The 66,351-nt window shown below is 47.2% G+C and overlaps 1 protein-coding gene and 1 long non-coding RNA gene across 9 annotated transcripts; one reads left to right on the top strand and one right to left on the bottom strand.

Annotated features, from left to right (window-relative positions):
* Positions 1–28,260: 28,260 nt before the first annotated feature.
* Positions 28,261–31,311, bottom strand: LOC116788841. Its single transcript, XR_004357786.1, has 3 exons — positions 30,955–31,311; positions 30,405–30,459; positions 28,261–29,654 (listed from the first exon to the last, which is right to left on the bottom strand). It is a non-coding gene; the product is annotated as an uncharacterized LOC116788841 (long non-coding RNA).
* A 4,021-nt stretch (positions 31,312–35,332) lies between these two features.
* On the top strand, positions 35,333–46,457 carry LOC116788839 (maestro heat-like repeat-containing protein family member 6). Of its 8 annotated transcripts, none has more exons than XM_032692021.1 (16): positions 35,333–35,833; positions 35,906–36,108; positions 36,351–36,415; positions 36,535–37,095; positions 37,278–37,426; positions 41,799–41,946; positions 42,189–42,376; positions 42,465–42,602; positions 42,881–42,995; positions 43,168–43,305; positions 43,561–43,737; positions 43,862–44,017; positions 44,176–44,277; positions 44,659–44,761; positions 45,037–45,081; positions 45,947–46,315. In XM_032692021.1, the coding sequence occupies exons 2-16, from the start codon at positions 35,994–35,996 to the stop codon at positions 46,036–46,038; spliced, it is 2,292 nt and encodes a 763-aa protein (XP_032547912.1). In that variant the 5' UTR covers positions 35,333–35,833; positions 35,906–35,993; the 3' UTR covers positions 46,039–46,315. The 8 variants fall into 8 exon arrangements, 7 of the variants coding, with proteins under 7 accessions (XP_032547912.1, XP_032547913.1, XP_032547918.1 ...); XM_032692022.1 differs by having other exon boundaries at positions 35,333–35,761; XR_004357784.1 differs by adding an exon at positions 46,426–46,457 and having other exon boundaries at positions 35,770–36,108; positions 45,947–46,293.
* Positions 46,458–66,351: the final 19,894 nt, after the last annotated feature.

Raw genomic sequence — 66,351 nt, forward strand, 5'->3', positions numbered from 1 at the left:
CTCCAAACCACTTCCAAAGCACATGAGTATACATCTTCTTATCAACCCGAGGTCACCAAAGGACAGGCATCTTGGAAGCTGTCACCACCATCAATAAGAGAGCAGGACTGAACAATGCTGTCCAAAGGAGCAGGTTCAACCTCTGCCATGGACTGCTCTGCAGCTGCAACAGATCATTTGTTGGCCAATAAAATGTTACAACATCACGGTCTAATTTTTGTGTGGCACTCCGATGGATAAAAACAGTGTCCAGGATGATAACACTTCCTCTGAATTGGTAAAGGAGTTTAGAGGAATTCCAAAATATTGAGCTATCAGAAAGTTGTCTGAGAAATTAAACATTCTGCAAGACCTTTGGATCACATAGTTGAGCCAGTCTAATGGTCACTGCACTGAGAGAGGTCAGTCCTTGTCCCTGCAGCCTACCTGCTTTCTTTTCCCCATGCTCCCAGCTGTGTGTTCCTACTTCTCTATTTGTGGTTGAGCCGGTTTTCTTCATCCTTGCTGGACTGATTGAACTCACCAACCTGGCAGAAAACTAATGCAACAGAAAGTTTTGTTGGTTCATGCAAGGGTCAGGCTGGCAAACAAGGGCTCCTGCTGGAGTGCACATGAGGATGAGAGGAAAAGGAAAGGGAAAGAAGAAGGGAGAGCTCTTTTTTAGTGAAAATTAATATATTGAGTCATCTTGACTGTGTTGTGCGATCATGCCTTCCATTGGGAAAGGGAAATTTCTGTTTCAGAGAACAGCCAAGCAATGCAAAGTCTTTTCCTCCTTCATCCTTTCAAATCTGCTGTAAAGTCAAATGAGCTAAGAACTACTTCTTGGCAGTAAGATAATTTTGGGGAATACTCCATTTCAGCAGTTTTCTCTGCAGAAGACAGATATATTTGTGCTGAGAAGGCAGAACAGGGAACTCTCCACTGCTCTTAGTTCATCTCTTTTCAGGAACAGCTACAGTTTTTTAAACTCTGAAAAAAAAAAAAATGAATGGCTTCTTTCTTTTGTTAAACACTTGATCCTGCCTATAGTACATCCCTGTACCACCCTTCAGGGCTACAGCCTTTAGGCACTAACCGTGCCTTGCAATCATGGGAGTATTACCAACATATAAACTGCATAATAAAGTGAATATTAAATTATATAGAGGCATAATTTCCCCTTCCCCCTCTTTACCACCAGTGAGTTAAAGGAGCCCATCTTTCATAGGCATGTCAAAGAGCTATAGTTCATGCCTGGGAGAAAATTACGGTGTTTATAGCAACTTTATAGTAAAGGGATGCCCACAATGCAAATAAAATGCAGCACATCCCTGCAACAATTTATGACAGCCTGACCTCCTGCAGAGCCATCAACAGGCTACAGGTCTCCAGTGTGTTCCTACGTGGGTTTCTTCAGCACATGGGAGAAGGTGATGGCACCTGCCATGTCCATCCCTTGACCTCCCTCTCTGTGGTGCCTCAGCTCTACCTAGGTTTTTAAACACTGAGTTGATTAAGTTATGAATCATGCTTTCTACTCAGTGTCCTCTGTCCCTGAGCCCTGCTCACAGCCCCTGATATTGCTAAAAAAAGACTGTCTGTGCTTTTTCAAAATGAGCAAAAGTTTCAGGCATTGAACAGAATCAGCAGATATAATCATATATTCAGCTTCGAGGTCTTCATTTAACCTGAACACAAACTGCAAGGCCTTTCCCTCTTTTCCTCAGGAATTACTCCTGTTTTGCATTCCAGAACACTTGTCGCCCTGGTGAATATTAATTAAAAGTTGCAATTAATTAGAATGTCAATTAATTCCTTTATTTTATTCTTCAGGGTAATCTTGTATTCTGTGCAAGAGAGAGCAGCAAGTAAGCTTACCAGAATGAGATAGAACAAATTTCAGTGTTAAGTGCTGCACTTTGAATCCCGGCAGAAGTGATTGTCTGGCCAAGGGAGAGAAAGAGGTTGAGGGAGTGCATCTGTGATAGCAGACAGATCAGCATATTGCAACAGTTTGGGGACCACCTATGGCCAATTTATGAATTCCAGCTGTGATTTTATGAGTGCTCTGCGCATTTATGAGTTGGGATCGTCATTTGTTGCAGGCTCACAGTTTATCTTAGAGAGATGGGATTGCAGCTCAGTGACCACCTCTGAAATAGGAGGTGGTCAGGACCAAGACAACTGTGCTATAGCAGAGCAGCATCTGCTTATGGCCTCAGCAAAACTATTTTTTGAGGCCTAAATTCTACCACAGAAGAAACCAAGCAGGAAATCACCAGTGTGACCACAATGATCACAAGGTAGGAAGGGGATAGAAGCTGAAACTACAGATTTTTTTCCACTGGAGTTGAAAACTTTTTGAATCAAGGAAAATGTGAATGTGGGGGGACACTGGAAGAGTCAGCAGAAGTGCTGCAGTTACCCCAACAAGCATGTGCAAAGGAGTTAATTTTGGGATAGCAGCAGCTTTGCCCTGTGGTGTAGGCTTACCCCAGGTGTTGCTGAAAAAAAAAGACATGTTGGTATATTTGCACATGGTAATTGAAAAGAAGTGAACTTTCTATCCAGAATGTCATCATGGGAATCATTATTTTTTTGATCTATAATATGGGAATTCTGATCAGTCCCTTCCACAAACACTACAGCTAATCTTTAACTTGTTTTAGAAGGAGAACACTAATCACAGCAATAACCGTGGGAGTTTAATAACATAGGGATAAAAATTCCCATACATGTAAAATCAACATATTGGCATTTTGTTTACCTGGAATTGTTGATCTTCTACTCTGTTATTGTTTAATTTCCTTGCAAAGTTTCTCAGAAACCATAGTTATTGTATCTTGCTTCCTCCTCTTCCTCTCCAGGGGCAGGGCTTTCCAGATCAAGGCAAACAATGAGTTTGCATTGCATCCTCACCAGACATAATTAAGTGCTGCTTTGTATACCTTTCCTGTCAGCTCACACAGATAATTCTTTTGAGAAACCTGAATTGCTTTTTAAAACAACTTTAATAATAACTGACCACAAAATGCAGTGCAATATAAATACAGCCTTTCCTTTTCTGTTTTGTGTTTTATTACAGTATTTTTATAAATCCAGTTACATCATCACCACAAGCAGGATTTTTCTTACCAAAATGTCAGCAGTGTGTCTTTTGTACCTAAGCAAGTCACCTTGACTCTGTCTACAGGCACAGAAGTATTTCCAAGACATCACTCATCTCATTCTAAAATAGATGATATGAACACTGGTGTCAAATACCTTCTTTCCATTCACTGTAGCAGGGGCCTTGCATTACCAGCTCTGAGGTAAACACAGGCGTTATAGGGCAGGTGGCAGGCAACTTTTTCCATGAGTCTTTACTGGGCAGAGAAAATCCAAGAAGTAGCCTAATTTTTGATTCTGATTTTGCATCTTTAATGTCAGTTCTATAGTGGCTGGTTCTCTCATAATAGAGGACATTAATTTCAGTAAAAATCCATAATTACTTTTCTTTCTACTCATTTTGGCTTTTATACAAAAATTACAGAGATAAAAAAATAATCTCAGGTTTCTAAGGTGATGGGTTTTCAAGTTCAGACTGTCAAATGATGTGGTTACAGGTTGGCACATAGAAATCATGTGTTAGATTTGACTATGTGCTATTTCACTCGAGTTACATTCATCTAATGGAGAAAAAAGGGGGCATCATGACACAGTTCCAAAGACGACCAGTGAGTTTCTCTTAGCAAGACCAGCTCTGTGTGTTTCTAGATTACAAAGAGGGAAGATGCTATTCCAAATGGGGACTTCAAGGTATTTAACTTTCAAAGCCTGTAATGGGAGATCTGCTCAAACCAGCACTGCTGCTGAGAAAGGCACATGAAACTGGGCTACATTAGATGCTTCTTCTGAGATTGAGTTTTAGTGGCTGAGCATTTGAAATTGCTGTCTTTAAAGTTCCAGCTGGGATGTCAAAGGATTTCATTAGCAGCTAGCACTGTGGATTGCCTGGTGGATCCTTTCACGTACACCCAAAAGCATAATGCACATCTCACATACAAGGGAGATGATACTTGCAAGTCAGGCCACAATTTGCAGCAGTATAACCTCAAACTGGAGGCCCAGGCAGCTGGAGTTTATTGAGGCGCAGTCCAGGTAGTGTCTTCCTTTTGCTGTCACCTCCAAACAGTCCCTGTCCCCACAAGTTTCTTCTCTGCTTTTTTGAGACAAGCCACCCTGACAATGCCCATGCAGTAGTGGGAAAGGAAAGCAGAGATTATCTTGACAGAACTCTTTAAATAAAGTCAATTGACTGGAAAAGTGAGTATCTGCCTAAGGCTCCTTGCTCTGGAAGGACCCAGACTACTTCATTGCACATTCTTGTAACAGTATTTGTCCAAGCTTCCTCCTGTGATAGCAAAAAATGACTGTCTAATTGGGTAGGGCAGAGCAGCAGATTAGCACACAGTACACTGAATAACATCCCAACATCTGCTGTCACAGATTTGCTGACAGCTGTTTCCGCAGAGTAGCTGGAAAATCTGATAATCCTAAACATGAAATTTCTTGTTATCTGTGCAAAGGCAAGTGCCAGTCTCTAATATGACCCTAAAGGACGATCTGCAGTATTGAGTAAATGCTGCCAGCCGTGCCTGGACGTCTCCTTCAGCATATCCTAAAGAACACACAGCTGGACACAGCTACACCAGGGCTGCCTCCCACAAGGTGAAACTTCTAGCAGCCTTCCAGTGCCTAAAGGGGCAATAGAAGAACTGGAGAGGGACTTTTGATGAGAGCATGGAGTGATAAGACAAGAGGGAATGGCTTCAAACTGAAAGAGAGTATGTTTAGATATTAGGAAAAAATTCTTTACTGTAAGAGTGGTCAGGCACTGACAAAAGTTTCCAGATAAGCTGTGGACACCCCATCCCTGGAAACACTCAAGGCCAGACTGGACGGGGCTTTGAGCAATCTGGTCTAGTAGAAAGTATCCCCAAACATGGCAGGGTGGATTGAAACTAAAAGATCCCTTCCAACCCAAACCATTCTGTGATTTTAGGATATATATGAAGAGGCACTTCTGGTCCCCAAGGGGTGCTTTTCACGTTCCATGGTTTTATCCTGTCGGAAGCATCAGAGAGGATCCAGATTGAAGACCTCTGCCAAAGTGAACCCAGGATAGACTTACGACTGGTGTGGACGTTCCACAAAAGTTCTGAAGCCTCTGGAACATTTACAAAAAGTTTTCCTTCACCAGGTCCTGATTAACATGGGTGGAAATGAACCACTGCATGCCTGTTGTCTCTCCTTAGTGAACCCATGTCCAACCAGACTGTAAAGGGCAGTGGAATTTAGCACAAACATACAGCTGGGTTTAATTTGCAGTGAAGACCTGTTCTTGCAGGCATTCAGAGGATGCTTGTGAGCAGGGATGGAAACCAGGCAAAGAGCTGTGTGAACAAGACTGAATTCTGCTTCCCACATCCCAGGTTTAGCAGAGATGTGCTCATGGAGTTTACCAGGGCATTGGTGCTGTGAAACACTCCTTTTCTGATGAGCCCAGTCCTATGCTGAAACCTGGGTGTAACATTTGGTGGCCACAACTTACTTTAAATTGAATGGTAAAGAATGAGAGCAAGGCAAAACTGTGAAGCTTTTCCCTTAATTAGCATTTTAAAAACTGCTTTTACTGTAAATGACACATAAACACAAATAATATCGAGAGTCAATCCTAATAACACTTTTGCAAATCACAGTTATCTGCATGGCAGCCCACAATCAGCAGCAATCCAGACACATGTGAAATCCTGAGTACAGGCATTACTGAAGAGCCCCATTAAACACAATTCTCATTCCTGCTTTCACAGATTAGTGAGTAGCTGCCATGCCCAGATGCCATTTCATGGCCAGGTAGCAGCAAGGGAGAAGCAGAAGTTCCTTCTGTGGTGGATGAACTGGGCCCTGTCTGACAATTGGGATCATATGTAATCCTTTAAAACACAAAAATCCTAAAGAAAAAGGTTTACCCTCTGTGAAGAGCAGTATTAGAAATTACCAAGCACTGTTGTAGCAGGTCTGTCAGATGGGGAGAAAATGGGAATATTTCTCAGCTTGGTGTTTTGCCAGTTAAGGACACAGTTCTGTAGAGCTGCCTCTTCCCACAGTGCTGTAGATTTTGGATCTGCTACTGATGAGTCATGGGGATATTGCTCCAAATGCAATTTTAGCAAACAGGTTCATACCACAGAAGCTTTTAAGTTTGGTTTTAAAGACATGATTTGCATGTTGCAGATCCAATTTATGCTTTTTCAGGACACACCTCTTGGACAGAGATTGCCAGTGCTCTGTCAGTTGGTGGCTTCATTTCCCCCAACACATTAGCTCCTGTCAACAAGGCAAATTTGACTCTACCTGAGTGCATTATCTATGAAAACTGCTGTCTTCATGACATTTATAGTACATCCAGTTGATGCAGAGGAGACACCAAACCTCCTATTTTGTTGCTCCTACAGGTGCAATTTCAGAAGTCTAAACACTGATTTGAGAACTCAAATGCTGGTGGCTGATGTATTAAAGCCTATACTTCACAGACAAAAAAATCTCAAATTAAACTGCACCCATTTAAGGTGCTTGGATGTCCATGTTATCTTTGCCACCACAGGCATATTCCCCATTCCCTCCTTTTGCCTACTTTCCAGCCTTTTTAAGGGGTTTGAGGTGTGGAACAAAGCAACTCACATAGGTGTCTCCTCCAAAACACAAGGAAATAAAAAACAGAAGGGAACTGCATTTCACTATTTACATATAGAAATTATCACCATCCCCAACACACCTGAATACCACCCATTTGTGTTTGTCCTATAGCAATGGCAGCACTGACCAATTAACAAGCTCCAAGTGGATGCTACAAGAGAAGGTCCCTACTGTGAGGTGAATGATTTGGTTCTCTGCACAGACCTCTTCCCATGGCCTTACAGGGACAGTGATGACCTCTACCACAAGTGGCTTGGGGAATTGGTCCCTTACAGTGTCATATGGTCACCATCACCACTCAGTTCCAAAGATATCACATCACACGGCCCATTTCAAGAAGACAACAAGAAGAGAATTGAAGCAGCCCTGAAGGTATTGGAGTAGTGATAAAGAATCACAGAAACACAGAATGGGACAGGATGGAAGGGACCACAGTCAGTCATCTGGTCCAACCTCTCTGCTCAGTCAGGGTTGTCCCAGAGCACATTGCACAGGATTGTGTCCAGATGGTTCTTGGATAACTCCAGTGAGGGAGACTCCACATCCTCTCTGGGCATTCTGTTCCAATCTGCAGTCACCCACACAGTAAAGTTCCTCCTCATATTCAGGTGGAACTTTCTGTGCATCAGTTTCTGCCCATTGCCTCTCGTCCTATTGCTTGGCACTACTGAGAAAAGCCTGGCTCCATCCTCTTGGCATCATCCCTTCAGATACTTACAGACTTTGATAAGATCCCCTCTCAGTCGTCTCTTCTCAAGACTGAGCAGGCCCAACTCTCTCAGCCTTTCCTCATAAGAGAGATGCTCCAGTCCTTTAATCATCTTTGTTGCCCTCCACTGGGTCAGCTCCCCGTGCAACCAGAGAGTTTGCACATAGTCTTTGCTCTTTTCCAGGTCTGGTTCACTGTAAACTGAATCATAAAGTCATAGAATCATAGAATATCCTGAGATAGAAGCAACCACAGGGATCACTGAAATCCAATTTAGTTGGGCCAATGTCCCACAGCAGTATGGAACTTCACGTTTTCACAGCAACAAAGAAACACTGTTGGAAGTGTTATGCAAAAGTAAGAATGTATTCCCCATACAACTAAGATCTGATCTTGGAAGCAGAGCAGTCCAGCAAAAGTCATCGTTGCCACCATGTACCTCACACCGTAATTAGTTCCCACATACAGGTTAATGTTTGGACCTTTCAGCCTGGAGAGAGACTTTTTTAATTTCAGCAAAACATATTTCATATCATTAGTTTATTACATTAATTATTTTTGCTATTTCACATTTTTAGTGCTTTGTAATTAAGCCAGGAGCTGTGACAGAGCATGAGTTACAGTGCAGCACCTCATGCTTGTGTGTTCCTAAGCAGGAGCCTGAGGGGCGTGTGCCACCGAATGTGGAAACTATGAATTTACTGGGCTGTAAATGATACCCTCATGTGCCTTATTGAGAAGATAAACCAGCTCACAAAGCAGAGGATTTCAGGACTAAGGATAAAAACCTCTATTGCTCCCTGGACTGAACTGTGGACCACTGCACAAACAGTCAGAATGAATGAAAAGGATACTGCTGCTTCCTTGGTACCCCAGAAACATTACCACAAACTCCTGTTTTATCCTTAATTTCAGTGGCAGACACAAAATACTTTACTGGGTGTAAATTAATGAAGTTCCAATAGGCCAGATTTTATTTATTGATCTCTGTGTCTTTCTATCAGCAGAAACTCAGAGTGACGCTGGCCATCCAGTTGGGAGGAATATGGTCACAGTCTTTCCAGCTGGGCAGTTAGCCTGATTTTCTAATCACAATCTCACAGACCTGAAAGAAGCCAAAGGAAATGTAATTCTAGGGTACATGGACACTTAAATCCCATTTTAAGCATGATAAAGGTTTAAGTACCTGAGCCTCCCTGGCCTCACTGGCTTTCACAGTCAGTTTGGGTTCAGGACCAAGACTTTATGTGTTCCCCTTTAATTTATGCAACTAGACGTGTGTTTAGCCATATTAATAAAAGTTATACTTTATCCCGTTGATTTAGGAAGATGGGTCTCAGTTTGAAAATCAAATCAGTGCTCAGGTTAATGACTTTGCAAAGGTCAGAAGCCATACAAACTGACCCTCTGTGTGCTTTAACCCATTGCTCACATGAGATACAAGCCAGTTTATACCTCTTTCAGGGAACCTGTGTTCATATGTTTTACTTTAGATTTGTCCCAGTTAAGAGCACAGACACACTCAAGGCTGACCCTGGCTTCCCATGGTCCCAGCAAATCCTTTCCACCAACAGCCCCTGGGTCCCAAACCACAGCTTGGAAATGAGGCTTAGTCTCCTGGCTGGCCCAAATAGTAAATCATTATGTGGTTCTGAATAAAATGAGAAATAACATTAAAAAGGCGTTGGGGTGGGAGACCAACATCTTTTGAGTTTTGGTAATTTGTGTAAGTATGTATCCAAATTCCAGAGCTTTGTGATCAACAGCTAGTTTTGCTGTGAAGTACAGTGTAGAAGCAGCATCACCATAAGCCACACAGGTAGTGCAGGGATCAACAGGATCCCTTCCAGGCAAATAGCCTTGCCCATGTGAAGAGCTAGAAGGACCTCCCCATCTCTAGGTCATTTCAGTCTCGACTCAAAAAAAACCCCAACAAACAGAAACCAAGAGAAAAAAACCACAATAAATCCAGGTCTTGTCCCTTCACTGTGTCTCAGCAAGAAGCTGTCAACACTCCTCCTCACCACAGAGCTGTCCTTGCAGCTTTGGGAAACAAACACATCATTTATGCTCTTATGAAGTATTCCTGTTTTATATATGATGCGTTCAGACCAATCAATCTTCTGTCTTGGTGGCCCGTTTAGAGACTTAGGGAGCTGGCATTGATTAAATGCCTATAATAGAGAGCATTAATTTACCGGTCAGTGGAAAAATCACCATTGTAAATTTTCCCAGTCAGTTTGTATATCACCAAACGATATGCAGCATGTTCTGGGTGTATGTACTGAACTGCTCTCGTACATAAAGCACATTCAATTAGCAGCACCAGCATTGCTTAAGCCGGCCATAAGCAAAGGTCTGAGTATTATTCTGCTGCTCTCTTTAGGATTCATGCCTGGGACTCCACAGTCTCATAATGAATGAAAAGCAAGATTGCTCAGTGTCTGAAGACCCATAGGGAGCCTACAGCATCCCAAGGGACTGGGAAAAAATTGTCATATTTCATTCTTTTGGTTATCATACTACACTGTTTGCAACGTAGTTAAGATTATTTTTTGCCATAAAGGGGAGAAAAATATTCTGTGTTTGTGGAAGTACTGGAGGCTCCCTCATCTGTTGAGTTTGCGATCCCAGCTGAAATATCACCTATTATACCCTTGGAGAACAAGGAGGTAGATCACAGGGCCATAAGGGGAGGGAGGAACTAGTTTCTCTTGAGCAGTGAAATGTTAGATTTGCATTGCCCTAATCAAAAAATGTTCAGATTCAGACTGTAGGTAGCAATCTCAAGAGGAGGTATCCAGCTCCTTACTGTGGTTGTAGAGGAGGGCATGAGGGTGAGAGAGGAATGAGCTGAGTGAGGAATAGCTGGTTTTGGCAGAAGGAAAAGCAAGGAATTGCCTTCGATAGGTGCCCTGGGTCACTGAGGACAAAGATGCTCAGTAGCAGGTGTTGGAGGAAAGACAAGGAGAATGAGTGAAACATGGCAGCAAGGAGGAGGTGAGAGCAGAGGAAAAGCTCATATCTGCTTAAAACTCTCACCCTTAAGCTTTGTTCAGTCAGGTTCGTGCCCCCTGTAGCACTCGTGGCACCCTCCAGCTGCTACAGTCTGAATCCCTCCTCCCCAGCCATGGCACAGCCACAGCAGCCCCTGGATTGCCCCTCCATCTCTCAAATCAGTAAACAACAAGTAAAAGAAAGGTCAAATTCATCCTGCCTTTATTTTCCAAACATCCACAGAAGGAAAGGAGATTCTTCCTGTGAGTAAAATGGGCTGTTCCTGCCTCAGTGCTTCCTTTACAAAGGCAATGACATCAGATCCATCAGTCTTTCTCTTCGAAGCCTGACAGTAAAAGTGTGGTTTCCCCAAGCACTTTCTACCCTCAGGCATGCAGGACCTGCGAGGGCTCGAGGTTTTGGGCCTGCAAAGTTAGTTCACCCAGACCTCCCAAGGACTCCCTTACTCAAACCTCCTGGCGCGGGAGTCAAGACGTGATCTTTCCAACTGTCAGCCCTACAGAATTAATCAAAGAGATGGAAATCTCCCCTGCCATTCATCATCGCTGATAAAGGTCCTGCCAGCAGCACTGAGCTCCCAATTTTGCTGCTGATGCACAAGGCAGGAGGTGACCCAGTTCACTCTTGCAGAGCCGCGGTGACTCTGCCACGCAGTGCTGCAAAAAGCTTTTGTGCACCAGAGACTTGCACAGGCACGGCTTCAAGTCACATATGCCTGGTAGGAATGCCTGAGTTATGCAGAAGGGTAGCATCCTTTCAGAAATTAAGGTCGAGGGTTTGGAAAACTGTTCATAATTTCAATAGTTCGACTCTTTCTGGGTGACCAGTTAAGTTATTTTTAAAGGCTCATATCTTCACAAAGAACTGAAGAGTTTTTGGCAGCTTCTGGAAAGCAGATCTTTTCAAGGGCAGAGTAAATCTTTAGGTACAAACACTACTAAGCTCTACCACTCTGAGCCAGTGGGCAAACCCTGCTTGAGACTGGAAGCTGTTGTGCATTGTTGGTTGCTGGAAAGCAAAATGGATGGTTCAGTCACAGTCAGCACTATAACTGCTTCCAGGCTGAGGCTGGTCTTATCTTTCTCAGCTGTCTCGGTCTGGCTGGGGAGATGAATATCCAAAGCTTAAGACATGCAGTATCCACTGTTGGGCTTCCACAAATTTGAACAGCCTCACATGAGCGCCCAGCATCTGCTCCACACTCACTTCAGTCCTTGCATGAAGGGTTAATTTTACTTGCAGGGCTCCCTGCTATGCACAAGTAAATCCCAGTGCATTTTTACCAGAATGATTTATAAGCCAGGTTTGGAAAACTCTAGTCTCTGAAGTCTGTTGTCAGAGTTAATGGAGCAAGAATATAGACTGCAGCATCTTAGGGTTGCAGTCATCTCTCGATAGAGACCACCTGACAGTTTCAGGTCCAGGTCTCTGCTGCGTTTGTCCAGGCTGCAGTCACACCCCCAGCTGCGGTGCAGAATTGCCTTTCCTTATGGACCACAGAGCCAAGGTGAGGCAGAGATTTCTTCTTGAACTTTCCATCAAAAGGCTGAATCATTTGCAGCAACCTGTAGTTTGTCTCACTTTCCCCCTTTCATTTCATCCTGCAGAAAGGCAGAAGAGTTGTTTAGTTTATAAACTGCACATTGCTACCCAAAATGAAGGCATGGAGGTGACTGGCACAGAAAGAGAAAGGAGTGTGGTGTTTTGCATGGCATGCCTTGTTTGCAGCCATGGAGAGCAGTATGGCTATTATCAGGCCTCCCAGAGCAACGATCCCACATAACAAGACCAAATGCTACTAGATGAAGGCACTCATGTTGTATCTGTGTACTTGAGGGTGGTTCAAATTGCCTCATAGAAACCCACCTAGACAAGGTTGTTTCATCAGCTGACAAATTCCCTGAGGCATTAAAGGATCTTTTGCCTGTTTGATAAAAGGTTCCATATTAAGGAAAAAAGCAAAATGAGAGAAAAGCTCTCTGTGTGAAGGAAAGGCAGGCATAAACTGAAAAACCTGTATTATGCCCCAACTCTGCTCTCTAGCCCCAAGAAGCACAGACAAGATACATGTAGCAAGATAAAATGAAAGAGAATCAAAATGCCACCTGAGTACCAAGAATGAAAAATGTGTAAAAAGCAAAATCCTGGCTAATAATTAAGTCATTGATATGTCATTTTCAGAATTATCTACGAGGAAAACAAATGAGAAATGTGCCAGTTTGCACACTGTTGAGGAGCAGGGGCAAGGTCTCCAGCATCGTGTGGTAGTGCTCTCCCTTCTATGCCAAGATCAAGAAGCTGACCATGTGCTGGGCTTTAAAATCAATTCAGTCTCCAGCCAGCACCAGTAATAAAATGAGTACATAATGCCACCTCCTGGCTATAGTCGAGGACACTATAAAAACCTTGTTGGAAAGATAGTGTTTTGTCCCTCCTGCACTGAGGAGGATGATATATATCACTTGCTTGTGGAAGTCAAATTTCTCTTGCTGACTTAATCCCAGAGCCAAAATTAATCAGACATCCTAGCTAACAGGATCAGGAAATGCCATAAATTATGCTGCCTGCAACCTAACAACAGCATTAACAGGACGAAGAAGGTGGAGGCTTTTTTTTGATGAATCACTGTTTAAGTTGCCTAAAGAACCTATGAAACCTCCTGCTGACTGACACAATGAGCAACATTTTATATTAACCCATATAAGGAAATGTCTTTAAAAGTGATGGATTATGCAGATGTGAGATGGGACTGTGTGATGTGGTTACCAAGAGCTGCAAGTGGCGTGGTGGGCACCTCTGCTGCTCCCAGCCCACCACAGCCCTCCTCACCATCCCCAGCCTACCCTAGAGAGGACACTTGTCACCCCAGTAGCTGAGCACCCTCAGAAGAAGCCACAAAACACAATGAATTGGATTGTACTGGCTCCAAGCAGAGCTAGGAACTTTATGCAAACAAAAACAGTGGCAAATTTTTGGCGCTTTTTTAAAAATTATTTTACACAAAACAACAACTCAGTACCCAGGGGAGGGATAGGAAAAGGAGATTTCATCTATGGTTTCTCTGGCAGCCTCCAGAACAGCATTGCTCTTTTCTGTGCATGGAGATGTTGAGAAGCATCCAGTCAGGTGCTGCTGTGCTGGCAGCCCATCCTGTGCTGGGGTCTACAGAATGAACACAAATGGATCTCCATAGCAAGCCAGCCCCAAGCACATGAACGTCCCCTTCTGGAGCCATAAACACAGCATTCCCCAGCAAACCTGCTGTTTTCTCTATCTTGCAGGAGTCTCTATACAGGAGAAACCCTGGGTCCTGCTGCAGGGGGCATGTTGAGTTTCCCGTCTTCTTTGGTCAGGATTTTTCAGATCCACCCTCGCTCCACTCTTATCGAAGTGAGCTGCCTCCCATCCACTGCTCCTACTGTTTGCTCTCCTGAGAAGTCCCAGCACTTTAAAAATACACTTATTTTCACCCTCTTAAAGAGATCCATTTATTGGGGTGGAGGGTTTTCAGACCATTCTTCACTGTGCTGATTGCACACCATGATTTTAAATCTACATAAAGTGGGCAACTAGAGCTTCTCAGGTGGGAAAAGCTGCATTTTACACTCTTTTTGCTCTGATAACATTGAACATAATATACACAAAGCAAATGAGAATGAAGTCTCAGAGTCAAGACAAACTGTTATTATTGCCAAAACCCCACTGTCAGATGAGATCATGGCTGGATAGATCCTTTAGGGATCTGCATATTTTTGGTGCAGACTGATCGATACAGACAATCGGTTTTCTCATTCCTCTTTACCAGTAAGCATTTCTGCATGGGCTGAAAATTTACACCAACATAATCTTTTTATGGTAATTTATCCACAGGAGCAGAGTGAGAGTTTCACAGAAGAGGTAGAAATAATCAGTAGACTTGAACTCTGCAAAATGTTTTAGAAGGATTTCTAGTTAAACTTCACGACACAGGGTGAAGGAGGTATCTGTCTCCTTCCTAATTTCGCAGGCTAATGCACATCTCCCTGTCCCCACTGGACACAAGACGTGGCTAGCAGCTTCTTGCTCTCTAATTTAATTCCCTTTCCATGTTGGCAGGGGTTCGTGAAGGACACATTCCCCTATTTATCACTTTTCTGGTATGATGTCCTAACAATTACTTATGCCTTGATGGCAGTCTTGTTTCTTGGCCCTACTGCTGTGTCCAGGCAGCTCTGTCTGACGGGCAATCCCTCACACAACCCCTGCTTTCCTCCTGGCTCTTCCAGCCATTCTGACTCCTGCACCAAGCTCCTGCCTGTCCTGCCTTTGGGACCATCTTCAAATACCTGTGCTGTTTTTTTCCATACCCTAGAGAGGAGGGTATAAATATATATAATTACACATCATTCCCATGCTGTCTGGAAGCTTGGTGAAGGTACAGGCTCAAACATGCCTAAAGCAACCAGGCCTCTTTCCTGCCGCTTAAGGCAGTGGCTCAGGGGACAGTCCGAATAATCAAGACAAATCCACAGCAGGAATGACTTTAATCCCATAAAGAAAATGAAATGGCAAGAAAATATGTCACTTGAAGCCTGACTGAGAACATCCCCGCAGGAATTTAACTGGCCTGAAATGATGTGCACCTGTTTCAGACCTGACTCATCTTCACTTTGCTGAGCACTGACAAACCCCAGAGGCTGCATCCTCCACAGAGAAGTACCTGCTTCTTTTTTGTTGAGGGTGGAATCACGCACTTCACTCTCAGGAGGGAAGCAAGAACATATTTTATTGATATAAAACAGTGAATTAACAAAGTTCAATGGTAAATGCAACAGAGGTTTAACAAGATTTGATGGCAAGGTACACTTGAGAATTTACTGCATAGAGGGCAGGGTCAGATAAAACTGTAAAGGAGACCCTCCCATTAAGTCATGAGGTTCAGAAGGGACCCCCTTACGTTCTAAACAGCTTCTCAAAGGAGAGTTCAGGGGCAGCTGGATCCAGACTTCATTCCAGACTTGGTCAACAGTTTATGTCTAAAGGATTATATATGCACAATCCTTTGTACCACTTAATTAGTTGAGATTTCAAAGTTTCAGTGCACATACTCCCAATTCACTTACTATCTGATGATCTGATGTGATAAAGAATCTCTCAGCCTCAGGAAGGCATCTTAAAAGATATTCATTCTCAAGGGGAAATCCTGGCACACAGTCCACTCCTGTGCAGGAGAGCTCAATGGGCCCAGGGTTGTCCACTGTTTATGGAGTAAGATAATGGAGTCACAGACATGTATGCATACAGACTACATATATTAATTTCTTCCAAGCTTGTCTTGAGCTGGACCTTGACCAGCCCTGTAGTTAGGTAGATGCAATGCTCAAATTAGTCTTTGGCTAATGAGTTCCTATCTGTCTCCCTCAAATCCACTTAGAGCCACATGCAGCCATTATGACCAGACACATTACGACCATCACTGGTGGTTAGCACTGGAATAAGTTGGGAAATAAGGGTCAGGTTGGGAGATAGAGGGAAGTACACTTACACCTTTGAGGTTTGCAACAACCAAGTCTCCCAGGAAGACAAAGAAAGTAAATGAATCAGTGATACAACAACTTACACCGTGCATTAACATTACCGAGGAGTTAAAAGACTGACCTTTCCCTTCTGGAGCCTTGATTTCTAAATCCCCTATTTCAGTGCATATTCACCAGCTTCAGGTAAGCCTTTCCAGACCTCATAGCCAAGGACTGCACAAAGCTCACCTGCTCCCACCACAGGAGCTGCTTTCAGTGCAGTAACACACCAGTGTGAAGGTGGCAGGCTGTGCTGCAGCCCCTCTCCTATAACTTCGGTGTCATTTGGGTTTGCCTTGCCCCTGGGGAGGCTGAGGGTGCCCGTGTCAGATGCCCTTCTCACTGGCTCTGCCAATTAAACTAGACAGGCCAATGCTATTGCCTTTACTAATTGATGCAGCAAGCACACAATTAAAGGACTCCCATTGCTTTGCAATCTTACCCAGCTATTTGGCCAGGTGGAGCCCTATCACACACCTTCCTCTCAGCAGCTACCTGCCTTTCCAGCTGCCAGTCATTAAATGTCACCCCTCTCCCAGGCTGTGGGATGATGAATGCTCTCCCGACTGCTCCACATATCAAGATGCAGGAGGTCAGACACCCTCTCCACTGCCGCCTCCCAGTTCGTCTGATCCAGCAGATGGATCCCCCAGTGCCTTTGTCTGCCCTGACCTACTTCTCCCTTTCATTGTCTGCCAACTGAATCTCTGGGGTGTCTGACTCACCACAGATGTGGGGATGCTGCCCACACATCTCTTCTCTCCTGGTGGCAAATTAACCTTTCATTTTAGGTACGGGGATGGCCTGCAGTAATTTCCCCTGCCAAGCTGTGATCTCTTCCTCACTGAAGCCAAACAATATGCAAAACACCTGCCCTCAGACCACCTCCAGCATTCTGGCAATGGCTCTCCCATGTTTCTCTGATGATGGTAGTCTCAGGGCAAACAAGATCCGTTGTCTGGGAAGACTGCTGGCTGAGGAGTCCCTGGGGTACTGGCATGGACATCCATCCATCCTTCTACTGTCTGACTGACAGTAGGGATGAATTTGGATGGAGGCATTTCTCATACCCTGCAAGACCATTTGTTACCCTGGAAGGTGATGATGAGGCGCAAGGCACACTGAAGACAACTGCAGTGGTAGATGCAGACTAGTCCAAGAGACCACAAGAACCCCAGGCAGTGCAGAGCAGAGACTCCCAGGCTAAGCCTTGGACACTGTGGAGGAGCTCATGCTGGGCTGGCACTGCTGCAAGGAGCCTAGTCCAAGCTACCAGCCCAGGTGTTTGGCTGTGAAAGACTGAGTGACACACATGGCTGGGGTTTTTCTGAGGCTAGCAGAAGGGTATCCATCCTGTTGTGGCACCTGCAGAAGCCAACTCATCCCCTCTTTTACAGCCAGCAGGCAGAGGGACAGCAAGCAAACAGGTGCTATCAAACTCTTGCTGCAGCTGTGCCTTGAACAAGGATCAAGCATGCAAAATATGTACTGAACTCACCAACCACCTAGACATCAAGGGGAAGGGTTGGAGGAAGGAAATAATTCTCACTGCTTTACTGTCTGTCTTTGATTTGTGCCACACAGTTATTTTGGGAAGCTATGGACTGAGATGCTGTGTAAGCAGTGACTGCTGTGTCTCAGCTATGGCAAATGCTCATCCTCCACTCCACACGACTATACTGTCTAGACATGGCTTTAGAGGAGACTCTGCTGTGTGGCTGCTGAGCTGTGTGTGTTGCAGGAAGCAGGATCCACTGAAAATCCTTTTTTCCTTGCAGATTCCCCTGTATCAGGGGCTATTCCCAGCAGCAGATTTGAGCAGATCTGGATTGTCTGTAAAGAGAGGTAGGAGGGCAGGGTGGGAGAAGGGTAAGAAGGAGATCTCTCTCCAAAGCACTGGTAATAAAAGGTGAGAGAAAGCTCTGAAATGCTATTTGATGATATATCCTGATATAGAGAGAAACCGTAGAGGGGGTTTTACCAGGAGTCTCTGAGTCTTTACACCAGTGCCAATAAGGGCTGGACACTGACAGATTTGTATTAGCTGAGCTGAGCTGCAGAGCCAAGTCTCTGAAGGATTCATCCTGAGTCTGGGTTTAATTTCTTCTCGCTGAGAAGTGCTTGTGTCGAGTCTTAGCACAGGTACATCTAATAGCAGAGCAATCAGGCACTCCAAGGCTTAATGCAAGAGTACATGCACAGGGAAAGTGAGTGAGAAGAATTTTGATTAATTGCTATGTATTAATTTGCTGCTGCAGTGGATGGAATATTTTCTTCAAGCTTTCCTGAGAGAGACAACATGGAAATGTTTTACACAGCTGACTGGCCTTGAAGTCAAGCTCATTTGCTGTTGGTTAACTTTCAGCCCCACACTAGTGAATGAGCAGGACAAGCAAAAGCATTTTTTCACTTCCTAAGGCAGCAGAACTCACTGATGTGCCATAAAAAGAAGTGAACTACAACAGTAGCTGTTTTAGATAGACTCATAGAATGTACAGTACCGCTTTAAAACCCTGTCTATTGCACAAGTGCTCATTTTGGGGTTGTTTGTTTGTTTTTTTTCCCCCAAGGAACAATCTGATAATTTATACCTGAACAACCTAATCAGAGATGGTGTCAGTTCTGGAGAGGGAAATGCAGGAACCCAGAGCTGAGCATGGGCAGCTATGTTGAAAGCAAACACTTTCATTTTGTCAGGAGTGTTTTGTTTGTGTCTGATTCAGAACTGCGAGGAACGATAACCACAAATACTTCACACGGTCCTTTGAATTTAATAGCTCACATGGGCTACTCTCTGAATAAACTGTCTTTTATTTTACGACTAAATTAATATTATATACATGGGAGCACAGATAAAATACCCAACAGAGGAAAAGAAATGATTGCTGTGTTGAAAAATATAAATTTTTATGCACAGAAGTTATTAGTAAAGCCACATTCCCCAGTCCATTAATGTGCACACATTTAAATTTTCCCTTTTTTTTTTTTTCTTTTGACCTTTCTTTTCAGATACTACAGTATATTATCTTAAAGCTTTAATAAAACAGTAATTCATTCATGCTTTTTATGGCCTACTAATTTGTGTGTTGTGCCATATATTGGGTTTCACAACTTTTATATGCAAATCAATAAAAACTCCTTTGATATTTCATTTAAATCATTGAATAATTAACACATCCCAGCCCCTAAGTTAGCTATACTGTGAAACAGAATGCTAGCACTCACAAAACTTCAAGTAAAAGGAAGTAAAGCTGAAGATATGGAGAAATCCATCTTGTTTTTAAAACATGATCAGAGAAACTATACTCAGGAAAAGGAAAAAAAGGAGAGAAAAATTTCATGCCTGGGAAAAAAATAGCCCTGAATATGTATCATATTTGCAAATGGGAAAAAGGAAGTGGAAGCAGTCAAAAATACTGGTATAAACCTCTTTGAATATGTTACCTGAGTTCTAAGAAATGGAAAATGCAGTACAGTGTTCATGGTTTGGGATTTTCCAGCTCCACCCACCACACCAGGGCTTTACCTGGGCTTTGCAAGGACATGGGCCCAGGCTCCAGGAGTGCAGCTCTGCCCTGGCTTTAACACTCTTCCCCACATAAGCAAAACTGTGGAACTGTTCCCAACTCCTCCAGGCATCACTGTGCTCCTGGCTTCCTTTTTAGACTGGTTTCTCACAGAAATTGGTCCTACCACCGTATATAGGTCTTCTCCCGTTAGCCTCTAAAAACCCAAGAGCCAAGTCTACATTTCACAAAGTGCTAAGGTCTCAGAAAAACACAAATTCCTACAAGTGTCATAGAAAATATGAGGACAAGCAAAGGCAAGAGAGGTGATGTGTCCTAAATGCAAAGGCTGAAGTCTGAACCCATGGAAAAGGCACATAATCTGTGTAAGAGAGGGACTCCGTCAGGCATGACTGGGCTAGCGGCAACCCAGTGGTTCTGAAGATAATCCTGGGAATGCGAAGCCTGCGCAAAGGAGTCCTTGAGGCATGCCAGAGTTTGCAAATAGCCTGAATCCCAAATGTCAGGAGTATCCTCCTTGCTTGGAGGTTGTGCTGCCTGCACTGCTACACAACAAAACACCAGCTCAGCAGCTATGGCACGGGATTTAGGTGGATAGTGTATATTTTATTAAAGAGAGGGAAGATCTGATGGATGCTATTCCTTAGCCACTTGGGAGTCTTCCTCTGAATGAGGGACAGGACCTCTTTTGAACTGACCAAAGCAGTTAAAAAATGTTCCCATTCTCTGCTCCCTGAACTGTCTGCGGCAGCCAGAGCCAACTGCTCCTTGTGCACGCGGGAAAGGAGACAGGAGAAGCTGGTAGGAGAAGCTGGCAGTGCAGTGGCTCATTGTTCTGAGCCTTGTTGGGAGTCACACAGTAAAGAGAGAGCCTTAATCTCACTGCCTGAAGGATGGAGGCTTGGTCTGAGAACATCATTTCACAACTGGCCTGGCTGCACATGATCAGTGCTTCAACACACTAAGGTGAGGAGGACAGAGAATCGGACTGGGAACGATTCCAGGCTTGGAGAGATATTTATGGAGCCTGAACGGACTATTATTCTGTTGGACTGACCTGTTACTCCCCAGTTCATCATTGGTTTTATATCAAGTTTAATGTACCCCAGTGTTATTCCCCTTGGTCCCTCAGATTTTCCCGCCAAAAGTTGTTTACTCCCCTGTTCTCCCCTGCTTTCCCACTCCTCTGTCACTGACTGGCTGAGAGTTGCAGTGCAGAGTGAGCTCCCATTGGTCCTTTCCCCTGGATACCCATAAGTTACACCCACCTTTCCCCTGTCTCCCAATCCTGCCTTATTCTAGGTTGTCAATCCCATGCTCCACCCCAGTTATGAATCCTCCCCTCACCCTTACCCTATATAAGTCCCTGTCTTCCCTTAATAAATCGCAATTGCACCCAGACTTTCAACTGTGTCTGAACCCTTTTGTGTGGTGCCGCGTCCCTAATCCCTTTACCCTCGGGCTGTAGCATTAAGGTACTTTCATTTATTGTCTATTTAAAGGCCCCTACCACTCATTCTGGTGTTGGATTGTGCCAGTCCAAAACTGCCTGGGGAGTCCAAAACCCAACACAAGATCACTGCACAGTCATTAAATACTGAAATATTTTGAATTTTGCACACCAACATTGGCATTGTTTCTGGATTTTTACCTGTTGTAGATGGAGAAGGAAGAATTAGAGAAAAATTAAGGACAGACTTTAACTTTGTCTTTCTTAAATAATGACTATTTATTTAATTAACATCTGCAACATCACATTAAAAGGAGAGCACTGTACTGAAATAAACATTTGATCAGTGAAGGACACATGGAAACACCATAGCATTTGGTATTTGCTGATGTCAACCACGAAGGAGACAGCCCTTCTCCAAAGGAGTGATGTATTACTCAGAGGATGCTGATTTCATTCTCTGTCTGTCAGGAGTTTTGCCCATGATAACAGGAGGAGCAGAGATAAAGCAAACCCCATGTTGGCCTGCCATTTCATCACCTATTAATGAGGTCAAGGACAAGATAAAAAAAGTCAGATTTAAACAGGCTGGTCCACACATTACTGAATGTTTATATTGCCTACAGAGAGCTGGGACACGAGGGTAATTGTTAAGCAGATGCATTCAAGGTTGAGGGTACACTGTAAAAGCTGCCTGGTTTTACATGTGCATTAGGAGAGTGCCTGACTACATTCATCACTATCTTGGAATAATTTTATGTTAATTCTTTAAATGTCAGTTGTTCGGATGTTTCTATGTTGCACTTCTAGCCTCCAAGTTATTTCTTTTAAATTGTTGCATACACCATTTAACAGGTTCTATGCTAAAGGTCCCATTTTTTTAATATTGATTTTCTTTTATATCTTGCAGCACAAAATTAGCCAGGGCTCCTACTCAGACTCCTATCACTGTTTTGTCTTTATTACTTCTGGTACATTTTCAGTGTTTTACATTTAAATTTGTGCACTTTGTTTTATTGTGCTTGTAATCAGCTTAATTTGTTTTCTGTCTCTGTTTCTTCCTGCTAGTTAAAATGGACACACTCAATGGCCATCCACTATCATTGAACCAAAGAGCACACATCATCCAGGAAAGTTCATTGTGGAGGTATCTAGGGCTATTGCCTGAGTCATGTCCTTGTCTTTTCAGACCTCAGAGGTTACTAATTTCTGAAAGCTGAGTGAAGCCTGGCTGGGTTTAATCAGCTCATGTCTTTGTATGCTCCATCAATCTCAAAATGGGTAAGAAAACTGCTTAATAAATTCTTTAACAAGTAGTGTCCCTGTAACTAAATGAAGCCCAAGAAAAAAGTACTACTGCAATAAGTGTTTTATCAGCTCCACATCCTTATTAAAGTCCTGAGCCTTCAAAAGCTTTCCCAGGTGTGTCCCAGGAGCACTGGGCCTCACTTCTTTGACTTTGAAGATGTTAGCTACAACAGACCATGGGGCTGGGGAATCACAGAGGGACCGTACCAAGAGGCAGATCCTGACTCCCCAGCAGGATGAAATGGACTGATATGCTTTACTAAGAGTTTGTCTCACTAGCTTAAGTCCATGATTACTGTCTTAAAAGAAGAAATCTGCAAAGCACAAATCCAAACCCAAACCACAGTGCAACTGAACCTCCCTGCCTCTCCCAGAGCTGGGATGCACCACAGACACTACCACCAACTCTTTGAATGAGATTACACAGAATGCCAGAGCTCCCTTTTTGGCTGGAATATTCCCCCCACCACCACCTTTAAAAATTCATAGATAACTATAAACCACCTTCTACCCAAAGTCTCATTCAGTTCTTAAAGCGTCTTAGAATGATTTACCCCTTAGATGTTTGTGGCACCACTTGGCAATTTCACCTCATGGTACAACACCCAAGCCCAAGCGCTGCTGAAGCCACAGCTCAGCAAAATCGCTTTTTTTCCAGCTTTTTTCCAGCCATGTTGTTTAGTTGCAGGTGCCTGAGGATGAGAGCTGCTTCACTTGCTGCCCTCTCCTGAGCCCAAGGGAGTCCCAGCCCAGGGCCCCCCAAATCACGGCAAGACTCAAACTAGAGCCACTTGGGAACCAGGAGTGTGGCAGCCAGCCTGGATCACAGGGGACAATGCCTGGTTTAACCATGGCATTGAGAAACCCTCATGAGAGCCCCAGAGCAGTAAGACAACACACAAAGAAAACAGCAGAACCAGAGCAATCAGCAAAGCAGCGCAAGACGTCACAGGGAGGCCTCAAGTGTGAGCCACAGCGCTGCCAGGACTCACCAGCTTTTCACCCTCTCTCTCTTTGAAGAAGAGGAAAGTTCATCCCTGTCAACCTCCTTCCCAGGTGGGTTTAGCAAGGCACACCAAAAAGTGACACGCAGGGACATTGTGGATTACGGACCCAAGACATTAATGCAAAAGGATTCGTGGTAGCCTGCAAAAACAGTGAGCCTTCGGGCTGCCAAAAGGCACATAAATAGGAAAGTACCACCACAGGCCAGATAATCAGCTACTAAATGAGAACAGCTCCTCCAGGCAGTGGAGCTGTGCTGATGGCTGAGAAGACATCCTCCTTCCTCCTCTTTGCATTGGAAATCAGTCAAAAATGTAGCAAGGATGTACCACTGGGAGTACAGCAATGCCCCGGTTTTGCCAAGGGCTCTTTTTAAATTTGTTATCACCTCCTCATGGGAGGGGAAAAAAAAATCTTTCATCCTCTCTTTGAGCAATTGCAATCAAAGAAAAAAGCACGATTAACCCAGGATCGCTCTAAAATCATATTTGTGTCACCACTTGACCAAAGTCCCAAACTAAACCAATTCTCCAAACAAATAATGATGGCTTTAATATATACATTTAGCAAATGCAAGAATTTTGCTTAGCTAATAAAGTTTAATTACTAATTAATATTTACGCAACCATTGGCTGGAATTCTGCAAGTTACATAAATAAATATTAACTTGTAGATGATTTAAAAAAAATACATCTGAAATTTATTTGTGTGACTCTCTATTACTTATTCATTAATTCATGTAGAATTCCAACTCCTCTTCATTCCAGATGGAGTGGGAGGGAAGAAGGGAGCTCCCTTGGGACTGATGTGCATGGTTTTAATTCTCAATTTAGTCTCCATCACTACAAATGAAACATTTAAAAATTCTAAACAGGGTGTTTAGCAATGCTGGCATGTTCAAATCCATCAGCCTGCAAGAACTGGCATTTCTTTAGGTGTGTAATAGTACAAGTTGAGAGCAATATACAGGACCTGAGCAGAAAGGCCACCTTTTGTGTTGTGCTTTTGGCCAGTGAAGGAGTCCCTGCATCCAAACTCTCACTGAGGTCAGCGGGTTCTTCGCTTGCTCCAACGTATGGGTTAGAGGAAAAATCAAGGACTGAGGTTGTAGCAAGTTTCTGAATTTTGAGCAATGAAAATACCAAAGGAGCACCTTCAGGGGGTTATTTTGCTATTAATTTTTAGCATGCCATCAAAAATTTGAGGGCTTCTAATTGCGGAAATACCTGACTGGGGAATTCAGGCTGTTGGGAGCAGCCCGTCAGCTTGGCTGTGCAGATGGCCCGGTTGCACACCCATCCCAAGTGCCACATGTGTGCTTGCAGCCCAGCCTCAGCCACCACGCACAGAGGAAGCATTGCTGCTGGTTCTGGGGCCCTGGTTACCACCTCTCCGTCGTCCTGCTGTCTCTGGCTGGACATATTTTGGCAAACAACCCTTGCTACACTTCACCTGGCTGCCTGCAACAGTGACGGTTGAGGGGAGGTGGTTGCACAGGTCCTGTGAACACTGGAGAGGGAGAGAGGAGCACCAGCTAAAAAGCACAATCATGGACCAGCTCCAGTCTCTCTGTCTCAGCATTTAAAAGCAGAGGATTGGGACTTGTTTATTGTCCCCCTTGCCTGGGCCATTGCCAAAGCCCAAGTCACACATGATTCCTCTTCCCAGGGTCCCCATAAAGCTCTGATATGTGATAGCTCTCAGGAGCCCCTGATTCCCACAAGGTAAATATCAACTGAAAGAGAACAAATTGTATATGCTTAATTACTGAAGAGACTAATTAACAGTGAGAGAACAATCCTTGGGAACAAACAGTGATACAAGGGAGGTACAAGTGCCCCAGTGACACTGTTGGCCTCATCTCGCAGCTCCAGGACCACATGAGGAGAAGAGGAGAGAGACAGCACTATGGCACATCTGGACAGCAGGATTGTCTGCTTAACAGCAGTGCAGCACAAAAATACTTGGATAAGAGGTCTGGGGCCAATACCCGAGAGACCATGAGTCTTTTTGCAAGTGTGTGTGCACTGCCTCCCTCCTGGATGGATTTGGGATTGAAGGACTGCTGCAGCCTGGCTCTGTGGGGCTAGGATGTGAGGAAATCTTAGGGTCTAAGATGAACCAATGTCAGGCAGGAAGGAGAAACCTTTTGAGTACTGAAAACCAGCAGATCTGACTTTTCTTAGTGTGGATATCTGGCTGTGGCCACGACCATTAAGGCAGCCCTTTAGAGCCAGAGAAGTGAAGTGAACACAACTCAGCCCTTCAAAGATCACAAGAAGCAAAGAGGCTACATACATCTTAAATCTTTCCAGCTGTCATGGTCCAAGGAATGTCTCCTTTAAGCATCTCTCTGCTGTTTTTTCTGAGCTAAATTTCTGAGCTAAATGCAGTAATTTCCAAGTAGTCACCTCTAAAGGTGCTACCTTATGAACACAGGCTTGTGCAACCTTAAGACCTCAATAATTGAAGGCTATAAATTTTTAAGAAGCAGAGATCCTTCCAGTTTAAACTATGCTGTATAAGTTTTCTGATAATCACACAGCACCACAGGGTAGGACATTAGAAAGGAGAGATGGGGAGAATTAAGGGATGATATTGGCAAGCTTTTAGGGTGAATTTTGCACATCTTCTGAAGTAAGTATTAAAACCCACAGTCAGCCATTCAAAAGCCTGCAGAGATCAAAATCCTAGCAGCTAAAATGATTTATCTCTGCTCCTAGAGGAACTTAAATAAATTGAGGTGCTGGCTTATACCCACAGCAATCCCCAAGGCACTGACAGCCCTCACTTCATTTTTAACCTACAAGGAGAGGAGTTCCTAAAAATATCATCAAACTATCCACATTTTCTTGCAATCACTTGCAGTTTGTCTCTGTAGTTGAAGAGGATTGATGTCTCCTGGCTTGGGAGGCTCACCAGGGTAGTGTTAGTGTTGCAGCATACCAGGAGCAGAGAACTGTTTATCTTAATCACTTGGCTGCTGCCTGGCACAGCCAACTCCTCTCTCTGTGCTGCTGCATTCAGGAGCTCTGTGGATCCAGACACAGCTTTATTTCCTGATTTTTCCATCCCATTTCATCAAGGCAGTGATGGCTGGAAACACTTGTTAGTAGCACAATTTCAGCCTCACACTACCTGAATTCTGCTGATAAGATTAAGCTATAGTCCAAGACCTTATTGGTTTATATTTCACAGTTACCAGGCATCTCCTAGAAAGCAGTTTCAATGCTATGTGGTTTCCGTCTATTACAACTGGGTTGCCAATAAAAATGCAAAAGTACCTTAAAACAATGCAATTTGAGGAAATGTCACAGAAATTCCATCTAGGTCTGTAAAAGAGTTTATATATTATGGTGCAGGAGATAGTAAAGCTGTAGTGTTATTGAGCCACTCAAAGTAATATCCCTTATTACTACAGAGAGCCCACATTCATCTGGGATTTCATGTGGGCTGACAACAGTTCCAGCTTCACTCTATCCCGCACCAGCAGTTTGCTCCAAAGACAAGGGGTCTGCCAGCATGCATTTGCCAGCTGGAACTTTGGTACTGTTGCAAAACTCTTTCTAGGGGATAGGAGAGTCAAGGCACCTCTTTTTTGCTGGCGTACAAAGCCAGCCCTACAAGGCTGGGCTTTCTCAGCTGTGCTGTCTCTGCTGTCATCCTTAATCACAGCTACTGGATTCTTGCTCCTATTTTTTTCTAATTACTTTTTTCTAAACATTTTTGTTGCTGTTTTTTGGTCAGGTTTGGTTTTTTGTTTTGTTTTGGTGGTTTGGGGTTTTTTTTTGTTTGGGTTGGGTTTTTTTCATGGGGCTGCTTTTTTTGGTTTGGGTTGGGTTTTTTTCGTGGGGCTGCTGCCTCCTGGAAACAGCAGGCTGGAAATCTGTTCTGCCTCAGAATTTGCCTCCCACTGGCAGGGGAATTTCAAAACTGCATGTAACATTTTAAACGTCATATTTCCCTACATGATAAAACTTCCAGGTAGATGATGCTCTCCTTGGCACTAGAGACAAAGGCAGTTCATGTCTGAAAAATTAGGCACATCTTCATACTTCATTCAGCTGACGGTTTGTGGGTTACATTTGAGCGCAGGGGGCGGGAGGAGCGCGGGGAGCGGAGCCCCAACCCGTGTCTGGGCTTCCGACTCCCTCTGCTGCCACGAGCCGGCTACTGCTGCCAGTGCGAGTCGGACAGGGACTGGAGGGATTCGGCACACGCAGCATCAGGCAACACAGTGGCAAGGGAGAGCCGCATTCCCACTGGAAAGTGCTTTCCCAGGGCTGGAAACTATGGGGAATAAAAATCCCCATACCTTAGATTATTTGCCAGAAAGTACTTGGAAGGATGAGGGGGAGAGAAGCAGGGGTCAGTGTCGCGTCTGGCACACAGAGCTGCGATGTCCCTCTGGGTGGCTGCATGACCCCATGATGTGTTGGCCAGCGAGGTCTCAGCCCAGAGAAGCAGAGCTCATCATGCACACACTCCACTGCCAGCTCATCCTTGGCTCCCCTAAGGCTGCACCTCGGTGCTCTGACATGGGAGGACATTGGCTTGTAATATGTTTCCTTCCAGAGAGGCAGCAGCTCCTGGTTCCTGCAGAGCTGGGAGAGCCCAGGCACTCCTCCAGGAGCATACATCTCCCCTCTTCTTGCTGTCGATAGAAACCAGACCCACTCACTCACCAATTAGCTTCTTTCCATTTATTCTACAAACTGCAAACAAAAGTGGAATGAAAACTGATCAACCTAATACTGTCACCTTAGAAAAGGACATCCTCACCAGAAAAACAGTACAGACAAAAATCTGCTGCATACACACAGCTTGCAGACTTGTAGGGACTTTACTTCAGAGTAGCAGCTCTGGGCAAGGTCACTTGCTGAAATGTGAATAAAACTTCTTGTATTACTTAGAAAGCACAGGGATGTCTCTCAAGAACCACTTCACAAAGTGTTTCCCTGCAGGGTGTGCAGCTCCTCTGGAATGACATAGGAGCCACTCGTGGGGCAAAACCTGCAGAGATGTATGACTTCTGTATGGTAGTAATTACAGAGACTTTGGAAATGGAATCAAATCTGAAAAAAAAAAATCTATTTAAGACTTTGTTTGATCTGCTGAGTCTGAGAGTGCCCTTCTACTTTAACTGTGTCCATGCCGTCAGCATTCCTGGAGGCAAAAGAAGCACTGTTGTCTCTGTGTGCACCACAGAGAACTGAGAGACAGAGGATGTAAGGACAGGCTTTTCAGAAGCAATCGGCAATTTCGAGTCCTGTATTTGGGATATACTACTTGAGAGAGCCCTTCTTGAAGAGTTGAGGTTAGCAGCTTTGGCTTGAATCCAGTTTAATTGCCCAAAACTAAACAATCAAACATAAAGGTGCTTAAAAAAGGAATAAAAAATCAACAGTCACCGCTGAAATGTTGACCCAAATTACTTGCCCTAGGAGATTAGGATGGGGCCAAGTAGACTGAACTGCCTCCTGAATTGCTGAGTAGCATCCAAAAAGCTCAAGTCTCCATCCTTTGGAACACTAGATGTCTCCACAGAACGTGTCTCTGCAGCACCCAGAGCTCAGCTCTCAAGTTCTGCATGGCCTTCTAACAAAGCACATTATGTGAGGGGTGCAGGGGTTTCTTTAGCATCAAGGTGGCAACAGGCCAAATTTCCTATTAAGAACAGGGCTCCTTCAAGAGCAGAGGGGCATATCATGGCCTTGTATGCTCGTATCTTCCTCCATCTCTTTGTACCCCTGAGCAAACATTTGCATCCAACCTTCAGCAACATGCTGCCCACAACTGACTGAGCCCACATCTTACCTGTTGTTGTAGTATCTTTGCTGTGTCATCCAGAACTGACCTTGGGAAAGAGATCTTATGTATATTCATAAGTCCATTTAATTTCATCATTAGTTCTTCTGTATACCCAATTTATCACCATAACTATGTCAAAGAGTGAAGCATGCAATTTCCTTACCAATATAATGTTGGTGTAGTGAGAAAACATCAGTGGAACGATTACTAATGTGGTGTTCTGCTTTCCTGACTCCCCACCTGGGGATAGCTCCAGAGGAGGAAGGTTTTCTTTCTCAGCCATGCCAGTCTATTAAACTGTTAAACTTAATGAAGTTGTTGCTCCACCAATTACTCTGTTTATAACTTAAACATATGAATAAGTCTGGGCTGGGCTTGAAGTGGAATACTTCACAGAAGTATCTTTATTAAAAAATTAGAAAAGTGTTGAGAGAGCATTAGCATCATAAATCACTATTTGCATGTGACAGCATGTCAGCAAGGAACTGATGTATAAACTCCCAGCTGATTCCAAGAGCATCTGGATCAGTGGTTAGCTTAGGTTAGTCCTGCTGACAGAAACATGTTGATAAAAGAATAAGATTTATCTTTTGTTTAGCTGTCAGTATGCCAATCTTAAAATACTCTGCAAAGACACAAAATTCCCATGTAACAGACAGAGAAATCCCAGCCTGGAGAGCACAGTGACAAGACTAAAGGCACTCAGCAAGGTGGTAGCAGAGCTGAGCCCAACTCCCATGACACTGTTCTGCCCACAACAAAACACAGACTCACATCACCTCCAAGAGTGACCAGTGGCTTTTGGGTCTCGCTCACTTGTAGCTCTGACTGTACATGTCAAGAGCTCTGCAACTGCCATCATGTTCCCAGTCACTTCCCAGCACTTCAGCACTGTTCCCAGCAGCATCCTGATGCTCTAAAGAGCTACATGCCCCTACCCAGCCAGCCCTGCTCCTACTGAGGCCAGTGACAAAAGCTGCTGCTTGGAGTCACGTCGAGGAGAAGGGGGAGCAGCTGCCAGCTGTGTGTGCCTACGTGCAGAGGGACACACTGCAGCTCCTCTGCTGCACACACACAACCAGCACTGGTATGAGAGCACCAGGAAAATGTATTCCTGGGACCTCCTGGGTAAGGCAGGGGCACAACAACCACCAGGACAAATTCAGCCACTTGTTTCAGAGAAGCCTTGTAGGATCTATGGCCTCACAGCAGAGGGCAAAGAGCCTGTCCTTAACAGGCAGCAGAGACGATACTGAGATGCCAGGGCAACGCTCAGAAATGCTCCAAGGATCTTCGCTTACCACCCAAGACCTGGAGATGCGCACAGACATCATTAAGAAGATCTCCAAAGGCAGCCTGCAAGAAACAGACACAGAGTTGGTTCACTAAGCAGGTCTGGAAAAGCCCAGAAACACATGGAAAAACAGCACCAGAAGTTATTTACAAGGAAATGCAGAGGAGGACAAAGGACAAAGCAGAGGAGGAAAATCTGGTGTTAAAAAAATGCACCACAAACGCTTTACTTCTGAATGGTAAAGGGCACAGTATGTCAGCAAATGACAGTGGTCACCAACAGTAATTACTACAAAAAATCATTATGTCAAAGCTTCAGGAAAGAGGGGGGGAAGAATTAATACTGATTTGAAGTGATACGAAATCAGAAAAAAGCAGATGATAAACAAGCAAAGGGACTGATGGTAAGCAGGGTGAGTTCCCAGGCATTTCTCAGCATCACACAGAAAACAAACCAAACCTGCAATTAGGCAAAGTAAAATTAAAGCTTGGCAGGATCCAAATACCCCTGAGGAGATTCTAAATTACACACAAGATGTTCAGACCTTTTAAAATCACCTTCTTTGGCAGCACAGGAGACAAATGGATATATCACCATCAGTGAGAGGGGCCTGGAGAGGTGTCCCCACGTGCTACATAGCTGCCTGAGAGACAGCTGCCACACGGCACCAAGTGAGCAGTTGAGTCCCAGATCTGGGACATGATAAGCCTGAAATGGGAAGAAGAAGCAATAGGGCTGCCATTGGTATTGGATATAGCAGCTTCAGTAAAATCGTGTAATTTTGTAATCCAAGTGAGGCCAGACTTGGGATGAAATATTCGTATAATGAAAACATGGGCAGAATGAAAACATGGGCAGAATAAAAACATGAGACCAAAGCAGACTACATCTCCAACCTCCTCACATCCAAGGCGCTAAAACGCTCCAGTCTTCGAGCACATGAGCAGTCAGCAGGTACCTCCCTGACTACACAGCATGTTAAGAGAAAATATAATAAGAGCCACACAACAAATGCCAAAGGAAGCTCAAGGAAGTCTCCAGCCATGGCACAGTTATCATGGCAGCAAATGAACTGTGCACTTGAACAGACCCAAGCAAGCTAAATAGTGCACTAAACAACCTCCATCCAAGTGTCTACCACGAAAGAGACCTTACCTGACTTGGCAAAAGGGAAAAAAAGATATCCCCAGTGATGGATGGCAATGTTGGAGATCAGCATGAGCTACTAGGCAATGAAAGTGGACTCCTTGCCTTGTTCTGAGTACCAGTATCTAGTACAGATGGCTGAGACTGTCATTTGGGATCAAAAGTAGAGATGCCGCCAGCAAGACACACTAACAAGACTCTCAGGGATCCATGTCACTGCTGATGACATTTAGGGGTAGAGATGAGCAGACAGCTTGCTGGAAAGTGTGACCGTTAAAGGGTACAACTGGCTTTGTCAGCCAAAATAACAGGAAAGCAATTGGACCCATTTGACAATAGCAAGCTGAAACTGTGTTGCTGCACTCTTCACTTGGTGATCTTCCAAGAGCAGCCTGGGAGAAGTTCAAACCAGGGCAAATCCACTCAAGGGGAAACCAGCTGCTAACCATGGCTGGATGCCCCAAAACACCCTCAGCACTTGCTACTCAATGGGGCACACGGATGAGAAACTTGCTCAGATCAGTCTTGTGAGTAATCCCTGCTGAAACCAAGCCTGACTGGTCCCACAAAAAGTGTGCCTTTGCCACACTTCCCAGGATATTGCACCAGATGTCTTTTAGCAGTACTCAGCCCTCTCCCCGCCGCTGGCAGCCCTGGCACAGGCAGCCTGGTTTCATCACTAAGCCTTACTTGCTGTACCATGGACTGGCCTGGCCACCAGCAATTAGTCCCCGAGGAAAGGGTTTATTCCACTCGCAGCTGACTCTCTGCCAGGCCCATCCATGCTTCAGACCAGGGATGCTCAGGACCTTACTAGCACCCTCATGAGTGATAATCTGAGGAGAGCCAGCCCTGGCACCATGGTATTAGAGGTTCCTATGTGCCACATGAGCAATGGGGCACCACCTCTTACAGGCTGGGCCTGTCACCTGGAAGAGGTGGTTTTGGCAGCAGCAGGCAAAGCACTTGATTAACCCCCGCTCAGGGGCACTCCCCATGGAAGCACAGGGAATTTTGCCCTGTGGGTGGAAACACACCTTTGAAGACAAAAAGTCCTCCATGGGGCTTTGTTGGTCCTATGTCCAGTATCCTCCCGAAGTCACCTGCTGTTGTTTTCCAGGCCCATAAGTGGAAGAACATGTCAAGTGGCAGGAGCCACAATACAGCTCAGAGAAGATTGCCAAAACAGCCTGTGGAAGGGGGGAGCTCCCAGCCCTGCACCACAGAAGGGACAAGGGGAGACCTAGGGATAGGGGGAGTCAGTGAAGCCCCCTCAGCATCCCAGCAGAAGGGGACATCACTGGGTGCCAGTGAGCAGAGAAACCCCCCCATACCAGCTCCCTGTCTGCTTCTCCTCCTTCCCCACAGCGTGGAGCTGCACTGCGCCTGTTTTTTGTCAGCTTTGCAGCACTGGATGCAGCTGCCCCAGGCTGTACCCCATTTCTCAGCAGTGTGAATGGATCTGCAGAAGCCAGAGGCATCTGATCTCTCCAGCTAGCCAGAAAGCACAGGTCAGAGCCTGAGCTGGTTGTTTCTTCAGCTGAAGGAAGGCAGGTGACAGGAGATGTGCCATAAAACTCATCTGTGCAGTGCTACACCAGCAGTGCCCTCAGTGCACGCTCAGACAGGCAGAGGGAGTCTATGCAGCAACATCAGCACTTTGGGGCATAGGATTCTGGGGGTTTTTTTCTCCTTCTGGGAACCCTAAAGCTGGATTTACAGTATTGTCAAATCACAGTACACAAGAGGTCTGAAGAACTGGGAAGTTCGCAGTCCTTGCTGGGAAGATGGGTATGTTGTCAGCCCAGTGAACAAATTACAGCCAAACGCCTGCTAAAGCAGAGTTGCTCATGAACTGTATTTGCACTTTAACCCTGGTAGCACCTTTGCAATGTTTTCCCATTAAAATTCTTTAGTTAAGCACTGATTGCATTATTCTGAAATAAATCTTGGAGTTCAGGGCTGTTTAATATCAAGGGTTGGATTTGGATCCAAGCTGTGCATGTATAACCACACCAGCCTCATCTGAGCTGATTCTGCTCCTCACCCACATGCTGAAGACAGTAATCTGCATCCCCCACCACATCTGCCATGTGCACTCTGTGCTGGTGCTCGACGTGACTAGAAGCCCAGAAAAATCTCTTACTGATGCAGCTCAGCTGAAACCACAGTGATACAACTTCAGAGATGACAGTCTACCTTAGCTGAGCTGGTACAGCAGAGCAAATGCATGGCCACCAGGATCACCTACTAACACTGCAAGGGGTGGAAGAGCTCAGTGACATGGGACCTCCTGGAATGGAACCACTGCCAGCCAGCTCCAACTGGGCAGAGCAGGATCCACCTATAAAAGCACCCAGGTCCCATCCAGGGCTGGTGGGGAAAGACCAGGCCTCTGAGACTCAGTCCTGGGAGAGAATCCACCCTGAACACCAAGGGAAACCCACAGTTCTTAGAAGACTTCACTGGGGCTCACTCATGGCTGCAGGCAAGGTTTCAAGACAGCCTGAACTTTAAAGCACCTGCCTGAGTATCCATAGGATGAGGCGGAAGGCCTTAGAAAGGCTGGAGCACTCGCTCTCTAAACTCCCAATCATCCAGTACAGATTTTACTTTGCTCAGAGCCCTTCAAAGGCTTCCCTGGCCAGTTAGCTATCTGCACCAGAGGGAGAATTAGTGTTGTAGCAAGATCCTCACTTGTTTGGGGTGCTTTTGTAACACTGAGGGAACTTTTGTTCCTTGAGAGCTTTTATCCCTAACCAGAAAGTCTATTCTTATCCCTTAATAGAAAACAGTTTGCAAACCAAACAACACCTAGTTTTGGTGCCTCTGTTCATTTTTTGAAACTGACTCTCCATGGACCGTGTGAAGACAAATGAGTTGCAGGTATGAGAGGGGAAGCAAAAATTCCAAATATGTGACGTTCTCGGGTCCTTCCAATGAAGTTAAATTGGGAAGTTTGCAACTTCTTTCAACTCCTTGTGTTGAGTAATGGGAAGTAATGCTTTCCTGAATTTAGGATTATTAAATGCCAGATTCTTCTGTGCCTTCACAGCAAAGAAGTTTTTGTGCTGCAGGTAATCACTGCCATGGAGAAATCATTCCAGCAAGGAGCCACAGCTTCTGCCCTCTGGCAGATGCCAAGCAGTGCCACCAATTGCAGCAGCAGATCCTCCCAACAGCCCCCTGCAAGAGCGCAGACATCAATGCCTCTTGGCTCTGGCTGCCCTCTGGCAGGGAAGTCCACAGGGGCACAAGTCTTTGGGGCAGGAGACGGGCACCATTCCCACCAGGACTTGGGGCAGTGGCAGGTCTCCTTTGGCAGGGACTTGCCAGACCTGCCAATTTCAGTGCAGCCGTGACCAAAGGGGTCAGAGCAGCATTCGTGCCCTTGCCCACATATTTGCTTCTCTGTGCAACACCTCCTGTGTTTGTGATGGCCACCAGCCAGGATTTCTCCCAAGGAGGCCATGCCAGCTTCTGTGGAGGCCCCGTGCCCTTCCCGCTGAGGCTGCGTCGGCAGCCAAGGGGGCTCTTTCTGCTGCCGTGAGCAGGCACAGGAGGGGAGTGTTTGCTCCTTTTTGGAGATGTTCCTAAAGTTCATGTCCAGCTGTCTGAAACACTTTAGGGAATGGATTCCTTGCAACCTGGGGCAGGTTGGCTGGGCTGGGGGAGGCCCCCGGGCACATGGCAGTGTGTCACAGGTCCCTTTGTGACACGGTGGTCATCGCCAGTGGGATGGGGCAGTGTGTCCAAGGGCCCTTTGTGACACGTCCTGATATAGGTGTTTGGTGGCAACGCAGCCACGCCACTGTGCTCGGAGCACGCGTCTGGACAGGACGGGACAGAGCGGTGCTGTGAGGAGTTTCCTTCGCAGCCAACTCGTTCCTCACTGACCCGAAGCATTTCCGAGGATTCTTCTTCTATCAAGATCTCTCGAGGCCAGACCACAGGAGCTGGTGACCCGGAGCTTCTCCAAGGCACCACCACTCCTGGTGGAAGGCGCCCTCGAGGACAGGCCACGGGAGTTGGTGACCCGGAGCTTCTCCGAGGCATCATCACTCCCTGTGGAAGGTGCCCTTGAGGCCACACCACGAGACTTGGGGACCCGCAGCTTGTCTGAGGCGTCTCCAGTCCCTGTGGAAGGTGTCCTTGAGGCCAGACCACAGGACTTGGGGACCCACAGCTTGTCTGAGGGCTCTCCAATCCCTGTGGACGGTGCCCTTGAGGCCAGACCACAGGACTTGGGGACCCACAGCTTGTCTGAGGGCTCTCCAATCCCTGTGGACGGTGCCCTTGAGGCCAGACCACAGGACTTGGGGACCCACAGCTTGTCTGAGGGGTCTTCAATCCCTGTGGAAGGTGCCCTTGGGGCCATTCGGCAGAACTTGCGACCAGGGGCTTTTCCGAGGCGTCTCTCCTGCAGGTGCCCTCGAGGCCAGACTGCGGCATGGCGGGGAGACGCTCCGGCCTGTGCAGGCTTCTCAGGAAGAAGAACGAAGGCCCTGGGCCTGCCCCAGCGCGGCAACCTGAGGAGATGCAAAACTTCCAGCCCCTGCAGCAGGGTGAGTGCTGGAGCTGGGCCACGGGGCTGGTGGCTGCAGCCACTTTGGCCCCTTCCCATCTCCTGTGGAACAAGCCCAGGCAAAGGGAGGGGGGAAGGGGGGCCAAGGCTGATCCCCCCAGCATCCATGCTCCATCCACTGGGCATCCCAATGCTGGCGCTGCCTGTGGAGCACAGGGCCGGGCTGTGTTCTCTGCCATCTCCCACAACCCCGCAGCCCTAACTGCAATTGCTCTTTGGCAGATCCAGGCCAGCACCGGACAGAAGAGCATGTCCGTGCCCGCGGCCGCTTCCGCAGAGCAGTTCAGGTACCTGCAGCCATCTCCACCTGGGCTGCGCCTGCTGTCACCGCTCACTGCGGTTGGAGCACTGCTGTTGGAGCACTCTATCAGAATTTCCTCTCTTCCTGCCCTTTCTTCTCCTGCAGAGGTTTCTGAAATTCATAGGGATTCGGCGTAGAACACCCAGGACCACACCACCTGAGGGCACGGCACAGCCTGACACCAGGACAAACAACCCCAAGGCGAAGCCTGATGTCGACTCCACGCCGACTGATCCCACAGCAACCTCTGACACTGCTTTGACCCACGACCTGACAAGCCCTGTCACTGCACTGACCCATCTCATGGCGACGGCTGACATCGCACCAATTCATTGTGCAGCAAACTCGGACACCGCTTTGGTTGATGAGACAACCACCTCTGGCACAGCACCGACTGATCTCATGGCAAAGGCTGACATCGCACCGATGCCGATGGATGGCACATCAAACCTTGACACGGCACCGATGGATGGCACAGGAATCTCTGGCACTGTGATGACTGATGACGTAAAAACCTCTGAAACCACACCGACTGATGTCATGGAAAAGTCCAACACCAAAACCACTGAGAGCATCGGGAACGCTGACACCACACCTACACAGAGTGTGACTGATGCTCCCAATTTGGACTTTTTCAAGGAAAAAGGTTTCTCCAATCAGAAGCAAGTAAGCAGTCTGTGGCCAGGGTTCAAGTCCCCCAGGGGTCTTGTGGCACCTCAACCTGCATCTGCTGGACCCCTAAGCTTTGAGGCCAGCACACTGCGGGGAGAAGGGAAGCATTTCTCGGGAGAAGCTGGGCAACTTGCTCACTCTGAAAGCTCTTCAACTCTCCCCCATTTCCCCTCCAGGTGCCAGCCATCGTGAGGTACATCCACCAGTGCCTCACGTTCCATGTGTCTCCAGATGTCAGCCTCCACACTAACATTCTCAGCCTGGTTGGTGCACACCCTCGTGACGTGGTGATGTCTCTCCTGCACTGTGCCCCAGCGTGTGACAGGTACAGGGCCCAGCTGCCCTCCTGCCTCAGGGCTCACCAGCCTTTAGAACCCATCACCCCAGAGAGCCTGTCCCATCTGCTCTCACAGACAGATGGAGACTTCCAGGACCCTCTGACCCCTCCATTTCCCAGCCCTGGCATCTCAGCCACCAATCCTGCTGACATGTGCCCTCCCTGCCCCTCAAGGCACCGTGACTCTGTCACCTGGGCCCCCACAGCTGCCCAGGCCAGGGCACTGTGGCTGAGAGCCCCCTGACACAGGGCTCTGGCTCCACAGAGCTGCTTCAATGATCTGGAGGACCATCGCCTCCTCAGGAACGACAGCAGAGAAGGTGCTCCCAACACTGCTCCAAGTCATGGAGGACTGGCCACTGTACAGCGTCTCCTCCTCCGACGGCGACAACAAAGACGTCTTTGCCCTGGCTGTGAGTTTCTGCAACTGACCTTTGCTCCTCCCCAGGTCACCTCTCCAGCGGCTCTCCATCCTCCCCCACCACTGCATCTCCCTGCCTCAGGCATTGGGCTGCAAAGCTGCCTGAGGGGCAGGTTCAGGGCCACCAGGCTGGCTGCTCCCCCTGCGTCTCCCCTGCTCTCTCCCTCCCACGCTCAGGCCCTGCCACGTGGACGTCTGGCCACTGAGCACTGTCTCCACGTGGTTTTATTGCAGGCAACCCTGGCACTGCAGATGATCATCCAGGAGCCAGAGAGCCAAGAAGCACTGATCATTTATGCCCCTCAACTCCTCGTGGCTCTGCTTTTCCAAGTCTTCATGAGCACAGAGCAGATGCCAGAGGAGGTCAAGACCTTCTGGAGGCAATGCCAGGAGCAATGTGACCTTCCCAACGACCCCAACAGGTGCTCCATCCCAGTCCTCTCTCCCTCCCATGCCCTCGGGGCTGGGTCCAGGGCTCCCAGCATGACCTGGCCTTTGCTCTGCACACAGGTTTGCAGTACAGATCATCAAGGCCCTGCTCTGCTGTCTACACTGGGAGGATGCGATGGTGGCAATGGAACGCAAGTGCGGCTGGGACACCCTCCTCCATCCTGACACCCACCACTATGCAGTGGGGCTGCTGGCCAGGTGAGACACCCTTCTCCCCGCTGCCACCATCACCCATCTCTCCCCTGGGCACAGGGCACCCCACACAGCCCCTGTGGTCATGGGCCAGAGTGTCTTGGCATCAAGGGATGGATGAGCAGTTCGGGAAGGCTGTGAGAGGAGGGTGCACAGGAGGAGCCACCTCCCAAAGCTCTCATGTCCCATCCAGGGCTACTGGGGAAAGACCAGGTCTCTGGGCATCAATCCTGGAAGAGCTTTGCCCACCCTGCTCAGGGTTGATGGCTCCTTTCTTTTCTTGACAGGGAGATGCGCAGCGTTTTGATCCCCTTCTATTCCCTGATCGCAACCTACCTGCTCAGGCTGCTCAACAGGGAGGAGCCCCACTGGGAGCTGCCTGCCCTGGCCTTCCTTGTTGAGGTGAGCCTGATGGCGAGCTCTGCCTCATCCGCCTGCCTTCCCCTCTCTGCCCTCTTGCAGCTGCAGCTGCCCGGGATGGTACCTGGGACCTGTGCTGCTGCCTGGGCCCAGCCCTCTGAGGCTCCAGGCTCCTGCTGCCCAGGCACCTCATCACTGCTCTCTACCTTCCAGCTCCTGGATTATGTGGAGGAAAGAAAATGTCATGAGAGTGTCCTGCCAATCCTATCAAGGCACCTGCGGAGCCAGTGCCCTGACAGCCGTCGCCTGGCACTCAGAGGACTCCTGGTGCTCAGTGTGGATCCCTCAATGGTGAGAAGGGGACACCCAGCTGAAGCCATACTGGCAGCCTGGGGCTCGGCAGCTCAATCTCTTGGGCTTGGCTGGGCTTTGGGAGCTGTGGCAGCTGCTCCCAGCTCTCCTGCCTCCCTCTTCTGCTGCCTGGGCCCTGCCGGAAAGGCCTTTGGGGCAGCAGTGTGGCGTTGCACCGCCAGAGAGCTGTTGGTGGTGTAGCTGTTCAGGGCTTCACAGCACAGCACTGTCTTCCACACAGGCCGAAAGCATCTGCAGCCTGGCTGAGCACCTCGTGGAGCTGCTTCATGATGGAGACGGAGATGTGGTCGCCATGACCCTCTCTGTATTCCTGAATATGTTCCGGGAGAAAAACATTGAAGCATTCAGCTCCACTGCCCTGAAGCTGGCTGAGTCGCTCCGGCCACTCTTTGATAACGTAAGGCTCTGGGTGCCTGCTGCTGCCTGGACACTTTGTACCTTGGGTTTTCAGGCCTGGGCCTGTGCCTGGTGGGCCTGGAGCAGCCAGTGCTGAGGTCTTTTTCTCCTCTTTTGCACCAGGACAACACCCATGTGCAGCTGCTCTCCATTCGCCTCTCCCAGGAGGTCATGGAGTTGCTTGCAGAAGAGGGAACAAATATGCAGGTGCATCACAGCCTCGTGCCACTGTTCTTCCACTGGCACGATGAGAACCAGTGCGTGGTAGAGGTGAGCACTTGTGGGCTCTGGTGTTCCCGTGGAGGGGGGCTCAGCTGTCTCCTGCCCTGGTGCCTCGCAGGCTCCAGCCTCCTCCTGGCTTTGGCCCAGGGATACATGTCCTGGTCTCTGCTGCTCTGCAGACCTCTCAGGGATGCTAGGTACCCACTAAAGCCTCTCTCTCACTCCCCTCTGCAACTGGATAGAGCAGAGAAAATCCAACAAAGGATTCAGGAGTTAAGAGCTGAGAGAGGTCACTTACTGATCACCAGTATGGGCAAAACAGACTCAAAAGGAGATATTAACTAAATTTATTACTAACATGATCTCAGCAACACAGTGAGAAGAAAAAAATACTTAAAAACACCTTCCCCCCACACCTCCTTCCTTCCAAATTCTACCTCCTCTTTCCCCCAGCAGTGCAGGGAGACAGGCAATGGATCTTATGATCAGTTGTTTCTGCTGCTGCTCAGGGAGAACACTCCTTCCTCTGCTTCCTGTGGGGTCCCTCCCACAGCAGACAGTCCTTCAGGAACCTCTGCAGCATGAGTCCGTCCCACGGGCAACAGTTCTTCACAAAACTGCTGCCACAGGGATCCCATTTCCATGGGATGCAGTTCTTCGGGAACAAGCTGCTCCAGCTTGGGTCCCCCACAGGGCCACAAGTCCTGCCAGGGAAACCTGCTCCAGCGTGGGCTCTTCTCTCCATGGGCAGCAGGCCCCTGCCAAGACCCTGCTCCAGCATGGGCCTCCCACGGGGTCACAGCCTCCTTCAGGCATCCACTCACTCTATTGTGGCTCCTCCAGGGGCTGCAGGTGGATCTCTGCACCCAGTTCTCCTCCATGGGCTGCAGGTAGATCTCTGCAGCCCGCTTCTCCTCCATGGGCTGCAGAGGCACAGCTGCTTCACCATGGTCTGCAACAGGGGCTGCAGGGGAACCTCAGCTCTGGTGCCTGGAGCACCTCCTGCCCCTCCTTCTGCACTGACCTTGGTGGCTACCTTGTTGTTCCCATCTTCTCACTCTGCCCTTCCCTGGCTGAAATTTTCCTCTGTGCAATAACTTTCTTTCCCTGCTTAAATATATTATCAGGGAGGCATTACTATTGTTACTGATTGGCTCAGCCTTGTCCAGCAGCAGGTCCATCCTGGAGATGGCTGGCATTGGCTCTGCCAAAAGGAGGAAACTTCTAGCAGCTTCTAACAGAGGCCACCCCTGTAGTCCCCCTGCTAGCAAGACCTGGCCACACAAACCCAATACAGCCCCCAAATTAGATTTGTCAAGGAGAAAGATGTTCCCAATCAGAAGCAAGTAAGCAGTCTGTGGCCAGGGTTCGAGTCCCCCAGGGGTCTTGTGGCACCTCAAGTTGGGTCTGCTGGACCCCAAAGCTGTTGAGGCCAGCACACTGTGGGGAGAAGGGAAGCATTATTCTGGGGAAGCTGGGCAACCTGCTCGCTCTGAAAGCTCTCCCCCATTCTCCCTCCAGGTGCCAGCCATCGTGAGGTACATCCACCAGTGCCTCACGTTCCATGAATCTCCAGATGTCAGCCTCCAAATTAACATTCTCAACCTGGTTGGTGCACACCCTCATGACGTGGTGGTGTCTCTCCTGCACTGTGCCCCAGCGTGTGACAGGTACAGGGTCCAGCTGCCCTCCTGCCTCAGGGCTCACCAGCCTTTAGAACCCATCACCCCAGAGAGCCTGTCCCATCTGCTCTCACAGACAGATGGAGACTTCCAGGACCCTCTGGCCCCTCCATTTCCCAGCCCTGGCATCTCAGCCACCAATCCTGCTGACATGTGCCCTCCCTGCCCCTCAAGGCACCGTGACTCTGTCACCTGGGCCCCCACAGCTGCCCAGGCCAGGGCACTGTGGCCGAGAGCCCCCTGACACAGGGCTCTGGCTCCACAGAGCTGCTGCAATGATCTGGAGGACCATCGCCTCCTCAGGAACGACAGCAGAGAAGGTGCTCCCAACACTGCTCCAAGTCATGGAGGACTGGCCACTGTACAGCGTCTCCTCCTCCGACGGCGACAACAAAGACGTCTTTGCCCTGGCTGTGAGTTTCTGCAACTGACCTTTGCTCCTCCCCAGGTCACCTCTCCAGCGGCTCTCCATCCTCCCCCACCACTGCATCTCCCTGCCTCAGGTGTTGGGCTGCAAAGCTGCCTGAGGGGCAGGTTCAGGGCCACCAGGCTGGCTGCTCCCCCTGCGTCTCCCCTGCTCTCTCCCTCCCACGCTCAGGCCCTGCCACGTGGACGTCTGGCCACTGAGCGCTGTCTCCACGTGGTTTTATTGCAGGCAACCCTGGCACTGCAGATGATCATCCAGGAGCCAGAGTGCCAAGATGCACTGATGATTTATGCCCCTCAACTCCTCGTGGCTCTGCTTTTCCAAGTCTTCGTGAGCACAGAGCAGATGCCAGAGGAGGTCAAGACCTTCTGGAGGCAATGCCGGGAGCAATGTGACCTTCCCAACGACCCCAACAGGTGCTCCATCCCAGTCCTCTCTCCCTCCCATGCCCTCGGGGCTGGGTCCAGGGCTCCCAGCATGACCTGGCCTTTGCTCTGCACACAGGTTTGCAGTACAGACCATCAAGGCCCTGCTCTGCTGTCTACACTGGGAGAATGAGGTGGTGGCAATGGAATGTAAGCGTGGCTGGGACACCCTCCTGCATCCTGACACCCACCACTATGCAGTGGGGCTGCTGGCCAGGTGAGACACCCTTCTCCCCGCTGCCACCATCATCTCTCCCCTGAGCATGGGGCACCCCACACAGTCCCTGTGGTCATGGGCCAGAGAATCTTGGCACCAAGGGATGGATGAGCAGTTTGGAAAAGTCTGTGAGAGGAGGGTGCACAGGAGGAGCCACCTCCCAAAGAGCCCGTGTCCCATCCAGGGCTACTGGGGAAAGACCAGGTCTCTGGGCATCAGTCCTGGAAGAGCTTTGCCCACCCTGCTCAGGACCGATGCCTCTTTTTTTTTCTTGACAGGGAGATGCGCAGCGTTTTGATCCCCTTCTATTCCCTGATCACAACCCACCTGCTCGGGCTGCTCAGCAGCAAGGAGCCCCACTGGGAGCTGCCTGCCCTGGCCTTCCTTGTTGAGGTGAGCCTGATGGCAAGCTCTTCCTCACCCACCTGCCTCCCCCCTCTCTGCCCTCTTGCAGCTGCAGCTGCCCGGGACGGTACCTGGGACCTGTGCTGCTGCCTGGGCCCAGCCCTCTGAGGCTCCAGGCTCCTGCTGCCCAGGCACCTCATCACTGCTCTCTACCTTCCAGCTCCTGGACTATGTGGAGGGGAGAAAATGCCATGAGAGCGTCCTGCCAATCTTGTCAAAGCACCTGCAGAGCCAGTGCCCTGACAGCCATCGCCTGGCGCTCAGAGGACTCCTGGTGCTCAGTGTGGATCCCTCAATGGTGAGAAGGGGACACCCAGCTGAAGTCATACTGGCAGCCTGGGGCTGGGTAGCTCAATCTCTTGGGCTTGGCTGGGCTTTGGGAGCTGTGGCAGCTGCTCCCAGCTCTCCTGCCTCCCTCTTCTGCTGCCTGGGCCCTGCCGGAAAGGCCTTTGGCCTCTGGGCCCCTGGGCAGCAGCGTGGGGTTGCACCGCCAGAGAGCTGTTGGTGGTGCAGCTGTTCAGGGCTTCACAGCACAGCACTGTCTTCCACACAGGCCGAAAGCATCTGCAGCCTGGCTGAGCACCTCGTGGAGCTGCTTCATGATGGAGATGGAGATGTGGTCGCCATGACCCTCTCTGTGTTCCTGAACATGCTCCAGGACAAGGACATTGAAGCACTCAGCTCCACTGCCCTGAAGCTGGCTGAGGCGCTCCAGCCACTCTTTGATAACGTAAGGCTCTGGGTGCCTGCTGCTACCTGGACACTTTTTGCCCTGTGGATTTTCAGGCCTGTGCCTATGCCTGGTGGGCCTGGAGCAGCCAGTGCTGAGGTCTTTTTCTCCTCTTTTGCACCAGGACAACATCCACGTGCAGCTGCTCTCCATTCGCCTTTTCCAAGAGGTGATGGAGTTGCTTGCAGAAGAGGGGCCAAAGACCTTGAATACGCAGGTGCACCAGAGCCTGATCCCCCTGTTCTTCCATCTGCACGATGAGAACCAGTGCGTGGCAGAGGTGAGCACTTGTGGGCTCTGGTGTCCCTGTGGCAGGGGGCTCAGCTGTCTCCTGCCCTGGTGCCTCGCAGGCTCCAGCCTCCTCCTGGTCTTGGCCCAGGGACACAGGTCCTGTGCCCCGGGCTGTGATGCCATGTCCTGCTCTCTGCTGCTCTGCAGGCCTCTCGGGAAACACTGCTTTCTGCTGCAAGTTTCCTCAAGAGGAGGGATCTCGAGCAGCTGCTGAGGAGGGAGCAGCCCATCAAGTTCTGCGATTGCCTGGTAAGGACGACCCCCAAGGCCCAGCCCCAGGCTGGACAAACCCCCAGCCCCAGATGCCTAGGGTGTGGGGTTGGCCCTGTGCCCCTGCCCACTGCTGCACCCACCTGTGGGACACCAGCCTGCCTCCCACACGCTGCTGCCTTCCCTCGGCCCTGCAGGCTCTTCTCCAGGCTCCTCTGCCCCCAAGCCAGGGGGCCACTGGAGCCCTGGCCCAGCTGGGCCATGGCTCCCCGGGAGCACGCAGCCCTCTGCTCCCTCCAAAGCCCAGCACCACTAGGCCACAGGGCTCTGTGGGCAGGAGAGGCCATCGCTGGGCAGAGGCAGCGCCCGGCCAAGGGGCAAAACCTCACCCAGCCCTTCCCTCTGTGCTGCTCTCTCCAGATGGACAAGGATGTCAGCCGAAGGGATGAGCACCTGCACCAAGCCCTGCCATATCTGCAGAGCCCACAGCAGCCCTTGAGAGAGGCAGCCGTCAGGTTCATGGGTGAGCCACAAACCCGCGGTCCCTCCCCACCCCACTACAGCTGGGCCCCAGCCCCGACTGCTGCAGCGGCAGCAGGATGCAGCCCAGGGATGTGCTCTGGAGTCCCAAGTGCCCTGGTGGCTGCTGCCACCCTCTGCCAGCCACTCCCTTGGGTGTCCTGACGCAGGAAGGCCCCAAGCTCAGCCCCGCCAGGCCAGGAGGCCGTGTGGCCAGGCTGGCAGCAGTGCTTGGTGGGAGCTGTGCCGCTGGGGCCCTGACACACTCTCTGTTCCCAGGGGTCGCCGCCTGGCACATGCAAGACCTGCAGCCCGTCATGAAGGGTGAGTGAGGACAGCAGGGTGTCCCTGCAGGCTGGTGGGGAGGAGCACAGACTCTGGGCATGGAGCTGCAATCCCTGCCCTGCCTGCACAGGGCTCTGCTCCCTGCATGGAGGAGGGGAGCTGTGGGCAGATGCCACGGTCCGCAGGGAAAAGGGAAATGGGACCAGGCACTGCAATAAGGGTTCTTGGCACAGTCGAGGGTTAGTGCAGCAACGCCACTTTATTCAGGGAGAACAAGGGTTTAAATAAAATAGGTTTGAGGGGCGGATTCTAAACTGGGGAGGAGCAAGAGATTGACGTCTTAGGGAAAAGTGTGATAGGGAGACAGGGGAAAGGTGGGTGGAACTCCTGGGTCTCCAAAGGAATGGGCCAATGGTAGCTCTCTCTGCACTGTGGCAAGCTGTAACCAATCAGTGGCAGAGGAGCGGGAAAACAGGGTGACAAACAACTTTTGGAGGGAAAATCTAAGGGAGAAATGGGGACAATATGGAGGTATAATGGAATTCATAAAATTTAACAATAAACTGGGGTGCATAAGATCTCCTAAACACACAACAATAAACTGGGGAAAAACTGTCAGTCCTGTAGGTGAATTATCCAGTAAGTTACAGGTCCATTTAAATCCCATTTATGCTTCTCCAGGCAACATATCTTTCCCATTCTGTCTTCTCATCCACCACAGGCAGAGCACAGACACATTTCAGGGTCATGGGGGGGATTGGGGGCCAGCACCTTCTGGCTCATCCTGGTCGGCCATGCTTCCTCCTGGCCATGGCAAGAGCTGGCTGGGATGGCCCTGGCAAGAGGCCATCTTGCTCCCCACAGATCTGGGCTCTGACTGTGGCTCCCTTCCTCTCTCTTCCAGCCCTGGAAGTCATGACCGAAGATGACTGCTCCTCCTACTCCACCATGCAGACTGCAGTCTTGTCCGCTTTTCGACGGGCAGTATCTAAGTAATCTTCTCCACCAAGACAACCAATGTGCCTGGAACAGCACCGGACAACAGCAAATACACCACTTCTCAGCGGTGCTGGGCTGGACCCAACTGAGCCTGACGGCAAGGCCAGGCAGCTCCTGGCCTCTCCATCCCTATGTACAGCTCCCTCCCTATGTACAGCTCCCTCCCTCCCTGCCTATTCCCTTCTCCTGCCCACAGTTCATCCCTCCCCTTCCCCTTAGGTTAAGAAGATTCATCCCTCCCCTTCCCCTTAGGTTAAGAAGATTCATCCCTCCCCTTCCCCTTAGATTAAGACGGTTCATCCCTCCCCTTCCCCTTAGGTTAAGAAGATTCATCCCTCCCCTTCCCCTTAGATTAAGAAGATTCATCCTTCCCCTTCCCCTTAGGTTAATAAACATTCGCTTTCTCCCCCTTAGCTGCATCTTTGTGGAACTCAATCGGCACAAACTCTGAGCCCTGCAGGATAGAGGCTCGCTCCTGCCTTTCTTTTGCCCCTTGCACCATAGGCACAGACACAGAGGCACAAGGGCAGTTCAGGCTGCAAAAATCCCTGTCCTCAAGCTCCAGTTCCGCAACATTAAGTGGAGTTAGAGATCTTGCTGGACACGCTCAAGGCCGGTGAATTAAAAGGCCTTTACCCACACCCTTAGCACATCTTCTCTATCTGGGCTTTTTCATTCATGGCAACATCAGTTTAGATCAGTCTAATTAAAAAAACTCACTCATTTCCCACCATCTCACAGGGACAGAAGTTCATAAAACACATGTCTAGCCAACAAGGATTAGAAACTTTTCCCTCGCCAAAGACCAGATGACTATTTCAGGCCACAGACTGCATCAGCCCTAAAAATCAACACTGTAGGAAGGATGAAATGAAAGAAACAGCACATGAAATGAAAGAAATGTGCATGCATCCGCACTGGAGCATTATTAGGACTGATATTTTAGTCATGCAAATAAGGCCACCACCTCTGCAGCAGAGCAGTCCAATCCCACATGTAGCCAGTCTCGGGCAAAGAAAAGCTTGATACTTTAGCATTCTACTAGATGACACAGCAATACTTGTCATGAGTTTGCCTGCCTCCGTCCAGGGCAGTGAAACAGGAGTTTCTGCCTAATTTCTCTTCCTGCCCGCAGGACATTCAATTAAAAACCTACCCACAACGGGTCCTGGCTCAAAGTAGTTAGCTAAGCCACGTCACTGAAGATGGATACTCATTTGGGTACTCACTAAGTCATAATAAGGCCAGGTTGTCCTCTCTCAGCATCTTGTTTGCTGTATGGAAATAGCCATTCTGTTGAGCTGGTGCTCTAGCACCTCTGAGCATCTATAATTCATATATGTACCCTGCAAATGTTGAAAAATATGCCAGACCTCAAGTCCTACATTCTTTGTTTTTCCTATCTGCATTTCCATGGCATCAGTCAGGTCTGCTGTACCCTCCTGGACCCCACAGGTGTCAGGGGCTCAGCACCACCCAACCATGCTCATTTGGATTTTTGAGTATTTTCTTCAGCTACAAAAATGCTCTTTCCTGGTCTCAGATATGCACTGTATGGCATTTGGAATAAATATCTGCAGCTGCCTTTTTGATTTTTTTCCCCTCTTCTCCTTTTCCTGGTAACATTATGTTCTCCCAGGGAGGAAAAACATTAGCTTATTGCTTGGGATGATTCAATTACTCAGCAGTAGGTCAGAGAAAAAAACAAACATTGGATTCTTCTTCTTGCATCCTCTAAGGAAAATCCTTGCTGGAGCATAGATGAACTGGAATTTCAGAGAGCATCTTAGGACCAGTAGTCCAAAGCTACTGAAACAGTTTCTTTAAAATGCTTTGTTAAAAAAGGATTTATCAACAACCAGTAGCTAAACATTCATCTTCTTAAAAATACCTGGATTCATTACTTATTATCAGGCCTAAATATTTTTCCCATTACTTGGAAAGAGGTGTGAAATTCAGCTAACACATACAAACCCTGAGTTTCATTAATTAATGATGTCTGCTTTTGGAGAGTCCCATTCTCCTAGCAGATGTTTGGATAAACTAGAGCCAGATATAGACATCTCCCACAATCTTCTTCAAGATTTTGTTCAAAGGAAGACTGTGTGTCAGCATTTGCTACCCCAGCTCTACACGTTCCCTGGATGGTGGCACACATGAAGCGTTGCAAAAGCTGGTGAGAATTTATATTCACACAAGCATTCATGCAAGGAGTACTCATGCAGTCATCACAGCGATAGGAGATGACAAAGGGGAGGTCCCAAACAAGGGACAAAATAATGCCCAGGCAATCAGTCAGACTAGATAAATAATGAAGAAATGCACTTCTGAGAAGCTTGAAAACATTAGTGCATAGCAAGGACAGGAAGCTGCACTGTGAGCAAGAATAAGGAATTGATGCAACAAAGAATTTAAGCTAAATTTTGGTGCAAAGCCAAGGGCACAGCTCAAGAAAGCCTTCATTCAGCTATTACCCGACCACAGAAACACTCAGACGTTCCTCTTCGGCACTTCTAAGGCACCAGCACTCAGCCTCAGTGTCCCGGGCTTGCCAGGATTGAGCAACCCAGTGCCTCCTTCAGCTCTGCCAGAGCAGACTGAGCAGCAGAGCTCGTGTACCCAGCCAGGCAGAGCACCTGCCTTCCCAGCCTGTGGGCACAGCTGCCTAAGAGTGGCCACTAATAAAGCTGGGGCATTTTCAACAGCCTAGCACTCACAGTGTGCAGCCAAAGGTGTGAAGGGAACCTCCTCTTCAGATCTTAGTGCCAGCATGACCCAGCCATTGTGCTGGTCCACTCCAGCTCCCTGCCCTGAAATACTACTTCTCTGCTGCAGAAACCAAGAGGGAGGTCCACTCAGCAAGGCACAGCTGGTGGAGACACAAAAGCGGGGCATCCCCCTGCCATGTTCCTCTGACTGTCTCTGTCATCCTTGGATGAGCTCCTTGGGATGGGGGATCCTGAAGGCTGCGATACAGCCAGGCCTGGGTATTGGCTGAGGCATGAGAAGGTCACAGGGAAGGATGCAGTCATTAAAAAACCTTTTTCTCAGGTGTGCCTCCAAAATGCACTCTGAGAATAGTCTGAGCAAAATCCCACCTGCCTGAAGTTCCCTCAGAGAAGGTGACTTCATTGTTCTTATAAGCTCCTGGACAGGTAACATCACCTCAAAATATCTGTCACTGTTGTCTGAGCTGTAGTAGGTCTTTCCAAAAGTGCTCTTTTCCTGGTTTATGGAGCCCAAGCGATTATGAAACTGTCACAGCTCCAAGTTAAGATCTCCTGTTTTGGCAGGAACAACCCATCCCTTTCCAGAGCAAGGTGGGTTCCTGGTTGAGTTCTCTGCTTGCTTTGTCTTGGTTTTAAGGTGTGCAAATCAGAAAGGCTGTGTTGTAGGGTGTGCAATCAACCTGGCTCTGTTGGCTTACGTCCAGGGCAGGAGCAACAGTGCAGTCCCTGAACTGACTTGCATATTTACTTTTATGATAAACCTAATCTAAGTTATCTGGGAGTTCCCAGATGGCAGACACTTCCCAGTTTTTTATCAGAGCTGGATGTGGGCATGTGCCAGCCCTTCCCTCCCTTTACTAACACACACTGCTTCCACAGAAAAATACGCCAGTGCATATGACAAAAGCTGCAAGAGAGGACGAGTGTGGACAAGTGGCCCAAGACCCTGGAGCAATGAAAGAGTCAGAGTATGTGCAGACTCAGACATCTCTCAGAGGGTGGGACACACAAAATACTGTGCGTGACAAGATGACTTGAACTATTTTTCTTGATTTTCTGTGTGGGACCTGGATCAAATACCCCTCAGAACAACATAAATATTTTTTGAGATCTCAGTGGAAACTCAGTCAACTTCAGTAAACTTTGTCAACAACAGAAATAGAGAGATCATCACAGAGATAATATATTTTATGAAGCTTCTAATTTCTACTTCCTTAGTTTTAGTTTTTGAGGAGTGCTTTCTTAGAAACATATTTGTCTTTTCATGTTTTCTCTACTCAAGAATCACAGCAGAGAAATGATACATTTAAATTTGACAACTCTGGTGGCTTATTTTCCTTTTGTCACATCTTAAATCAAAGGGGAGAAGAACGCAAAGAACAAGATTGCCTGAGAACTGAGATAAACCTCCTCCTCAGGTTCACTGTGTGCTTGGTAGGATTTGCAGATATAGACTATCTAATCACATAAATGGAGTGGTGTTTACCCACAAGAACACCATGGAGAACAACAGTGAGCAACACTTTGCTATGGACTTAACAGCTTAGTAGGATTGGTTCAAAAAAGGTTTGGTATATTTTGGTTTTCTAGCCTACAGCTTTTCAAATATCTGTTGTTTGGGCTGAAGTTTTATTTACTGTGTACCCATTTTAGGCTGAATATCTGACGATTTAGTCTGGATTTCAGAAATCTGTCAGAAATGAATTTATCTCTTTCCAAAAAAAAGACTAAGGGGGAGGACACCTTGTTTTGCCCATGCAAAACCCAAAATTTCCTTTCTCGTATTGTTTAGGAACAAGATGTGGAACTAAGAAGTGAAGTAAATTCTGGGTCATGAGCAAGGGTTTTCCCAGGCCCATGAACACTTGTCCAGATTAGTTGGTTCACAAGTTATCTCCTGACTTTGCTGCTGCTTGAAGAGGGACAAAGACCCTGCAGGAGGAAAGGGAATTTCAGCCTAAATTAAGCTCTTAGATTCACAAATTAACCACAGAGTAGCCTAGGTTATTAAGGGAAAATCAGCAAGAATAGGGATGCTAGGATGACCTTGCAGTGTAATGCCAGTGAAATCTTGTCCTGCCTCTTAGTGGGTTTCTTGCTTCCCCGGAGAAAACCTCAAGGTCATTGGCCTTTTCCCAGTACTGCTCTTTGCTTACTCTAATTGCTTCCTAATCCCTAATTGAAGCTGCAGACCTGCTGGTTGGATGAAACCTAAGTTCCTGGAAAAAAAAAAAAAAAAAGACATAAATTGGCAGGAGGTTCTATGGGCATCTGGAAGAAATGAAGGACATTAAAGACTTGAAACTTCTGCAATCTCAATACATTCGGGAGCTATTTCTGTTCAAAATGAGACATGGCAGAGAGCTGGGGAAATGTTATTACAGTTGGCAGAGGGGAGAATCAATGAATTGCTAAGCACTCATGGTGAGCTGTTGCCCTCACCTAAAGCAGCTCTGGGAGGTTTGGGGTGCCCAAGAAGCAAAGAGACAGGGAGATCTACTAAGTGAGGGTCCAGTCAGAGTGACCAGATTTTTTCTTGTCTCCTCTCAGCAAAAAGGCATTTATTTACCCAAATAATCCACATTTCTGAATAGAAAAGTAGAAAATAGCTCTCCAAGCAACTGAAAGCTTAGTTTTCCCAAGCTGGACACCCAAGCCAACGTTTTATTAGGAATCAAAACTAAAAGCTGGGCCCACACATTGTTGCTGCCAAACAAGTCCTGATAGAAAGGATAGAAATGTAAAAAGATCTAGACATGTAAAATACTGAAGTACATATATTTGTTGCATTAAGGGTACATGCACCTAAACTGAGGAGAGCACTTCATTTCTGTGCCTGACTCACCAGCAGTACCCATGGGAAGCAGCATATGTCAAGGTGCCAGAAGTCTGGAGGATGTGTGTGGGTAGGATTGGGAGGTCTGATCCATCTCTGATGGTTTTACTTCCTCTTTCTAAGCTCACAGCAGTGCAGAGCAGATCTGATTCTTGTCTGTTTCAAGTCACTACCCAATGCCCCCAGTGCTGCCTGCACAGGAATAGCAGGTATCTCTAAAACCATGAAAGGACTAGATACGTGATTCTCAGAAAAAAAAAAAAAAGAACAACAAACCAAACAAAGAAAAAAACCCCCAAACCAAAAACAAACAAACAAACAAAAAACAGACCAACAAACAAAAAAAAATCAGAAACAAAACACACACACAAAAAAAACCCCACCACCACCAAACCAAACAAAAACCACAAACAAACAAAACCACGAAAACAACCCTTAAAAATCTAAACCCATGGAACCAGAGTTGCAATAGGAAGGTGGCACGTTGTCACCAGGCTGATTTACAGCAAAGGCTGGTCACTAGACCACACAGGTCCCAGAGCAGAACCCAGCACAGACCTACTGCCTTCTCTCTCACTTTGGTCTGGTGAAATCCAGCAACAGGATAAAGTGCAAAAAAGGTAGACACAGACAGCAGTGGTCAAACCAAGTAGAGTGATGGAGCACTGCACTGGTCATTATAAGGAGTTTAGAAGGTCTTTCGTGGTTGTGTTGAGTTCACTGGCACCCAAATGACCTGAGAAGAGGCAGAATAAGAGCTCAAGCCTTGGTCAAAACAAATTTCACTCTCAGTGGGGGATGCAGACACCAAGTCTGGCACACCACCTAAAGGAAAGCAACATAGGCAGGTAAAGCTTGTCCAACACTAATAAATCAGACCCTGCAAGCCAGGCTAGCAATGATTAGAACCTCACAGGTGCATCTCCTTGGGATTCAAATGAAGCCACAAAGAGGTGGTCAGAGCAGGACAATGCAGTCTCCCACAGGGTTGTTCCACAGACAGGGTGATCTGGGACAGAGCTGTGCCCACATAGCTCCACTGCATCCTTTCTCTGTAAAATGCAAAGAGCACATGGCAGGCAAAAAGGAAATGCAAGCCAATTATAAATCAGAAAATCAAATAGCAGTGCCATCTGGAGTGATCAGTGTTATTCACTCCCCATTTGCAATCCCAGTGCAAAGGACAGAGATGGTAAAGAGATGTTATAAGATCATCCCATTTGGAAACTGTCACGTTCAGATTTAAGAAGGGAAGAAGTCACACTCATATCCCTTCCAGTACTCTAGGAAAGAGAGAGGATTTGGAGGTGGTGGACACACTTGGTTCTGTTTTCATCTGAAGTGGTTTGAATGCTCAGCCTATTCAACCTAGGAAGCTTTAGGATGATAATACAGCCCCAAAACCTAAGCAAACACCCTGTGGTCTGAAATCAACACTATTCCCATTGTAAGAGCAGCCTGCATAACTATCCAGACCCCCATTCATCACTTTAACAGAGCTGGTTTTAATGCAGCTGTGCCAATTCTGAGGGCCTACACCCTTCCACTGAGCAAACCCGCTGTGAGCAAAACCTGAATGAACCTCTATCTGTTTGACTGATCAGGCACTTACTGTTTAATTATACAGATGAGTAACACCAATGAACGGGTGCTTTTTCTTCGGAGTTTGTTACAGGGGAATGAATACGAATTTGGCTGTAAAACAAAACAACTGTGGTGTAAATAGTGTAATTGCTGCCTTCTCATCTGTGGCAATCAATGATCTGTTAAGGCATTTTACATGGCTGCCACGAGCCACTTCACCATCTTGCAGTCAGTGACAATAAATAACTCCTTTACAAATGAGAGAAAGGGAGATGTACTCCAGTGTGGTACCCAGAGAGCTGCACTACATCAACGGGGACAAAGGCAGCGTGGAAAATGATGTGGGCACTCGCTTGTTGACCCCAGGGAGGGGTGGACAAGTTGAGGCGCACTTCATATGGGCAGATCCTCGTTTGACAGCTTTACCTAGGAAAGTCTCTGTAAGGGATGTTTACTTGAGGTCAAAACATGTGCCCCAGCTTCCTCATAGAGCCTGTATGTGCCCTAAATAGCAAGTGGGGGGATTTAGACAGTGATTTCATCATGCCTCTAGTACAGTAGTCATTCTGAGCATTACTGCAAGGCCATCCTCTCCCTCAGTGCAGGCAGCTCAGTGGTGAGTGGGGCCAGGGCTCATCCCTCTGGGCACTGCCTGGGTCTCCTCATGCCTGCACTGCCACATCTTTACAGACATTAGGGAAGAGAGTCAAACCAAAACTCTGCCATGGAGAGAACTACCCCAGCAGGCCAGAGGCAGGGAAAAGAAGGGCTTCTTCAGCTGTTGCCTCAGGGTCAGGGACCTCACTCGGCTCTTTCTCAGATAATGGAGAAATGAAATAGGGCTGTGGCTGGTTTGTCCAATTTTGCCCCAGCATGACAGTGCTGACTCAGACCACAGAGCAGCAACAAGGGCCCCAAGGGCCAGGCTTTCTTCTTCTTTCAGTTGAATGTCTCAGCCTCTCCCTCTCTGTGCAGATTAATTCATAGGAAGGAAATATTTTCTCTCAAAAATTTGACACTCGTCATTTTCCTCCTGATAAGAAAGGTTTCATAGAATCACAGAATGATTTGGGTTGGAAGGGACCTTAAGGACCATCCAGTTCTAACCCCCTGCCATGGGCAGGGACACTTTCCACTACACCAGATTGCTCAAAGTCCCATCCCACCTGGCCTTGAACACTTCCAGGGATGGGGCATCCACAAGTTCTCTGGGCAACCTGTACCAGTGTCTCACCACCCTCACAGTCAAGAATTTCTTCCTAATATCTACTTTAAATCTCTCCTCTTTCAATTTAAAGCTATTAACCCTTGTTCTATCACCATATGCCCTCACAAAAAGTCCATCTCCAGCACTCTTGTAGCCACTTTAGGTACTGGAATGTGCTATAAGTTCTCCCCAAAGCCTTCTCTTCTCCAGAAGAGAACACCTCCAACTCTCTCAATCCTTCTTCACAGGAGAGGTGCTCCAGCCCTCTGATTATTTTCATAATCCTCCCCTGAACTCACTCCAACAGGTCTATGTGCTTATGTTGACCCATGCAACATAATTTTTATGAGAAAGGCAAGGCACTTTTCTACCCAGGTCACAAAGAAAGGGCTGTCATGCTGCCAGCATCACAGGCAAGTGCTCAGTCATTCCCGTTCAGGCCTAAGACGCCCCACCCTTCATTCCCATCCTCCAGGAGGAAGAGCTTTCACACAAGAGTGAGAGCCAGGGCTCAAAACCCTTCTCACCAACTGCATAAGCACAGCCTCCTCCTGCAGCTCTGGCTCCAGGTGCCCTTCCTAAACAGCAGCTGGAGCTTGTTAGAGCAGCCATAACCTGCGGCAAGGTCAGGCCTGCATGAGAAATCAAACCAGAATTGCAAAAATGGGAAGTAGAAAGAAAGCACTCGGTGTGTGGTCACTGAGAGCAGATGGGTACGAGAGTGAGGAATGAGCACCTGCACATCTCTGCCTGGTTCTGAACCTGGAACCAGGTTTACCTGTGCTGAACAAGAGCCCTGAGTGTACCATGCCAACCTACACCCACACTGCAGGGACCTCACCTTCAGCTCAGTCCCATCCACACTGAATCCAGCCTCAGGAAAGGCATAACCCTGAGCATCCCCAAGACAGGCACAGTTTGGTGTGAACCACTCAGCCGTGGTTCCTTCCAGCAAAGCACCCAACACTGTGAATGAATTGTGTGCTTCAAAGGAAAGCTGCTCTGCCTTTGCCATCATTGGGAACATTCACATGCGCACACACACACAGGGTAGGTGTGTGCAGGAGCTACTTGGTTTCACAGCATCAGTCAGTAGCTGAGGCAGGTTACCTCAGACCTCTCCTTTAGTCTCTTTGCTCTGGCATAGCAATGTCCTGCATCTGGATATTTTGGTCACATTTGGTCACATCATGTGGATGTTTGATCACACCTGTTCCTTGCACACATGGACACAGTCATTGCAGACCAGGTCTCACCACTTCAGCATCCATTTGCAACATGACTGGTCCCTGCACCACAGTCAAAATGAGAAGGAAAAAACCTGGCAGCCAGTCGTGCCACTCTCCCAACAAGCCTGACACAAGCTGACCTCTCCTAATTTCAGTGCCGTTGATTTTCCTCCTGCAGGCACAGCCCCTGGGGCTGCCCTGTGGATCCCTTGCCTCCCCAGCTGCCCACAGTACTCACAGGACTTCTCAGAGCAGCATCAAGACCTGGAAACAGAGAAGACATGGCTGCCTGTTCACATCTCACCCCATGAAAGAACTAAATCAGCTGGCAAGGCATGTTTTTGTTGTGTTCGTTGAGGACAGCTAGAAGAGGGGCTTTTTTCCTCTAAATCAGTGTGAATTCAAGAAGGGAGTGCACATCCAGTTACAGGCACAATAAATAAGCACATGTGCTTGTGTCTTGGCTAGAAATTATGGCCTAGCTCTTTCCAAGCTCACTTTTCCATTTGTGGCAAGAAATTCTCACCTGGCCTGTGGCAGCATGGCTGGAGTTATTGCTGCTCTTAGATTGATCCTCAGAAGGGAATTTAGTGGAGTCTCTGCTGATCCCACCAACTTCATATCTGACCTACACAGAGCAGAGATTGAAGGCGTTGCTTAAGTTCTCCCTAGCTAGTATTTACTAAATGTGAGCAAAACCAAAAAAAGACAAATAAATTGTGCAGGCATCCTCTCAGGCCCCCTGATACCACAACTCATAGCTGTTCATTTTGTAACCACCAGCAGCCCTTTTTTTATCTTCCTTAAAAAAATAGTCAGTCATTTGTCCAGACAAAGCGCATCTCCCTCTCTGATCTTTACATTGGTGCCTGGGGCCTGGCTTGGCAGGTATGGATGCCCAGATCCTCCCAGGGCCAGTGATGGCTTGAGCAGAATGATCACACAGTCTGTGAACAGGACCCTTGCACATCCCACAGGGACACTGGCAGGAATCATAACCCAGAGCTTAACAACTCAGCAGATCTCAAAGCACTTAACACAGGCAAATAGGATGTATCTTGTCAAGGGAAGGGCATAGGGACAAAGATAAACATCTCCAAAGGCCTTCAGGCACCTAAAGGGCTCTGAAACCAGTCACACCACTGTCCACAGCTATGGCCAGATGTTGGCCCTCCTGGTTGCCCCACCATTTCCCCAGTGGGTGCACCACACCAACACCTAAGACAGGAAGGAAGTATGGCAGCGCTTCCACCAAACAAGATGAAAACCTTGAACACCTTCTAAGACTTCTCTGCTTTTGATCACTATCAGCATCTTCCTGCATCCTCTTGGACAGCACCACAGCTTGCTGGCAGTGGTCCAATTTCAAGTGCATCCTGTCGGACCCGTATTTCTGGGTCACCACTGCACTGTGCACCTTTGCATGAGTCCTTGCTTACAGATAATCTATGATTCTCTGTTTTAAATCAGATCCCAAATTTCTTTCCCCCTGTAATGATTTGTGGTTCTAAAAAAGGCCAAGATTCACAGCTTCCTTTTTGACTTCTTGGGAGTGTAGTCTCATCCATTGCAGAGAAACCTAATAAACTTCATTCACCTCACTGCAGTGACACTGCCTTCATCCAGTTGCAACTCCAAATAGCAACTGGCCACTCATTTCACACCACATTTCAGACACTTCAGTGTACATATGTGCTTCAGCTTCCTTTTTTTTTCATTTGACACAAGCTATTTTTCCTTTCTATGTCCTGTTCACATCAAAATCTGAATTTCAGAAAAAAAGAAAACAAAACAAAATAAAACAAAACAAGTTAACAGAAACTTTTTTTCAGCCTGAAGAAGGCAAGAGGCATTGAGGTTCTCAATCCCACCTCTAAGCTGAAAACTGGAGTCCTCTAAAGTTCCCCTGCCCCTGAAATGGCAGTGAAGCCTCCCACACTCCCTCCTGCCCCTCCCAGGCAGTCCTGCGGGCTTTATCTGCCCCCTCCCATTCCAAGTGCCTGACTCCTCTGGCATTTCTGCTCACCTCCCACATTACAGGCGACCCAGACCTTTCCATGCTGTCCTCATTTGCTCCCTCCAGACCCAAGGCTTTGCAAATGTCCAAGCTGTGGAGCTCCAGGGCACACATAACACTGACTGGTTAAAGCCCTTTGTCCCTATGCTGGACACTTGGAGCATCCAGAGCACACAGAGCCCTGCTGAGCATCTCTAATTGAAAAGCATTTGCCTTATGTCCCTTCTCCCCTCTCTGACCATCCGAAGATTAAAAAAAAAAAAAAAACAAAAAAACCACAAAACACTCCAAGACCAAACAAGGGTACCCAACTGGAGAGCATGCTTGTAAAGGAGAAGTGAGACATCAGCCCAGAGACCTGTGTCAGTTTTAATCCAGCTGATTGAGGAAGCAGCTCACACACCAAACCACAGGTTTCATGTGGCCTGTGCTCTGTGGTCCGTACCCCACTGTGTCTTCTCACAGACCACACACAACACACTAGATCACTGCCAGGAGATAAGAGCTGGCCAGTGTGAATAGGCACATTTGCACCGTGCTACACTGGTCTTTTTTTTGGGGGGGGGGGAAGGCTCCAGCTGCCTGACTTGAGCAGGGGATCAGGCCATGTCCCCAGTGAACTGCAAACCTGCTGCCTGCAAAAGGCTTCTCTGCACTCAAATACAGATGTTTGTGTATGGAGTGTCTTCATAAACCTTTAAAACAGAAGCCAGTGTGGCACTAATAAGCTCTGCGTGGGTATCTCCAGCAGCAGTAGCTATCTGGGAAATATCAGCTATTCCCAGCTAGAGGGCTGGAGGCAGCTATCACTGTCCTGCTTGTTATCAAGCTCCTTCGGTGCAAAGAGGCTGGAGTAGTTGCATGTTGCTGAGCACAGTGCAGCAGCAGATTATGCTTCCTATGAGTAATGCAAGTTTGAACCTAGTTCTCAAAATACGTGTTTCATCAGCTAGGAACTGCTAGACTAGTTATTCTTAGCCCCCAAGTCACTGTGATAAGAAACTAAATGAAAATGATTCCCAACAAAAATCACACTGAAATGAAAATATTTATCATGCTGCTTCTGGAAATGAGAAAAGGCTCTTCATTTTTAGGGCAAACAACATGCTGTTTCTATAAGAAACCACTTCATGGATGATATTTACTCATCTGGACTTTCTGAAGTGAAAATAGTGCAAGATGTTTGCAGGGACCCTGACTCCATCCTCCCATCTGGGATTGCCTCTACATATTTGATGAGGAATTCACAGACCAAGTGAAGCGGCTGCGTCAGACACATGGGATCCCAGTGCAGAGCTACCACAGTGTAATAGTGCCCATGAATACACTGCCTCCATAAGGACAGAATGGAAAGATGAAGTCAAATGAGTGAACCCCATGCCCAGCATGTGAGATCACACAAATCTGCTGTTCTGTCTTGGTAGTGTCTTACAACAGCCTAATTACCTCTAGTAGGGTGAGCTCAGTGGAGAAACAGGCCCTTTCCTGGCAGAGGTGTTGATGCAGGGAGGAGACACGAGCTATCCATTCCCCATTCATTTACAGCTTCATTCATGGAGCTGGAAAACAGAGCTCAGCACCCACACGCCTCCCCAGCTTTTATTTCACAAGTTTCTCAGATAATAGTAAGTTGGAGCTTTGGGGCTTGTCTTTTAAAAGCTGATGACAGATTTAAAGACTGGTTTTCCTAAGCCCTGTGCAGATTTCTTAACAAATAAAAGAAAGCTGAAGACAGTATAACAAAAGATCTCTCTCCCTGCATGTCTCACACAAATCACATCCTCAGAGGAGTAACAGCTACAGTAATAATTGACTACATGAATATTCAAGGTTCACAACAACTTTCAGCAGCCCTGACAGTATCTGGTCTGACTTCCTACAGTATGGCCTTTGGGATTCAGGTCTTCCTCTGCTCTGGAGAAGAATTACAGGTCTGCAGCCAAGAACAGCCATCAGTGCTGTGGTTTGCAGGATCTGTGCTGTGCAACGGGGAGACACAGACACAGCATGAACTGCTCATCCTTCAGATTTGCCAGCCTGACATGAGCCACCTTTAGTGTTTGCTCCAGCCACATAAGAAGTCCTGTTGGTGAAAGCAGGCTGCAGTGCTGTCAACCCACCTACAATCCCTCAGCAGGTGTGATTCCTCTGAAACCTGTGTGAATCCCAAGTGCAGAAAGACAACACCGGAAATGCTTTTCCAGCTTTCCCACTCAGGCCAGCTTCTGCTACTGGGAAGGCAAGGGCCAAACTCTGCAGCCACACTTCTCCCTGCTGTTTTCACCAGCTTCAGGTGCCCTCTGGTCTCTGTCTACCAGACATGCAGGAGACAGGGAGATTTAAAATTTGACAAAGAAGAGATCAAGGGGGCCAGACACATAGGTCTTCCTTGTATCAGTGGTGAGTTTCTCAGGGCTTTGGCTTTGCAGCTGCTGACAAAAGCTGCCTGCAATGACCCATCCTTCATTCCGAGCCTGGCCTTGGGAGAGAGAACAGATTTGTCCAGCCTGAACCAATTCACTGCACAACACCAAGGGCATGAAAATGATTTTCACTCTTTATCAAAACAGTCAGGCGAAGGGCAAGGCAATATAGTGCAAATTAAACAAGCACGAGGCAGCACAGCTGATTATAGCAGGGAAACAAGCTAGACAGTGATTTGAAGGCTTTCCATCAAGTAAGGAGTAGGGTTTATCCTGCCCTACCCTAATATAACCCTCTCAAACTCTTGTGACTCATAGGTTCACCGTGAATCACCACTCCCTTTCTGGTTTCCTTCTGCAACTGAAAGAAGTATTTTCTGTTAGCCCATGGCAATGTTAAATAACAGCCTTTCTCATGCTGGCTCAGCTGCCTAGTCCCAAAGACATGGGGTGGGGATGTGGCATGCAGCTATCCTAGCTGCAGGAGGGGTCACATCAGCACATACACGTCCAAGAACACAAGCAGGCAGATCCCTTGAGCAGGCTACAGGACTTAACACACTGCTTTCTGAGGTTAACCCAAATCCCTGGGACTCAGTGCAGCTCTTGTATCTCTGGAAGAAGGAAGGGTTTGTTATGGAAGCAGAAGCTTGTACCAGTGAAGTGCGTAAAGCTGTTGGTCCTCCTTACCCCATCCTATTGCTAAGCCCAGTTCTGAGCCTCTGCCCCTGCTCCACTGTTTAGATATTAATCAAATTCAGCTCAAAATTAGTCTTTTCCTAAAGCAGGTTTCTGATGAGCAACCAAGTCACATCAGTGGCTGAGTCATAGGAAGCAAACCTTTGAGCAGCAAGAGCAAGCAATGGAAACTCCCTGTCAAATCAGCTTTGTGACTGCCTTCAGATGTTTCTGAAAAAGCAGCTTCTCCGTACCACAGCTATCTCAAAATCTGTCATTGGCATGGGATAAATGTTTTGAAAATATTAGCAAATGATTAAATGGTGCCTTAATTGCAAAGAACAGAAGCAGAAGTGCACAAGGGGAGGTGGGTTGGTTTGCCTTGTTCTATGATACGTGATCCCGTGGAGACACAGGAGATCTGAGTGCTCTTGCAGACTCTGTTGCCATATTTGTAACCTTGGAAAAGTCAGAGTTTCGAGGTCTAGCACCAGTCTGAAGGCCAGTTTTTAAAAGACATTTGGCACCAAATTTACTGAGCTCTTTACAGCTCTGGGGAAAAGGCAAGGACACTTACTGTGGGACCACACTTGGCCTATGGGTGAGGTATGGGACCATATCCTGTCTTTGGCAGCAGTGAACACTTCGGCAATAAGGACATGACATTCTAATCCAAATATTTTCTAATCCATGAGCATCTTTTGGACTTGCTGATCCACACCAGATCCTTTACGATTAACAGTCTCAATGGACTTTTCTCCCTTGAATTTCTCTAACCACTTTTTGAAGCCCTTTATTCTTGAGCTTCTACAGGGAATTCTACAGTTCAATGCTAGACTGTGTAAAGAACTGGGTTTTGTTTAAAAATTCCGTTACTGAAAACAAAAAGAGTTAATTTTAGGACCCCAGGTTCTCATTTGGGGAGGAAAAAGGTAGATAATTTTGTTCACTATTCACCTCCTCTATTGCGCTTACAACATTGCAGCTTCAAACACAAACCCTTTCAATCAGTCCCCTTCCTAGTCAGTAAAAAGTCTTCTCATAAGAAGAGGTCCTATTCCTGTTACTGTTACTGTTGCCTTTCTCTGCATCTTTTCTATTTCAGCTTAGGGGTTTTTTTCAGCAAGGGAGCTAAGAACTGCTCTGGGTGTGCAGCCTCCCAGCTGTGAGTGCAAAACATTTCTAGAGTAGCTTGTTATGTTTTCTCTTTTTTGTGCACTTTTCCTGTTTGAACAATACTTGATATCTGATTTGCCATTTTCTCTCTGCTGAGCATTGAATTGACATTTTCATAGGGTTATACAGGATGAGCTGAAGTTCTTTTTTCTGAGTGGCAATAGCTAATTTTAGACCTTACCGCTGTGCATGGTTAGGATTGTTTTGTTTTCCTTAAGTACATGAATTGCATCTGATATTCTACCATTCTGCCAATAATTTTTGTGAGATCCTTCTGTTAATCTTTACTGTCAGTTTTAATTTTTATTATTCTCAGTCAACTCTGCATCATCAGGAACTGCTGTCACTTCTTTATTCACTTGTGGTATATGGATACTTCCTTAGTTTCGACCTGGTTGCCAGGAAAGAGGCCTAAACCCTACATCACTCCTCTTCCAGATCACTTATGAATATGCAGAAAAGCAACCTAAGATAAACCACTATAGAAGTCTGTTAGAATTATAGAATATCCTGATTTGGGAGGGACCCAAAAGGATCATCAAGTCCTACTCCTGGCCTTGCACAGGACAACCTAAAGGATCCCATCATGTGCCTGAGAGTATTGTCCAAATTCTTCTTGAGCTCTGTCAGGCTTGGTGCTGTGACCACTGCTCTGGGGAGCCTGTTCAGTGTCCAACCACTGTCTGGGTGGGGAACTTTTTCCAAACTAAACCTCCTCTGACACACCTTCAGGCCATCCCTTCAAGTTCTGTCACTGGTCATCAGAGAGAAGAGATCAGTGCCTACCCCTACACTTTCCCTCAGGAGGAAGTTATTGACTGCAGGTAGCTGTGGATTGAGGTCTCCCCTTAGTCTCTTCTCCTCCAGGCTGAACCAGCTGTTAGTCCATTCCTTATCCATTTCATCTGCTTTAGCCAGGCTTAATCCGTGGAAGTGGCTTCATATTTATCCCCCCTACTAACTTAGTATTCTGTTATTCTATTTACCCCCACACACACTAACTTAGTAATCTGTTATTCTTTTCTACCAATTTTCCACAGTCTGAAGTTTCCCCACGTAGTTTTCCGGTACTTTTCTGCCCCTTCATCACTATGTGTCTTCACAATATTTGAGGAATGCAAATAGTAAATACAAAAAAAAAAAAAAAAGGTCAATTTATAGGAATGCCACAAATTCTCAGAGTAAATGCTGTAAATGCTGATGATAGTCAAGTGCTTATGTATTTAGAGGCAACTCCATGTACTGAGTCATGCATGTCATCAGCTCTTCTTCTGGAACAGATCTCTGTGTTCTTGGCCTGAATATTAAAACATGTGCAAAGACTTTGATGATATTAGAAAATGTTTATGTGCTGTTATGCCATGTGACATTATGTCATAGGAGACAAATAATTCATGCCAGGCTCTGACAACTATTGCTGCAAAAACTCGTGCCTAATGCCAATCAATGAACTGAATGGGATCAAAATGTCCAAGTAAAAATTGTTTCATCCAGTAAAACAACTGATGACTATTCAAGAGTCTCACCCTGCTTGTTTTGTTCTCCAGTTACAGACAATTATATTAAGAAAAGCTCAAATGTTTACATTGTAAATGAACTGTGGTTTGCTATGTTTCCAGTGCGGCAACCAAAATTTTCCTTGCATTATGAGCATAACCACAAAATACTCTGAGCAAATACGTTCCATCCCCATAAAACTTTGTGGACAACTTATAAGAACCATCACTAATCTGCACACTCCCCCTACTTTACATGCTTGAGCAAGAGACATTCTTCTATTGTTGGAGTATCTCAGGCACCTAAGGATAGGCTTTAGCAGTTGTATCTTCCTCCTTTTTACACACAAAGAACAACAGAAGTGGAGAGTTAGTCTATATATTTACCTCATGGGCCTCAAGTTGCCTGTAATACAAAAGTTCTTATTGGGCTACTTATTGGTTGGCCATTAATTCAGCCAAGAAAAGGTCATTAAGAAAAAAGAGAAGTTACAGGAATAGGAGAGAGAAGTAATGAACCAGTTTAGCATCAGTAAAGAAGTTGCCTCTAAAATGGTGGCAAAACTTTTTGTGTCTCTAAAATGGTGGCAAAACTTTTTGTGTCTTTGTTATTCGGCTTGAATCTGAGACCCTTTGGCCTTGGTGGCAAGGTGGACATACCTTGGCCAAGAGAATGCAGAGACACAAAATAAGCATTTCCTTGAAACCAGAATGGTAACAGGGAGCAGGCTGACTTTATCCTCAAAGTGGATCCAACCATGGCCCTATTTATTTACGGCCAGGCATGATGTATGCATGTACAATAGCCAAATTATCAAATATTCCAAGCTATTGTGGGGTCAGCCTTTGTTCTGCTGCATGCACCAGCTTTGAAAGAAAGCTTTTGTAGAGGAAAATGGCCTGCTGTTCGTATCAGTTTCCCTCCCCAAAACGAATTCTGCATTTCTCCCAAAGACATACACTAGGTCTAAGTCTTGCTTTCACAAAGGGGTTTTGTCTGGGTGCCTTCGCTTAGAACACAGATTTTATTTATCAAAACCGCGCATGAAATTTGGTGCCATGTTGATACTTAACATGCAGAACATGCTGCTTCTCGGCAAGCTGGTGATGCCAAAATTTTGCCCCCGAGAAGGCGCAGAGAACTGCTCAATGACAAAGTTTTAGTCTTTAAGCAGGGAGGTATTTATTTAAGGCAAAGTTGAAGAGCAGCCAGCTCGTGCTGGACAAACTGCTCTGCCTCTTCAGTGAAAAGACAAGATTATATACCGTTTTTACAAGTGATTGCAACACTTTTACATACATATTCATATAATTGCAACATCTAGTTATAATATTCATAATAGGCAGAGTCTGGGCGGAGTCTGGGGTGGAGTCTTCAATTTGGGGAGAATCTAGGAGGGTCGTTTCCTGTTCTTCATTCTTATGAGCCCCTGGCCCAGCCTCCATCCTCTTCATGAACTTTGTGAACTTTCCTGCTTTGGCTACCTTTCTAGTGTATCTGGCAGAAGTTCCTGGTATCTTGGCAAGGTGTACCTATGTTTTGACTCACTTTCCCTCTTTATCAGTCCTTGTTTTCTTGAGCACATATACTTCTGTTCTTTCATGTCAGTGTGTTCTACATACCTTAATGAATTATTGCCTCCGCTGTTTCTAAGACCAAGATTTCAGTGCTTTTGCTTAAAATCTATATTCTGAATTTAACTCTCCACTTGCTTTCTAGGCCTTGTCTGGCTTCACTAGGAGAGTGGAAGTAGATCCTAGAGCAGAAGGAGCCATGCCTTGTCCTGCCACGGTACTTCCATCCTTCCACCAGCTCAGGCAACCTGGTTAAGTCAGTGCTAGCTTAGGACCAAGCTGTCTCTGGAAACAAAAAACCCCATGTCTTGCTCAAACCAGAACAATGACCTTCTGAGGAATCAGTGACAGCTTTTTGCAGATATCGTATATTTTTAATTAAGTTACTTAGCTAAAACTTTTGCAGGCATTGTTTCAAAGAATGGGTACCGAACCAGGCTCTGCAGGGGCTACCTCTACCTATAAAGGGCAGGCTGGAAGAAAGCCCAAAATATAAGACAAGCTGTACTAGGCCACACCAAAGTCTCCATCCAATTAGACCTACATTTATTCTCTGTAAGTGACCAAACCGGATGCCTCATAATTGTTAGTCCTGTCTAATAATTGATAATACCAAGGTAATAATAAACAATTATGCCATAATTAATTATAGCATATAGTCATACCTATCCATAACACCTTCTCAGCCTCCAACATTTTGCACCTTAGGGACTTCCAGAGCCAGAATTATTATCTCAGTAGCCCTCAGACTATTTTTCTTTCATGAATTGGTCTTCCCTGATTTTCACTGTCACAACATCCTGCAGCAGGCAGTTTCACAACTTGTGTCATCTAATGTGAGGGATAAGCTCTTGTGGTTTACTTTGAACATGTCTTCTAGTTTGCTGGGGTTTTTTCTGAAGTTCTAAATCTTTGCTGGAGAAGACACTAAGGAGCTGGATTGTGTTTTGCTGGATCCAATCCCAGTGCCTAACATACTGTAGAGCCCAAGCATTGGTAAAAATCCTTTCCCAGAAGTGTAACATTGTTTTTGCCATATCTGCACCTCCAGTATTCTGGTAAGGGCAAAGAGGTAGGAGATGTGTCATTAAAAAAGTAATTTGGGTATGACTTGTAACACACGTCTTGAGCTGGTTGGTCTTTCTTCCTGTGGCTGTGGATTGCCCATCCAAAAGCTGATGGAGGAAGTTTCCATTACACAAGACAGGCAAACCTACAGAGCCCATAACCCTTCACCTTCTGACTCAAAGCATATGAAACACTCCAGGCATGCAGGATGTGAAGGGAGAAACCTTGTGATGTGAACCACAACCAAGGCAGGAGATGTAGGCTAAGCCTGACATGAGAGGAACAAGGAGGG

The sequence above is a fragment of the Chiroxiphia lanceolata genome, chromosome 6 (assembly GCF_009829145.1).
Source record: "Chiroxiphia lanceolata isolate bChiLan1 chromosome 6, bChiLan1.pri, whole genome shotgun sequence".
Taxonomy (NCBI): domain Eukaryota; kingdom Metazoa; phylum Chordata; class Aves; order Passeriformes; family Pipridae; genus Chiroxiphia; species Chiroxiphia lanceolata.

Coding starts and splice junctions, on each gene's coding strand:
- LOC116788839 (XM_032692021.1), top strand. CDS start 35,994: ATGGCGGGGAGACGCTCCGGCCTGTGCAGGCTTCTCAGGAAGAAGAAC. Junction 37,096..37,277: donor GTTTCTCCAATCAGAAGCAA/GTAAGCAGTCTG, acceptor TTTCCCCTCCAG/GTGCCAGCCATCGTGAGGTA. Junction 42,603..42,880: donor GCAGTGGGGCTGCTGGCCAG/GTGAGACACCCT, acceptor TTTTCTTGACAG/GGAGATGCGCAGCGTTTTGA.